This window comes from Primulina tabacum, chromosome 4 (assembly GCF_025594145.1).
Source record: "Primulina tabacum isolate GXHZ01 chromosome 4, ASM2559414v2, whole genome shotgun sequence".
In the NCBI taxonomy this organism is placed as follows: Eukaryota; Viridiplantae; Streptophyta; class Magnoliopsida; order Lamiales; family Gesneriaceae; genus Primulina; species Primulina tabacum.
The window spans coordinates 9,589,796-9,661,884 of record NC_134553.1 but is presented as its reverse complement, the minus strand read 5'-3'; the positions used below and the strand labels follow the sequence as shown (position 1 = coordinate 9,661,884).

The 72,089-nt window shown below is 34.4% G+C and overlaps 3 protein-coding genes across 3 annotated transcripts; 2 read left to right on the top strand and 1 right to left on the bottom strand.

The window, feature by feature from the left end:
• Nucleotides 1-35,129: 35,129 nt before the first annotated feature.
• On the bottom strand, nucleotides 35,130-36,038 carry LOC142541534 (uncharacterized). Its single transcript, XM_075648054.1, has 4 exons — nucleotides 35,866-36,038; nucleotides 35,715-35,787; nucleotides 35,345-35,400; nucleotides 35,130-35,279 (listed from the first exon to the last, which is right to left on the bottom strand). Exons 1-4 carry the CDS (start codon nucleotides 35,929-35,931, stop codon nucleotides 35,157-35,159), a joined length of 318 nt encoding a protein of 105 aa, XP_075504169.1. The 5' UTR covers nucleotides 35,932-36,038; the 3' UTR covers nucleotides 35,130-35,156.
• A 3,253-nt stretch (nucleotides 36,039-39,291) lies between these two features.
• On the top strand, nucleotides 39,292-54,035 carry LOC142543053 (putative axial regulator YABBY 2). The gene is made up of 6 exons (XM_075650039.1): nucleotides 39,292-39,638; nucleotides 41,004-41,132; nucleotides 41,534-41,654; nucleotides 52,774-52,822; nucleotides 52,996-53,071; nucleotides 53,630-54,035. Exons 1-6 carry the CDS (start codon nucleotides 39,570-39,572, stop codon nucleotides 53,741-53,743), a joined length of 558 nt encoding a protein of 185 aa, XP_075506154.1. The 5' UTR covers nucleotides 39,292-39,569; the 3' UTR covers nucleotides 53,744-54,035.
• Nucleotides 54,036-60,833: 6,798 nt separating this feature from the next.
• Nucleotides 60,834-68,134, top strand: LOC142543052 (J domain-containing protein spf31-like). The gene is made up of 9 exons (XM_075650038.1): nucleotides 60,834-60,993; nucleotides 61,757-61,847; nucleotides 61,955-62,015; nucleotides 62,169-62,246; nucleotides 62,942-63,015; nucleotides 66,742-66,855; nucleotides 66,931-67,038; nucleotides 67,692-67,730; nucleotides 67,824-68,134. The coding sequence occupies exons 1-9, from the start codon at nucleotides 60,893-60,895 to the stop codon at nucleotides 67,908-67,910; spliced, it is 753 nt and encodes a 250-aa protein (XP_075506153.1). The 5' UTR covers nucleotides 60,834-60,892; the 3' UTR covers nucleotides 67,911-68,134.
• The last annotated feature ends 3,955 nt before the right edge of the window (nucleotides 68,135-72,089 follow it).

Below are 72,089 nucleotides of genomic sequence, written 5' to 3'. Positions count from 1 at the left end.
ACCAGACACCACAACTTAAACAAATAACCGAAAGGTTACTCATATAAGTAAACAAATTGATTTTGGTAGCACGAAGATGATCCTTGAATGATCAGATATCTTTCTGTTCAGTGCGTGCTCATGAGCGATGAACTGTGTAGACTTTTGAGCGCGCTCTGAATCTTTGAAGTACGGAAGCTTGTGATGATTTCACTGTTGTGAATTTGATATGTATCGCGTGTGTTCTTGCACACTTCTTTCTCTGTTAATGTAGGCGATCGTTCCAACGGTCGAAAGGATTGAGTAACATTAACTTGTAACAGAGAAAAGTTGTGTCACTATCAGCTGCAATTGCATTTATTGTTCTTCAGATATCCATTAAATGTTCTCTTTGCTGATATTGCCTTGAGTCCCGTTCTTTGAAGAGTTGCTGCAGAGTTATCGTTTATGGCAACTGCTTTTATCCTCAGACCTTTGTAAGATAAAAGATCTTTCTTTTCTGCGACAGTGATATAAATGCAGATCATTCTCGGGACTTATGTAGGGACAAGTTAACTTTGAAGCGGTGCAAACTATTGAATGTCTTGAAATGATCAGAGTATGTCTTTCATTAAGTAGGTAATAAATTACCCTCTTTAATGATGTCTTTAAATTAGCCGGTTGAGAAGTTCATTTTTTTTACTTTAAGCGGTTGAATTATTTGCGGTCTGAAATTCAAGCGGTCAGATTACTTTAGTATATCCTTTGTTTAAGCGGTTAAACTCTTTTGTTGTAGCCGGTAGTGAAGCAGTCATGTTGCTAGGCTGGGCGGTTGAACTGATATCTGTTACACATAAGATATGCAGTGGTTTCCTGAAATAGTGAAGTGCTATCTTGATTTTGTCGATCACCAAAACTTTTAGATAATAATAATTTCTTAACACGAATCCAACTCAAACCCAACACTATCTGGTAGTTACCAGAGTTTGATCATGTTAGGGTGGTTAAAAACACTACCCGAAACCCGAAAAATCAGACCCGTGCCCATCCCTAGTGGGAAAGGGCCGAAAATCATATATATTTTAATAATTATCAAATAATTAAAAAATCACAAAACGATAAAATATCATTACACCAAACATATTGGTCATGACTCTCAATAATCTTTTTTAACATATACTATCACATATTATCATCAAATCATATATCTTATAAATTTATCACTAACGATATAATTAAATTTAAATTAACTAATTAATTTAACTATAATTAAATTATTTTAAAATTATCATTTTATTATAAATAATTAAAATCATATTCTAATTATTTATTTTATAAGAAAATATTCATAATTGTACAAAAAAATCAATTTAAAAAGAAATTATACAAAATTTCACAAAATTCCAATTTAATTAAAAACATTTTTTAAAATTACAAAATTGCAATGAGCCCTAAACAATTTAAGGCCCGTGTGCTGGGGTTGCCCGAAATTTTTTGGGCAGCCTTAGTCTACGTGCCACAAGCTAACCAAACTTTTGGGGCATCAATTTCATGCGTAGGATTGCGCGACCAGTCTTTCTTGATCTTAATTAAATTTTTTTTAAAAAAAATATTTGCACTCGCTTCACACGTAGGCTGCCCGAACAATTCGTGCACAACAAATTTTTTTGTTGAATAACCATTTTTCTTGGCCGCTGCAATTTCTAGAAAATTTTTAAGCGGTTATAAATAATTAATTCAACATTATTTAAATAATAATTCAAGAACCATATGATTTAGAGAAACTTAGTCTTTAATGCCTACAATCGGTGCATCATTTTCTCGTACCCAAGACGCAACAGAAGTTTAAAATTTTATTTTGGCATTAAAATTATGCTTATTGAATATACATTTAGTGAATAAATCACTTGGCTCTAATTATTTTAGATTTTAAGCGGAGATAACACTTGTTTTATATCCATACGAACAATCAACTAGATCAATCGCCTTTCTTAAATCGTCAAATAAATTTCATGATTAATAACTTCTTTCATTTTCTAAATTGCATAGAGAAGTTAGAAAATTTGTGCTTTGAGAAATAAAGTAGACAACGACTGTGGTGCGATGACCGCATGGTGGTGTCGTGGTGGTGGCCGAATTTTCTTGTTCAAAATAAGGAGGTGGCTGATTTTTGCTTTTAATAGATGAGACAAGTTTTCTACCATTAACATTTGATGTGTTTTCTCATATTTATATATATCAAGGATAAGGTAAAATCCTACTAGGATCCTTACTAGAAGATTTGATTGTCAAATCTTGATTTACTTGAAATTAACTTAATAAATCTACATGGATTATCCACAATCTTATTCTAGAATCTTATCTAGATCATCAATAATCTTATCTAGGATTCGAACTAGATGTTTTGACCAACTATGATATTTACTAAATAAAGTTTGATTATGACACTTTAGATCAATATGTCAAAACTCCTAGTTAGAGTTTGATTATGATACTCTAATCCAACGAGTCAAACTTCTACTGGGTGTTTTGTCTGATTAAGACACCAACTAGTTAGAGTTTCACTATGATACTCCAAGCTTAATCAATCAAACAATCCATGATCATGGTTTCATCATAATCTCGATCGACGATCAGATGTCACTAATGTGATGAGTGTAAACAGCTCGTTATAATAATATAAAGTCAAACATTTCGAAAACCACTTAGTCAAATTCAACTCGGTCAATAACGACTATCCAAAGTCAACTCTATCAAAGAAGCCAACTTATTCAAATCTATTCAGTTAAAGTCAGCTAATTCATAGTCAATTAATTAAAGTCAACCATCCACTGAATCAAATATTGACACCTGCCAATTTTCGGAAGTCCTTCACAAAATTTAAGTAGTCGCACTCTACTCACAAATTTTAGTATTCGTGCAAACTCTCACAACTTTCAAATAATTAATCCACTTATAAACACTTTTATGAGCCAAACGTTTTATCTCCATCAAACTACAATCACTAAATTCAACTACTTGAATTTGAGTATCTCAACGAGAACTCATAAATCGATATTTTTGTGACCCTCGATGATTCAGATATCAGCTAGTCGTGGGTTTACCACGCATGTGATTTGAGACAACACATGTCTCTTATATGGGCATATCTTAATTATTCTCATTCTACACATCAATACATAGATAATACGAATATCAAAACTCATTTTTGATTGCACCTATAAAATCATGGTAAGAGCACCTAATAGTATCGCTCCATAATTCTCTTGATATAACTGATAGTGCTTATAGGAACAGGTAGGCTAAGGTTAGCGTACATTACGGTCCCTTGATATCATATATCTCGATCAAATTTACAACCATTATTATATCAAGGGTTGCTTATGAATTTGATAAGGATGCGCTATATCTTTGAGTAATCAAGTGACATCGCATGTGCAATTAGAAAATCGCTTTATCCTGAAGCTTATCTCATACTCTGGCCGAAGATTCCTTGAACTATTAACTCACATATCACATAGGATATTTACAATCGTAGGTTAGTAGTGAATCTCCGAATACAATACATTAGCTTCTATGTCTCGATAGTATACCAAACCTCAAAACCTAATGGCTCTCGTGGAGTCAGTGAACGAGCCAAAGTAGTATATAGAGCTTATATGTGTCTCGGATCGTAAGGACTAATAATGTACAACCATAACAGCCGATAGATCTAATCGATATATGATAACCACTTGAGAAATCTGATGGAGAATTGTTCAGCGACCCATCACACGAGCACTCATCATGTATGATCGGACGTCTCAATGTCTCTACCAATGAAACACGGTACACAACATCATATATCCTAGTATTAAGCTCGAGTGACTCTTATCCTTATTTTAGGTAGCTGAAGACTAGGAACAACTTTAGTATATACTATAACTTTTAAATTTATTTCATGATCGCCATCATATGTACGACCTCATTATATCGTAGTATGTTCAAGGTCTTCATAAATACAACTTACTTTTGTACATAGATAAAGTAAATGCCAAAATGTATAAAACATAAAATATTATTAAAAAAAGATAAAAAAATATTCAATAAAACTCGAACTACATGTTGGCTTAATAAACACCTACTCTAGTATTGATATCCTCTAAGGACATCACGAAGTATGGGGAAGCCTAAGACTACATTAGAATATAAGACATTTTTGGAGATGTCACCTAAACTCAAGTGTCAGTATATGTTTTAGTCATGTAATTTGTCACGTTTGGTTTTAATTCAGTAAATTGTATTTTTTTTTCTTTTTTGGTCTTTTTTTAGCCAAAAGTCATTAACTCTTTCGAATATTATTTATTTGATATTAATGTTCTTTTATGTAGATCATGTAGCAAGAATAATCCATATTACACACATCAAAATAATATAAAAAAACATAGAGAAAAATAAAAAAAACAACATTCAATATTTCAAAATTGGACAAAAAAAACTTGTCGTTTCAATTTTTTTTGATTAGATAGTTTTCAATTTGTATATATATGTTTTATTCTTGTTATATAAGTCATGTATGAGAAAATCTGTTACAAATAAACAATATTTATATATTAAGTGGTCTCATATGAAAAAAAGAACAAATTTTTTTAAAAAATATATAAAGTTAGTTGATGAAACGAAAATTGATAAATTACAAAACTAAAACAAATAACATATTCTGACTAAAATTGTAATTTTTTTATGGGAAGGAACTTATCAATTTAGATAAATTAAATCGAGATAAATTATTTTATGTTGGTGAATTTGTCATAATTTAATTTTTTTAAAGCAAGTATTATATTGAAGATAAATAATTCAGCCTGACAAACGAAAATATCAGTGTTACCCAATTAATATTAAAGAACCTTTTGCATTATAAATAATAGAAGAAATAATAATAACAATAAAAGATACCAAATAAAGTTTATTTATACAAAATATTTAGATGAGATTATACATTTACAAATCGTATAGATGGAGTGGTTTCCCACTCAAAATATATAAGACTCCTCTCGATTTCTTCCTCTATCTTCGGCCTCCATTCAAATTTCAGTAAAAATCTCTCTCGCTATCTGTAACTGCAATCCATTCAAGGATTTGATCAGCGTTTTTTCGATTCCCCGGTGCTCAAATGGAGGGAAAAATCTCGTTACAGTCGCCGGCGACGCGGAGGCAACCCCTGCTTACGTACAAGACCGGCCAACTACCGTATCCAGCCAGAAAAGGCGAGCGGCGGCGGGAGGAGTGACAGGAGAAGCAGAATGGGGGAGGCGGCGGGAGAGTGCGCCGCGGTTTGCTGCTGTTGCCCTTGCGGGATGGTGCAGTTCTTCCTCCTCGCAGCCTATCGCCTCCCCAGATGTCTCTGGCGGAGGAAGAAGAGGAGAAATGTTTCAAGAAATCGGACAAGTTCTTCGAATGAAACGGAGATGAATCAGCAGAGGATAAATACGTTCGGACTCTGGCGAGATGAAGATGATTCCACCGGCGGCGAGGATCACGGTACTAAAACAGACGTTGTTGCGTGGGAAAATGAGATTTGGCATGGATTTTGGAAAACGAATGACGAGTGTAAGAATGATTTTCTTGAATAATTTGTTGAAATTCATCCAAATCTTGGATTTGAGATTACTCAAATTTCTTTCAATACCCATGGATATATATAATGGGTTGGTTTTATCAAAATTTTACATAAATTTTTTATTGATTTTTCAGGAATGGAACTTTTAATATTAGATTTTCATTTCGAAGATAGCAACAGATTTTATTTGTTTGAACTGAGTAATAATGAACAAGTAAGAATTACAAGTATAATATTCAAGTTTTTTTGCTTAAAAGTTGCCAGCGACTCAAAATTATACAATAATAATAAATATAAAAGAATTGGGCCCGCCCTGAGACGGTCTCCTGCTTGAACTCATCATACAAGGTCCGGCCATGCATCAGAAGCAGAGCCGTACACTGTGGTTCACAGGGCCTGAAGCAATATGTTAAAAAAATCTTGTTGTGATAAATAATCGTAAAGCTCATTTTGCAAATTAAAAATAACCAAAAAATAGATATAAAGAAAATATAATTTACGAGTTATATATTTATCTCTTTGCAATTTTTTTCTTCGTGCGCCACAACATCAACATAGCTCTAACGTAATGCAGTATCATATGAACAATTATATTGAAAAATATTGAAATTGACAAAAAATGTAAGATATGTTGCTAAAATTGAAATTTATCAATATTAACTATCAAAATAACAAAATGATAAATATAATGAACCAATATTGTAAAAATATATGATTTGTTTTAAATAATAAATATAATATTTTATTCAAAAAAATAGAAAATAAAGATATGTAAAATAGGTAAGTATTACAATTTTTTGTGTTTTATTTTTTTGAAATAGGTCCAACTACATAAATTCAAGAAAAGAGGCCAAATAATCGACAAGTAAAGTATAAAAGTTTAACACATGAGTTGACACAAGATAAAATAATAAATATATTGGATAAACATTATCATTTTATGCATACAAAATTTTTAAAAATTTAATCAATGAGCCATGTAGTTTTATTGTTTGGGCTGTACATAATTTGATTAAATCCACAATAACACAATCATCATATTTAATCATATTTTCAATGGATCAATGTCCAAATTTTTTTAAATGTCCATTACACATATTATTTAGGTGTATGATTTTTTTTGGGCACCTGTGAGGGCCGGGCCCTGAGGCGATGGCTTCTCTCGCCTCATAGGAGGTACGGCTCTGATCAGAAGCATAATGGTAGTCCGTGCTCTGATCATCACATCACCATCAAAATTAAATATCCAGGACGCAGAGAAAGTAAGAAATATGAAGCAGCCATCAATGATCATGAGCTCCATGAATCATAGGCATCTCTGAGATCCCGCACCACTAGGGCTAATGCGTCGACAAAGCTTTGGAGGTGTTTATTGGATCTTTTAACAACGTGAAGGAGAGCACGACCCACAAGTTCTCGCCCCCGTGATGGTACTGTCCAATGGATGAAATCAGTGGCTTGTAAACTGTATTGTTGATCAGCAAAGTATAAACTATTTAGATAAGAGAAGCGGGCTGATCACGTACACCTGGTAGACGGATCGCATATTCATCTGGATCGATTCAGCACAAGATTTCATTGTTTAGTTTGATAATCCATGGCTTCTCATATCCCATTTGCGGATGCAACACTCACTCTATCAATAATCAAATATCATTCTCCCGTAGGATTAGTTTGGTGAAATCTGAAATCAGAAATCTGGGCACCTGGGTTATCAAGAAATAAAAATAATATTAGAGCATTAAGTTTTCTTATTTAGGTAATTTAATAGTCAAAATTTGGGTTAGGAAAATAAGTTTGTTTCTTTTTGTTTTGCTTTTAGTTTTATTTTATCTGAATGCTCATGAGGTTTCTAATATAATTAGTAATATTCGTCGTCGTGTGAGCACTCTGCCAAAATAACTAAAAAACAAATAAAGTACACTAAAATAAAAATTTGACTACTAAAGAACCAGAACCTAAAATAGATAAACGTATAATAGAACACATTTAAGCTATTTTCCCTCAATAATTTGAAGACAAAGATTGCATATTCCACAAGTTGAGGATTTGAAAAATTATATGATAACTTTATTCTATTTTAACTCAAAATTTTCATGTGGATTTACTTTTTATAGAAGCTCGAGAATACTGCTTCTTTTGTAATGTCCAATGACAAACTAATGCACACATGAGAAAATTAATTAAATAATTAGTATATTTTTAATTATGTGCTATTTAAATATTTTATTGTGTATTTTTAGATATGAGGATGTTATTGATGACAAAAGAAATCGAAGTTATCCAATAAGAAAGATTTAAGAAAATTGTGGGCAAGCACATATTATTATTGTTAAAATATATTTTATGTTATATTTTTTTAAAGCAGTGAAAACATTAAAATTTCTTTTAAAAAGATCCACGAGCAAAAAAATTTGGGCAATGTGCCTACACTTTTAACATCCAAAAATATAAGAAATAAAATCCTCATTACTTCCCCATTCAGCATCCGTCATCCTCCCCTTCTTCCTTAGGGTTTTCGAAAACCCTCCCATCTCTTCAAGAATTTTTGACGTCTTTCATTTATTCCAAGACTAGAAGTCGATTTCTGGAGTCAGAACTACGAAGAAAGACAAGTTTAATTCAGTTCTTGATGTATCATCCAAGCAATAGGTATTTATTTTCGTTTGTATGGCGTGTGCATTGATGTTCTATACGTATTCTGAAATGTAATTCATTTCCTACAAGTTTTTATGTATATACAAGAAAAGATTTATTCTAAGTGTGAAAGCATGATTTTTTTTTTTGGTAACAAATAATTGGACATGACTTTTACTCTTTGAAGCATGAGTGCTTTTCGCGGAGGTAATTTTTTCCTTACTTATCATCGTATATGATACCCAGGGATGAACCCATCAAGATCCGGCCCAAATTCCCGGCCCATCATTAAGGCCCACAGGTGAATGGCCCATGACAAGCCCAGGTATTCTTCTATAAATACCAGGTTGGAGCGTATGATTATTGGATTCACTATATTGTTTTCAGCAGCGCCCTTAGCTGCTCCCCCCATATATCCTCAGTCTCTGACTTGAGCGTCGGAGGGGCTACGCCAGGATACTCTCCTGGCCCCCTCCTAACGGTCTTATTTGTGATTTCAGGCCCAGGGTAATTTTGAAGCCCGTGTCTGGATTAGTGACGCTTGCGTGGATCGGACCCTAAATTTCCCGTGAGTATCAGTATATGAATGACTTTTGATGTTTTAGCTATTTTTTCTATCTTGTTTTAGATGATTATGATGAATTTTATGTGCAACGTTGTCTGATTTAACGCAAATTAGTTTTTCTTCGTTATTTAAGCAAGCAACCGATGAGTAGAGTTATAGAAATAATAAGAAATTTTCTTGCGCGATGATTAAATGAATATGTGAGATGTATGGTTTGTTGGTGTATTGTATTCTCGCACCCAAAATGTAGCGAAAGTTTAAAATTTTTGTTCTTGAGCATCTTGTGTTTAAAACCATACATAAAGTGTTCTAAGAATTATATCTTCACGTATTAAACGCTGGACACTAAACTATTCCGATATGAGCGGAGATAGCTCTTCTTGTAAATCCTTACGAACGGTTCTTCAAATTCGATCGCCTAATTAGGTCAACGATCAGAAGCTATTTTCCTCGTTTGATTTGCACTAGAAAATCCAAACGATTTGTGCGTTGATTGCGGCCTCCAAATTTCCAAAATCCGGAGTCAGTGTGGCGCAGCGTGGAAGAAAGCACTTGGCCGAATTTTTTATTCAAAAACCTTGAGGTGGCCGTGACTTTTTTTTTTGGGAATTGGAGAGAATTTTTTTTGTTTTGTGTGCAAAATTAGATTAGTTATTACGAGCTCTAATGGTATATATATATATATATATATATATATATATATATATATATATATATATATATAGTGAGACTCCTAATCTAATTAGGAGTTACTCTCTCATAAGAATTCTAATAATTTTATTATATTTAAACTCTCATATAATTAATATATAATGTATTGATTAACCTTTTAATAATACATGATATAATTATATCGTATACACATATTTTATATTACCATATAAAATATATACATGTATATATATATTAAATTAAATAATCATTATTTAATTTATAACTTAGTCCCTTGATTAATTTAATTCTAGGCTCCTCTAGAATATTTGTTGAGGATCGGGTTGTGTTTAGAGGGGGGGTTGAATAAACTCAACGGCAAACTTAACCGATTTTTCGGAATGATGTGCTAGAGTCCTGTTAAAGATACTAGCAGATTCTTGTTCAAGTTTAAAGACCAGCAGATCACAAGATAATGTGCGGAAACGATCTGTTGGTTAGTAGGTGAAAAATAGTGAAACAGAAAAACAGTAGATGACACAAGATTTGTTTCTGGAAGTTCGAAGATGAATCTTCTACGTCTCCCCTTCTTCTGTTTCCAGAAGGTATCACTAAAAGACTTTAGTGAATACAATACATCAGTTGTACACACCCACTTCAACAGGACTTACCCTTCGCCTATCGAAACTCTTAGTTTTACAACTCAACTTCTTGAATGATCTTAAGTTCTGGAAAAGACTCTTTTCCAGTTACAAATTCTTCTATCAATGAAATAGTGAAGTGAATAGCTTGAGAAGATATAACGAAAATAGCTAGCACAATATGATCTCAATGATCAAGAGTATGCAATGAAGCGTGTGCTGCTTTTTCAGTGTTGAGCTTTTGGGATGACTGAAAGTTCTAGCAATGCTCAAATGATATTCTTTGATTTAGATTCGTTTCACTTTTTTCCCTTGAAAAGTGCTTCGTCTCCATATATATAGACTTTATCCAATGTTAAAATCTGAACGGCTCTTTTTTACTTTTCAGTGGTTCAGCTTTATTGCCGAAAATGGACCCTGCAGAATACATTAAAGCAATCAGTCTCAGTTCATACTAAAAATGGTAAACCGTCTTAAATGTTTTCATACAACATTTAATGACATTTAATGAAGCAATAAATGCTAGTATCACGTTAATAGATCAACGGTAATATTTAAAGACTTTGAGATACGCAAAATTCTGTTAGTGTATATTTCGAATTTTGTATCCCTTCTAGTTATGATTTTAGCTAAGAAGCAGTACTTGACAAGTGCTGCTACTGGTCTTTAGCTCGATACAAGTGCTTCTGTTTTTCTGCTATTTTACATCTACTGGTTTTGTACTAAGCCAGCATCTACTGGTTTTTACTAGCATCTCCACTTTTACTAGCATCTCCACAACAAATTTAAGTCTAACAATTTCTACCTTTGTGGTGATGCCAAAACCTAGATGTTCCTTAGACGTTAAGATGAATAGATAAAAAAGATTACGAAGCAGATAAAAACAGTTATTATCCAGAAAAATCACGTAAAGCACAAATTAGTTAAGACAAGAAAATTAAACTAATTTGTTCCAATATCTCTGAAAGTAGCTTCATCTGGATTTTGATCCCTTCCAGAAGAATGAGGTCTGCTGCTACTCGCTCCAGTTCTATCTCCAGTTCTATCTTCTTCCCCCTTTTTGGCATCATCGGCAATGACCCTAGCAATTAAGTAATCCATTTGCCCAGATAAGTTGTGAATGCCATTAGTCAACATCTCCAGATATGGAGCCTGATTAGAAACTCGATCATTTAGAACGGTGAGAGATTGAGATTAAGAATCGATCTTGGCATCCATTAGGTCCATGGTGATGGAGATTGATCGAAAAAGGCCATCATGCTCGGTGAGCCGGGTAAGTATGTCAGATTGAGCAATCATGAGCTGACTGGAACTTCTGGATATAGCTTGTCGAAAAACAATGGTTTCAGCATTCATTTTATGCACAGATTCCGCCGTTTTATGTATTTCCTTGGACATACGGTCTCGGAAAAACTGAGAACCACTGATTTCTACGGCATTCTCACGAGATAGCCGCTTGACTATATCAGAAAGATTCTGTAGCTCTTTTTGTAGATTATCAATCTGAAACTCTAAATCAAATGGTTCCACAACTGGTGAAGGGGTTCTTGCAAGCAATCGTTGCTTAATGTCTTCCATTCTGGCGATGCGCTCAGGAGACTGCAGAGAAGGAATAATAAGAGCAGTAGATTGTGCAACTTCTGCTTGAGTGATAACAGCTGGTTCTGGTTCAGCAGAAGGTCCTTCTGAAGCAGTAGATTGATCTGTTGGCCTTTCTTCTGGTTGCTGCAAATCAGCAGCAGGTTCAGGTATGGCTTGTGGCTCAACAATAGATGGTGAAGTATGCAACAAAGTTGCCATATCAGCTTGGTGAGCTTCTGAAAAATGCTCAAGTGCTGGAAGAGACGATGAAGCAGTAGTCATAACAGTAGTACTGGCAGCAGCAGTTGCAGTAGCAGTAGCAGATTCTGGAGAAGGATCAGTAGTAGTAGGAATAGCTTGAAGCAATTCATCTTGTGCTGTTTGGGTCGGCATAATCGATTCGATTACTTCATCAATAGAGGCCAGATCATGTACAGAGATCAGAGATGAAGATTGAGTAGGAACTTCTACTGGTACAGGAGTACTAGAGACCTTGACTTCAGGAGAAGCTTTGGTCGGTTCCTCAACTGACTGAGTCTTCAAAATGGTGGGGACAGTGGTGACACTGAATTTTGGAGGCTGAGAAAAAGCCTTTACCTTAGTAACAATTTGCTCAGATAGAATTGTCAGCTGTTCCGACAAAATTTGAATGACATTCTGATCATGAAAAGCAGTAGGACCAGTAGAGTCAAAATTTGACTTCAACGTTGTTAGAATAGTGTCTATCTTCTGTTGTTTGATTTTATCCAGAATGTAGCTTCTGCGATTGATGGCTTCTATCACATTTTGTGTGTTGGCAGCAGCAAAAACCTTTTTCTCATTTTTCACAGTTTGAGTATAAACACCAGTAGTTTTCAAAAAAGTGATTGGATGGTAGACTCTTACCTTGAGCCAATCGTCAAAGAATTTCATGTCTTCTCTGGTTGAATTATCAATTTCTTCCAGATGAAGATCAATTGATGTTTGAATGGTTGATGTTGCCACCGGTGACTGAGACAACTCAGTAATCTTTTCTTTCCCTTTTTCAGAAGTAGCAGGGACTACTGGTTTAAAAGCAGAAAAACCAGTAGCAGATTCTCTAATGACCACACCAGAAGTTGGTCTGAAACTTGGAGCAGTTGAAGGCCCTGATTCAACGGCTTTAGCTTTGTTGGATGGGACAACTGGTGGAAAAACTTGTCGAAGAGGAACATTCTCTAATTCAGCAAGAGCTGCTGTTTTCTTGATGCGGATGGTGGTGCGAGGGTTCTTCTTGGATGGGGTGGGAGGCAGTGAAGCTTGTTGAGTGGGTGCTGCTGATTCTCCAGATTCCGTTTTGTCAGAATCAGACAAAACCACAGCTCTTTTTCTTTTGATTTTCTTCTGCACCTCAGTCTGAGATTCTCCAATCTCCTTCTTTATGGCCACAAATTCACCAACTGTTGGCTTTGGCCTTAAGGAAAGCACATTATCAGCATAAGTCATGGTGACCGAAGAGCCATCCTCTTCTGTTGTGCCAGGAAAGCCAGCATCTTTCAACATCTTACTGATTTGCACAGCAAATCCAATACCTTTCCTTAGAATCATATCCTTCATAATTCTAAACAGAAAGCGACTCCAATCCACTTTCTTTTCTGAAGTGATGGCCACCATCACTTGAACCTTTTCTTTGGTCAGTTTGTCGAATGTTCCAGCCTTAACCAACAAGGCTTTTGCCACGATATCAGCGAGTACCTGGTACTCAATTTTCTGTAGCTTCTTGAAGTAGGAAGGTGAGAGCTCTTCACCAGTAGCTGAAAAGATGGTTAAAGCAGTAGACATTTCTTCCTTTGTGATATCCGAAAGCTCGGAAAGGCCAGAAATCGGTAGGAAGAAAGTGGAACCCAGAAGTGCAGCATCAATAGAGATCAATGCATCTCCCTGTGTATAGGTAATCTTGCCTTCCACAACTTCTGCTTGGGCATAGAAATCCAGAAGAACAGACTTGTAGATAACAGCAGGCGATTCCAAGAATATTCGAAGCCCAGACTTTTCCAATGATTTGAACATCTTGCCAAGATTCTCATCCTTAATAGTGAGAACAGAAGCAAAATTCACCTGATAAGCATTCAACGTATATGCTGCGGCCATTTCTAAATTTGAAAGAGAATAGAAGTATGTTAGCAGTAGATGCGAAAAAGCAGTAGAGACAAGGAAATAATCTGAGTTCGTAAAGCGTAGTAAAAAAAATGAAGCGGTTAAAGCAAAATATACAGCCGTCAGTGAACATAGGGACACATGTCGATATGTTAGAAGAGAGAGAGGCAAAAGTGTCAGTTACTCTACTCATTTTAAAATATTTTAAAAAATTGGCGGCTGTCCGAGGCGGTTGCTAAATAAACAGAAGCCGATTTTCATTTTATGATAATATCTACTGGAAGTGGATAAGATGCTGAAACAAATGCAGCACTTCAACAACTTCTGGTAGGTATACTGTTTTATCGAAAATACAAATCAGTTTCTAATATAAATGTCATAAAGATGTTTCCCCTCAATTAATGCAGTAGTAATGGATATTAAATACTAAACGACTCTTGGCAATCTTTCAATTTAAACCGTTGAATTTGAACAGTGGCAAGGATCCTTATCTCCTTTGAATATCACTATAAATACCTGCAAGGGTTAAACAAGGTTAAGTAAACATAAAAATCAAATGAAAGAAGAGGTAACAACTGATCCGGAAGCAGAATCAAGAATGTTCAGAAGACAGCTTGCTGCGATTTCTAAGAAGATGTTGGAAAAAGTCGTTCTGCACATAATGATCCTTGGATCATACTCTTGGAGTTGTAATATTAACAATCAAAAAGATTGTTTGCTTTCATTGAGATTGATATGTAGCATCGATCCCTTCCAGAAGCATGCTAATGCAATAAGAGAGTGCTGGTGGATCGATAATGCTAATATCATCTATAATGCCCTGTAAAGTATCTGATTATACATTAGTGCTGACAAGACCCAAGCTTGCTAGATTCTTTGCAAGACCTAAGCTTGCTGGATTCTTTTCGAAAAAGACTCTCCTTCTTCTGCTGAAGTACTTTGCAAAAATACTACAAGCTGCTGATATTACTGAAGACATAAGCTTGATTAGTCTAGAATTTCAAAAGACGTTTCGATTGTCTTGAGATTTCTGTAACTTTCGCTTTGTTTAATGTACTGGAAAAATTTTCAGTTGAAGTACTTGATGTTCCTTTATTCCTTTCTGCAAACAACTCAATGTTAGAAGAATAAAATGAATAAATGATTAAGTTCAGAAGGAAGTAAGTCGTCTTATGATAGCTTCTACTGGAAACTGAAGAAAGCCTTGTTTTGTTAATGAGACAAAATACCTTCTGCATCTGACACAAAATCACAGAAGATCAGAATAAAGTTCTACCTAAATTAGTGCAATTATTAAATGAAAATACTTGGTAACTGAACCGATGATAGCTTGATATGGGATGTTTCATATATATATCTACTGTAGTCAAGACTTTCTCGAGCTTTGGTGCCTGATTTTCATCTATAAATATGAACATGGGGTAAACCAGATAATCATTCTTTAAGAGAAATGGCAAGAGATAATAGTCCTGATTTGGCTGATGAGTTCATGAGGGAGGTGACCGCTGCAAGAAAGAAAGCAATAGAAGACAAAGTGCTGAAGAAGACACTTGCTACCTGGACTAAAATCCAGGAGCTTAAGTCCTCCTTCGAGAGTGCGCGAGCATCTTCCACCAAGGAGTTGTTAATGATGAAGAGATATTATCGACGTCTCCATAGTGCTGATAGTGCAGACGTCGTCTCTGATGATGGCGTCTACCTTCTCATGCTCTTAAAGGAGCAAAAGACTCTGAAAAAGATTGCTTTTTCAGAGGAGTTTCTACGTACCTCTACTGGAGAGCTGACCACTTGGTTGGCATTCTGGAGAGTTTACGTTAAAACAGAAGTGAGAAATGTACGCCCCCACTTCTATTATTTTTAATGAAATTTTATGTCTACTGATTATCTCTATCGTTCAGCTTTTACCTTCTGCAAAATTAAAAACTGAATAATCACAGAGGAAAAGTTAAGCCATAATATCAGATGATGATAAATAATCAAGTTAAATATATTAATCCAAGTGTATTTCGAAAGTAAGAAAACTTATTTTCAGGCAGAGGTTTTGTAAAAATGTCTGCTGCTTGCTGATCAGTAGGAATGTATTCCAGACAAATGTTCTTCTTTTGCACATGATCTCTGATAAAATGATGTCTGATATCAATGTGCTTAGTTCTGGAATGGAGTACTGGATTATGTGATATAGCAATTGCACTGGTATTATCACAAAATATTGGTGATTCAGAGGCTTGAACTCCATAGTCTTTGAGTTGTTGCTGTATCCAAAGTATTTGAGAACAACAGCTTCCAGCAGCAAGATATTCAGCTTCTGCAGTAGACGTGGCTATGGAAGTCTGCTTTTTGCTAAACCAGGAGATCAACCTATCACCAAGAAATTGACAAAAACCACTTGGGCTTTTTCTATCTAGTTTACATCCTGCATGAGTATCCAATAAGATTAAACGACGAGTCCTTGGGATACCAGAGGCCTACATTTTGAGTAGCCTTAAGATATTTTAAAATTCTTTTACCAGCAATGTAATGTGATTGTTTAGGGTTTGATTGAAATCTAGCACAAATGCAAACAGCAAACATGATATCTGGTCTACTGGCAGTAAGGTATAACAATGAACCAATCAAATCACGATATTGAGTTACCTCTACTGAAATTCCCCCTTCATCTTTATCAAGTTTAGTAGATGAGCTCATAGGAGTGGAAGCAGCAGAACATGTTTCCATCCCAAACTTTTTCAGTAGTTCTTTTGTATACTTAGTTTGGTTTATGAAGATTCCAGTATCAAGTTGCTTGATTTGAAGTCCTAAGAAAAATGTTAATTCTCCCATCATGCTCATCTCGAACTGGTCCTGCATTAACTTAGCAAACTTTGCACATAATTTGGGGTTAGTTGACCCAAATATGATATCATCAACATAAATCTGAACTAACAATATGTGTTTGTTTTTGGCTAAGGTAAACAAAGTCTTATCTACAGTACCAACGGTGAAACCATGATTAATGAGAAATTGTGAAACTGTGTCGTACCAAGCCCTAGGTGCTTGTTTCAGACCATACAATGCTTTATATAATTTAAAAACATGATTTGGTAACAAATGATTAGAAAAACCTGGAGGCTGTTCAACATAGACTTCCTCTTGTAGTAGACCATTAAGAAACGCACTCTTTACATCCATTTGATATACTTTGAAGTTTTTGAAAGCAGCAAAGGCTAAGAATATTCTGATAGCTTCGAGCCTAGCTACTGGTGCAAAGGTTTCGTCATAGTCTATTCCTTCTTCTTGTCTGAATCCTTGTGCAACCAGTCTTGCTTTGTTTCTTACAACTGTTCCTTCCTCATTTAGTTTGTTTCTGAATACCCACCGAGTTCCAATGACAGCTTGGTGAGAAGGTCTAGGTACTAGAAACCAAACTTTATTCCTCTCAAATTGATTCAGCTCTTCTTGCATAGCTTCTATCCAACTAGGATCCAGAAGAGCTTCTTCAATCTTCTTTGGTTCATCTTGAGAAATAAAAGCAGCATGCATGTATTCATTTATCATCTTTCTTCTAGTCCTTAGTGGAGCTGGATTTCCAATTACCAAAGATGGAGGATGAGATTTTCTCCAAATAAAAGGATTTAGATTGTCTTCATATAAGGCAGTAGATTGTTTTGGAGTATCGACTGCTGGTTCTGGAATGTCAGCTGCTAGTTCTGGAGTATCAGCTGCTGATTCTGGAGTATCAGCTGCTGGTTCTGGAATGTGAATGTCTGGTTCTGGATTTTGAATATCCTTGACACTTGCTTCTGCATCATCTTCACTGTCTAATTCCAAATAAACCATGTCTAATCTCTTACTTAAATTAGATATGTTAGTAATCTCGGGAACACTGCTGTCTTCATCAAAGACAACATGAATAGATTCTTCAATATTAAGAGTTTTATTATTGAAAATTCTAAAAGCCTTACTAACTGCTGAATATCCAAGAAATAAACCAGTGTCAGATTTTGAATCAAAGCAGCTAAATGATTTTTGCCATTATTGTGCACAAAACATCTACAACCGAAAACATGAAAGTAAGATACGTTCGGTTTACTTCCTTTCCATATTTCATACGGAGTCTGATTGTTTTTCTTGTTGAGCATCGTTCTATTTTGTGTGTAGCAATCTGTATTAATAGCTTCTGCTCAGAAGCGCTGAGAGATGTCTGCATCTGCTAGCATTGTTCTAGCAGCTTCTTTAAGTGTTCTATTTCTCCTCTCAGCTACTCCATTTTGTTGAGGCGTCCTGGCAGCTGAATATTCATGATGAATGCCCTGTTCATCTAGATATATCTCAAGAATCTTGTTAGTAAATTAAGTACATCAATCACTTCTGATTCTAATGACAGAAACTGATTTTTCATTTTGAATCTTTTTCAGAAGTTTGATCAGGAGGTTACTGGTTTGATCTTTTCCAGCAAGAAAAATTACCCAAGTAAATCTAGAGAAATCATCAACAACAACAATGGTGTATCTCATTCCCCCTAAGCTTATGATAGGGATTGGACCAAATAAGTCCATATGTAATAATTCTAAACATCTTGAGGATGATTTGCTGCCTTTATTTTTGAAGCTAGATCTTACTTGCTTACCAAGTTGACATGCAGAACATACATGATTCTTAACAAATTTTATGTCTGGCAATCCGTCGACTAAGTTCTGCTTTTTGAGATTGTTGATAGACTTGAAATTGAGATGATTCAATCTCTTGTGCCACATCCAGTGTTTATCACTTAGAGATGCAACTAAACATGTAGGAGCAATGATATGATCTATGTTCCATGAAATTTTATAGGTGTTGCCTTTTCTAACTCCGGTTAGAACAGTAAAGTCATCAGCATTTTTGACTGTGCAAGTGTGCTTCTGGAATGCTACTGAAAAATCACTATCACATAATTGACTAATACTGATCAAGTTATAACAAAGATTTTCAACTAAGAGCACATCCTTAATAGTGATGTTACCATGGATAATCTTACCCTTACCCACAGTTCTACCTTTTGAATTGTCCCCAAAGGTTATTTCTGGACCAGCACAACTCACTATTTCTGATAGTAGACTTTTCTGTCCAGTCATATGTCTGGAACATCCACTGTCCAAATACCATGTTGAGCTACTGATCTTGGTTTTCTTTACCTGTACCTGCAAACACAAATTTTATTATCTGGTACCCAATCTATTTGGGTCCAAGCCTTATTAGTCCCTTTGGAACCCACATTTGTACAATTCTTGTACTTCGGGTATACATGGAGGTGTGTGCAACAAATGGTCTGTTATTTCTCACATTATGCATCTTAAAAAGTTGTTCTTCTCTTCTGTTTCTATTGTCTGTCCTGTATCTCTTTTGAACAGGTCTAGAATTGTAGCACTGGTAGCTGTTAACCTTCATAGAAAATTGTCTTCCTGAGTTGAATCCTCTACTGGATCCAGAACTCTGGTCAACTCTTTCCTTAGGTTTAACATAACCCAGACCATAATGCATCGTGTTGTTCATCTGATTTACATTCCTCTCAATTGAAGCAGTAGGTACTTCTGGTTTCTGTACCACACTGGATTTCACAAAGTGAATGTACTTCCCTTTGCACATATCCAGTTTTGGCTTAGTATTCGTTTCAGAAGTGCCTTCATTATTACAAAATCCGAGACCACTCCTGTCTCCAGATTGTTTTTGTAACTCTTGCATCTTTTTGAGTGAAATAGAGGACTTGTTCCAAGCATTCACCAGTAGCGATAGCTTCTGATTTTCCGAAAGCATCGTCTGGTAATCTGCTATTACTCTTTCATTCTCAGTTTTTAATTTACTCATCTCAACTTGTAGATCATTACAGCTGTTTACTTGCAAGCAAGTTAACTTACTGTTCTGATATCTTAAGTTCTGATTTTCAATTTTAACTTCCTCGAATGATTGAGAAAGTCTAGAATACTCTTCTATCATGTCGTGTAATGCTTTGACTAAATCATTGCGTGTAAATTCATCAGAGTCAAAGTCAAATACCTTTCCGGATGTCAAGGTTGACTCAGTATTTGCCATCAGACATTCGATTTCATCTTCATCACTTTCACTTGAATGGCTTTTAGAATCAGAAGATTCAGAACTTGAGTCTGCCCATTTGGACTTACTTTCTTCTGCAATCATTGCCTTTCTGTCTTTTCTGGTCTTTTTATCATTGCGTTTGACACCCTTCTTCTTCTGGTCATCCTTCTTTGGTTTTGGATAATCAGCAATAAAATGTCCAACTTTTCCACAGTTAAAGCATGCCATATCACTAGGTGATGATTCCTATTTGAAATTGCGGTTGAGACTTTGAAATGCTCTATGATTCTTTCTCATGAATCTGGAAAACTTCTTAACAAATAATGACATTGCGTCATTGCTTATTTGTTCAGCACTTCTCTCAGAAGTGTTCTCTAAAGCAGTAGCAGAAGATGAGCTTGGAGCAACTGTAGTAATAGAGTTAACAGTAGCTGCAGAGCTTTGGTTGGTGGATTTGCTTAGGGCTCTTCTCCACTTCGAACTTCAAGTTCAAACTCATATGCCTTTAAATCCGAGAACAAGTCGTGTAGTTCTAACTTGTTGAGATCCTTGGAAGCTCTCATTGCCATTGTTTTGACGTCCCATTCTCTTGGTAGGCCTCTCATTACCTTTAATGCAATTTCTCTATTGCCAAAGTCTTTCCCAAGAGCTGAGAGTTCATTGACGAGGCTGCTGAATCGTTCATCAAATTCATTCATAGTTTCTCCAGCCCTCATCTTCATATTCTCAAACTTTTGCATGGCTACAGACAGTTTGTTTTCCTTTGTTTCTTCGTTTCCTTCACATATCTGAATTAATTTTTCCCAGATTTCCTTGGCAGTATGGCACATCTTGATTTTGCTGAAGGTATTTTTGTCGAGTGTCTTGTATAAAATGTACTTCACAACGTTGTCAAGATTGACTTTCTTCTTGTCCTCACTTGTCCATTCATATCTTGGTTTTTCAAGCATCTGAGGTGCACCTTCGATGATAGCAATAGCTGGATTTGGCTTTAAGATCTTTAATGGACCATCAGTGATGACATACCACATGTCATCATCTTGAGCCGCAAGATGAGCGTGCATTCTGATTTTCCAATCATCGAAATTTTCTTTTGAGAACATTGGAACTTTGCTGAAATGAGCCATGTCTATTAAAAATTTTTCAGAACAAGAATAACTCTGCTCTGATACCACTTGTTGAGGATCGGGTTGAGTTTAGAGGGGGGGTTGAATAAACTCAACGACAAACTTAACCGATTTTTCGGAATGATGTGCTAGAGTCCTGTTAAAGATACTAGCAGATTCTTGTTCAAGTTTAAAGACCAGCAGATCACAAGATAATGTGCGGAAACGATCTGTTGGTTAGTAGGTGAAAAATAGTGAAACAGAAAAACAGTAGATGACACAAGGTTTGTTTCTGGAAGTTCGAAGATGAATCTTCTATGTCTCCCCTTCTTCTGTTTCCAGAAGGTATCACTAAAAGACTTTGGTGAATACAATACATCAGTTGTACACACCCACTTCAACAGGACTTACCCTTCGCCTATCGAAACTCTTAGTTTTACAACTCAACTTCTTGAATGATCTTAAGTTCTGGAAAAGACTCTTTTCCAGTTACAAATTCTTCTATCAATGAAATAGTGAAGTGAATAGCTTGAGAAGATATAACGAAAATAGCTAGCACAATATGATCTCAATGATCAAGAGTATGCAATGAAGCGTGTGCTGCTTTTTCAGTGTTGTGCTTTTGGGATGACTGAAAGTTCTAGCAATGCTCAAATGATATTCTTTGATTTAGATTCGTTTCACTTTTTTCCCTTGAAAAGTGCTTCGTCTCCATATATATAGACTTTATCCAACGTTAAAATCTGAACGGCTCTTTTTTACTTTTCAGTGGTTCAGCTTTATTGCCGAAAATGGACCCTGCAGAATACATTAAAGCAATCAGTCTCAGTTCATACTAAAAATGGTAAACCGTCTTAAATGTTTTCGTACAACATTTAATGACATTTAATGAAGCAATAAATGCTAGTATCACGTTAATAGATCAAAGGTAATATTTAAAGACTTTGAGATACGCAAAATTCTGTTAGTGTATATTTCGAGTTTTGTATCCCTTCTAGTTATGATTTTAGCTAAGAAGCAGTACTTGACAAGTGCTGCTACTGGTCTTTAGCTCGATACAAGTGCTTCTGTTTTTCTGCTATTTTACATCTACTGGTTTTGTACTAAGCCAGCATCTACTGGTTTTTACTAGCATCTCCACAACAAATTTAAGTCTAACAATATTTATGGGAATTTGTGCATGTTAGTAGTCACCACTACTAGCACAATAATTTAATTAGTAAATTTCAATTTCACAAAAAAATGATTTTGAACTCATTATAATCCCGATCGACGATCCAAGAGCGCCCATGTACTAAGAATGCAAATCATATTCATATAATGAAAATCGAAAATTTCGAAAATCAAAATTTTCATTTACCAAATTCGGCAGCTGCAAGTTTTAGTGAACTCTTTCACAAAACAAGCAGTTCCACTTTACTTCCTTATTTAACTATCATGCTAACTTTCATTTCTTCCATATTATGGAATCAGCTCATAAACTTCTTTATAAGCTTCCTATTTGATCTCCATCAAACTATAGTCGACAAATTCCAACTCCTTGAAATTTGACTATCTCAACGGGAACACAAAATCTGATACTTGTGTCACCCTCAATGGTTCAGGGATACAGCTAGCCGTGTGTTTACATCTCCATGTGATTCAAAATAACATTTATTCTTATTTGTGTTTATCCTAGTTAACCCCATTCTTTTCATAAACACCTTGATAAAGAATGTCAGAATTCATTTCTGATTGCACCCATAGGATTATGGTAAGAACGTCTAGTAGCATCGCCCCATGATCTCCTAGGTATCACTGATAGTACCTACAAGAACCTTTAGTCATGGTTAGCGCATAGTACGGTCCCTTCAACACATATATCTCGATCGAATCTGCAACCATTGGTATATCGAGAGTTGCATATGAATTCGATAGTGATGTGGTTTATCTTTGAGTACTAATAGTGTCATGGTATGTGCAACTAGGAAAACACATTTCCCTAAAGCACATTTTTTGCTCTGGCCAGAGACTCCTTGCGCTATTAACTTATCAGATCACATAGGATATCTTCACCCGTAGGCGAACGATGAATCTTCGACTACAATGCATTTGCTCCTACGTATTTCGAAACTACACCCAACCTCGCCACCTGATGACCCTCAATGGAGCCGGTAAACGGATCAAAGTGCATGCTAGTACATATAGCCTCTACATTGTCTCGTGTCAAAAAACTAATGGTGTACAATCATAACTGCGGACTACTCCACTCGATAAGTGAGAACCACTTGGATAGTACAAGGGAGGATTGTTCAGTACATCATCGTATGATCACCCATCTGTGTGAATGGACATCTCTATGTCCTTGCCAATGAAACATGACGTTTACATCACATATACTAGTCTCAAGCTCGAGCGACCTTTATCCTTGTTTTAGGTGGTTGATTCGACTAGGGGCCTGTTTAGAATATATGGTACACATCTTAATGAATTTCATGATCTTACGTTGAGACGCAGACCTCATGGTACCTATTGTATATTCAAGGACTTTATTATGCAGCTTGCATGTGTATACAGATAAAGTATAATGTCATAATCGATAAAATCGTAAAATATTATTAAAATAAATATTGTTTTACATCAGAGTCAATAAAATCGGAGCCACAAGTTGGCTTACCGGACACCTACTCTAACATGGTTTGCCACATTTGGTATCAGGATCGGCTATGAAAGGCGAGAACATCCATGCAATTTCGCTATGGACTTGAACGCTGGATATTATTTTAGTAGAATCGTGAATACCCAGAGGAACAACAACGAATCAGAGTCATTTAACGACCAGAGTGAGAGGTTTTTGATTTGACTAGCACAAGTACTCCCAGAATATAATAGAGCACATGGGGAACATATTCAACAGTTACCGAGGGCACAATAGAACAATGTACCTCCTACCAAGGGAGCAAGAGGTGTCAATTCTATTTTGAGCTAGTTCAGAGAGTTGGGGCCTAATGATTTTGCTGGTACCAGCAATCCGATTGCAGATAAGGGATAGGTCAGATCACTCAAGATGATCTTCAATTTTATGCAGATAACAGATATCGAACAATTTAGGTGCACCGTTTTATATTCAGGGAAGTTGCTCGTAATTGTTGGGACGTTGTGCGCTTGACATTGAACCTGGCGAAACTAACTTGGGATGGTTTTAATAATATGTTCTATGGAAATTACTTCACTGCTAAGCACAAGACAAGGTTGGATAGGGAGTTCTTGGGAGCTCGGACAAGTCAATATGTTGGTAGGTGTGTATGTGAAGAAGTTTGAGAGAGGCCGATACTTCGTACCAATTATAGTTGGACAACCACAAGAAGAGAGGAAACATTTATGGAGTGATTAAACCAGCAATCATGCATGATGTTAGGTTGACAGAGACACTACCTTAAGTGAGGCAGGCGTTGATGTTAGAGAGGGATAAACAAGATATGGATAAAGAGACGCCAGCTAAGAGACAAGGGTACAAGGGCATGATCAGAAGGTATTGAACAAGAAGAGACAATTTCCCATGCAACTTTAGGAAGAACAGCATAAACAACACCAACAGGGGAAACGAACCATAGCCAAAGCCGTCCCCAAGAATGAAGATAAACCAGATTTGAAGCAGTGTGGGAAATTAAATGGCGAACAATGGATGGTGGGATCGAGGAAGTTTTTCCTATACAAGAAGTAAGGACACCATGTGAGAGACTGCTCCCAAGAGAAAAAGCTAGTCAGAGGTCGTGTTTTTTCAAAAACGCAACCACATGTGGAGCTCGAGTTACTTGGTATGTCGAATTTCGTGAACTGAAATTCTTTTCGAAGAGGAAATGTTGTAATGTCCAACAACCTACTAGGCCACTTGTGAGAAAATTTAATTAATTAATAGATTATTAGTTATGTTTTATGTGGTGTTTTTATGTCTGTTGTATGAAAAAAATAGTATATGCGTGTTTAAGTTTTTCAGGTACGTAGATGTAGTAAAAAAAAAGTTTACATAATGGTGGGTGAGCACATATTTTTCTTGTTAAAAATTTATTTTAAATTTTAAGTAGTGGAAAATCCAAATTCTTTTAAGAAGACCCATGAGTCAAATGTTTGGCTCACGGGCCTACAATTTAGTATTAGCAGAGACCCAAGAATATAAGAAATAAAACACTTCTTCCAAGCCCATTCAGAGGCAACCATCATCTCCCTCTCCCCTAGGGTTTTCCAAAACACTCCCCTGCCTTCGAGAATTTTTTGTGCCTTTTAATCAATCAAGGGCTAGAAGTCGATCCTCGAAGTTAGAATATCTCGTCCCCTACGTAGAAAGACAAGTTTAATTCAATTTTTGACGTATCATCCAATTAAAGTGTGTTTATCTTCGTTTGTATGACATGTTAATTGATTTTTATATTCCTCTTTCGCAAGATAATTAATTTCGAATGAGTTTTTATGTGTATACATTAAACAATTTATTTTAAGTATGAAAGCGTGATTTTTTTTTTTTTGGTAACAAACCAATGGAAATGAATTTTACTCCTTCAAGCATGAGTTATTTTCATATCATGAAGGTATTTATGAAAAGTGTGAGCATGAAAATGATATTTTGATGTTATATTTGTATTTGTGGTAGCAATACGCGATTAGGTGCCCGAGATGAGCTTCAGGGAAGACTTTTTCCAAGAAAAGACGACTTGTGTATTGGCTTTTACTAATGCGGGACTGTATCAGAGTTTATGCATGTTGGATTCCGCTATTGCAGCTACATCATATACATGATCATGGACCCAATGAATGTGCTCTTTAAGGGGATTACCACACTTGCATATATACATCCCATGAAAAGTGAATTATGTTATGAAGCTATGTTTATGATCATGTCCTGCCCATGTTATATAATGTTATTATGTGCTACTTGAATATGTTTATTGAGTCTTTAGACTCACTATGTTTCAATGATGCAGTTATTAAATAATGTTGAGGAAGGGCAAGAAACGGAGAGGTGGAGAAGGCGGTGAAGTTTCATGACACGGCTTATATGAGAACCTTATGTACTATGTTCTAGTTGCAAGATGACATGATATATTTTCTATGGTTATGTACACAAACATGGAAACTCAACATATCGCATACGATATTCATACATGTAGGTGAGTGGTAAATCCCTAAATATAATGCATTAATACACTCAACCACACCACTTGATAACCCTCGTTGATTCGACAAATGAGTCAAAGTACATAGCTAGTACGTAGAGTCTCTATGTTGTCCTGGGTCTTAAGGACTAATAGTGTATAACAATAACTGTGGATTTATCCACCTGATAAATTATAGCCACTTAGAAAATCAGAGGGAGAGTTGTTTAGTGACCCATCATATGAGCACTCGTCATGTATGATCGGACATATCTATTTTCATACCAATGAAACGTGGTACACAATATCATAAATGGTATTCTCGAGCTAAACGACTTTTAACCTTATTTTAGACAGCTGAATCGACTAGGAACAATTTTAAAATATAGACTTTATTTATGCAGCTTTTATGGTTATACAGATAAATTAAATGTCAAAACGGTATATAAAATATTATTAAAATAAAGATCGTTTGTAACATAAGAGCTAATAAAGCACAAGCCACAAATTGACTTGCTTGACACATACTCTAATAATAAGCATGCATATCAACTTGATATTTCAATCATTATTTACGTACCTCTACAATGGTCTAGGGTATAAGTAATGTCTACTCACTGGTCGTAGACATTATAACCCAACAAACTGTATTTTTCTTTCATCATGTTGTAATCTATTATTTCTCAAGTATAACTAAGGACTTCGGATCATACATTCGTCCGTTTTCAACCCTTTGGGGCCGATAGCCTCGCAGCTCAATCCTTGAGTCGCCTCTTACTCTTTGAGTTATGCGCAACTCATATAGACATAAAAAAGATGGAAAACCCTAGAAAACACTAAGATTCGAGAGAGACTTGCAAGAGGTGTACAAAATCTGAATCTCAAGTGTCCTATTTATATGCGTAGTTCGGAAGGTCCGAAATGTGCGTGTCACCTCAAGATTTGGAAGCTACTGTCTGCACTTCGGATGCTCCAAACTCCTATGTGTCATTGCTCATTGGACACAATCTTGATTTGCTGGATGCATGAGTTCAGAAGGTTCGATCTACCCTTTGGAAGTTCTGATATGTTCCGTGGTTCTGAACTATCCTTCGGTGGTTCCGAACTAGATGTTAAATTAGCACTTCAATCTGTTTAAGTAATGACACCTTAGTCATGTTTAACCAATATTTTACTCAAAATAGAACTTACGTTATTACATATTTAACATTGTTCTAAATCGTCTTAGGCGCTGGTCGACCTCCTGGAAAATGTGCTAGGCAATTAGCCTAGGCGGCACTAGGCAAGAAGGCGGAACAAGGCAGGTTTAGGAGATCCTAGGTAGCCCTAGTTTTTTTTTTTTTTTTTTTGGATCTTTTACTTTAAAAGAAAATTAAAAAAATAAAAGATAATTTTTTATAAGCCATATACCAAAGCCCAACAATAAATGAGATTTATTGGCTTGCCCTTCACAACAAAGTTCACCTTCATTCGAGATATAGAGTGAGAAAACTTCACGAGGATGATTTTGCATCCGAAAAAGAGAAATATTACAATGATGATATTGAGTTAATTTAATCAATGACTTAATAGTCATCTTCATCTAATTTTTTTTAATCATGTTATCTCCACTTACATAAAACAATTATTTAATTTCCTAAAATAAAAATTAATTTAATAATATTAATATATTGTTACTAAATAATATAAAATACTTCAATGAAAAACCGTGTAGTCTACTGAGAGGCGGCAGTGGTTCTTAGAAAAAGGAGAGATTTTTGTTCAAACTTTTGAAGGTGTACATTCTTCAAGCGTACTTCAACCCCAGTGCCATTCTCGAACCATTTCGCTCTTAAACTCGAGGCAAGTATTGTTTTCCATTCTTTGGCGCCCAGTTGAATGGTAGTAAATAATTTGATGGATTGATTATGCATGTTTTATGTGATTGAACTCAAAATTTTGATGGGTTATGCAATATATGAATTTTTACTCACGTACTTGGGTTTTTTGAAGGTTTAGGAGGAAGCATTAATGGCTCACATGTGATGTTTTAAATTTTTGAAACATGTATGTATTATGCACAGTAGTTTGGAGTCATGTACAATGGCGTGAGCGTGTATGTTGCTATGGTGTATTTGTTAGAGTAGGTGCTCAGCGAGCTAACTTATAACTTGGATTTTGCTGACTCTTATGTAAAAAAAAATATTTATTTTAATAATATTTTAGGTTTTATCCAATTGTGACATTTAATTTATCTGTATAGCCATGCAAGCTGCATACATAAAGTGTTTGAATATACAATAGATACCATGAGGTCTGCCTTGCAACGTAAGATCATGAAACTCATTAGGAAGTATACCATATATTCTAAATAAGTTCTTAGATGAATCATTGCCTAAAATAAAGATAAAGATCGCTCGAACTTGAGACTAACATATGTGATGTAAACGTCATATGGAAAAGTCTGTGGTTATGGTTATCACTGAACAATCCTCCTCGAACTTTTAAGTAGTTATCAGTTATCGAGTGGAAAAGTATGCGGTTATGTTTGTACATCATTAGTTCTTTGACCTAGGACAACATGGAGACTTTGTGTTCTAGCACTGCACTTTGACTCGTTTACTGAATCTATTGAGGACCATCAGGTGGTGAGGTTGCGTGTATTTTCAAAATTCGTAGGAGCCACTACACTGTAGTCGACGATTCACTGTTTGCCTACGGTGAATATATCTTTTGTAATCTGATAAGTTAATAGTGCAAAGAATCTCTGGACATAGTAAGATATGCGCTTTAGGGAATGTGGTTCTTTAGTTTACATCTGATGTCATTATTATTACTTAAACATATATTACATCGTTATCATATTCATTTGTAACTATCGATATAAAAATAGTTACGAATTAGATCAGGATATATAAATTGAAGGGCCCGTACTGTACACTAACCACAACTTAAGGTTCTTGCAGGCACTATCAGTGATACATAAAGGATCATGAGACGATGTTACTAGATGCATGTTCTTACCATGATCTGATGGGTGCTATCAGACTAAAGTTCTGGCATTCTTGATCAAGGGGTTGAAGAAAAGAATTAGGCTAATTAGGGTAAACCCAAATAAGAATAAATATTATTCTGAATTAGAATAAAGTTATGAACCAACATCTAGATTTATCTCTGAACGATTGAGGATCACACAATTATTGAATTTTGTGCTCCCATTGAGATAATAAAGTTCAAAAAGTTGAATTTGACGAATGTAGTTTAATGGAGATCAAATAAAATGCTTAAAAAGAGTTTATAAGTTGATTCCATATGACGAAAGTTGTGAAAGTTAAATAATAGTTATTTAATTTTACATATAGCCTATACATATGTGTGTGTGTATAGATGTATTAATATATATACATATATATATACATATATACATATATATATATCACCACATATATATATGTGTGTGTGTATATACATATATGGAGATATAAATATATAGATGTTCAACTGTTGTAGGTAATGATGGTTGAGATGGTGTGGGTGATCGAGTGGATTCACACGTGTCAGATGTGCATTGTCGACCGAGAACCAACCATGGGTCCGGTTTGAACCTAGTAAAAAATTCGCTTTTATTGTTAAATCGATCTAATCGGTCAAGAACTGGTCGGATAGTCAAGAACTGATGAATCCGTTAATAAGCAGCCCGACTGGTTCATCACTTTTTAATTTTTTTAAAAAATTATATTTTTTTGGAATTTGATTATTTTCTTATATAAATTTTTTAAAAAAATATTTCTATTTTTAGTTATATGTAATTATTTAGATTTTAAATTTTATTACAAATATTATTTAGCAGTAATAGAGCTTTTTTATTTATTTTTTAATTTAAAAATACAAATATAATTATATTTGATTATATGTACGCTGTTTAGATTTCAAACGTTGATAAATATTTTTATTATTATTTATATACATATGTAAGACTATTAGAATTTAAATATATAGTGGTTCGGTTGGTCGAGCCGTTTTTATAATATAGACCAGTTCGATTATTGGTCCGGTTATAAAAACATTAGTTCATAGAAGACTTCCTAAGTTTATGAAGATGATGTAATTTTTGGGGAGCTATGAAGGGATTTGAATATATTTTATTTCATGAGTTGTTTACTTGTATGAATAATAGAATCTTGTTGGTAATATGGTCATTAATTAGCTATAGATATGATTATTTTCTGTCGTGGAATCCGTTTCTAAAAGGTGATCAGCAAAAAAATTGGTGAAAATATTGTTCTACTTTTTTGTTAGGTATCTTTAAATATAATTTCTTTCAAATCTGTCTTTTTTAATGTTAGTCAAATGTATTAAATTATGCAGAGTTGAGATTTATCAGTCATTGTGACATTACGTAAGTCGGAGTTGAGATTTATCCATCAACCAAAGACAATATATCCGACTTGCCATTTTTCCTGGTCGGAAAGATTACTGTTTGGTTTATAAAAATGTTAGTTGAACGAGTTAAATTTTTCAGAAATAGACTTGCATATCTGTACATTTACTTGTAAATTAGCTAGTTCAAAAAATATATATAAAATAGTGACATCAGTCTACTATATTTTACAATTAAAAATTAAAATATTAAATTGGACTACATAGTCGATTACGAGAGGTAAAACATATAAGACTTGGGATTGGAATTCTTCGATTTTAATTTTGAATGGGTTTTGGGAAGAATTTTTTAAAAAAATTAAATATTATTTGTTTTTATTTTACTGTATTTTTAAATAAAAGTTTGTAAAAGAACAAAATTGGGAGAAAAAGAAAAGAAAACAAGGGGGCAAGTGGTTACCACCTCAACCCATCAATACCTTGTTAACCCATCAAAACAAAATTTGAAAGGCCGATGGTCCGTGTTTTTAAAATCGGATTGAACCAATCGAACTGGAGCGGACCAGTTGATTCGACTGGAAATCGATCATAGGTCCAATCCTAAACATGACTCCATTTTTGCCTATTTCAGGATCTCAAGATTGGGAGGTTTTTTTTTTTTTTTTTCAATGGACTTTACCATCTTGACACACGATCCTTCTCAAGCTGTGGCCCCAGCTTAGTCCCTTCTGTTTCATTTCCTTATTCTGTTTGTCATAGCATTGTTGGTCATATCAACTCGACGGTTAATGTGTCTAATGATCATTTTGTTCGGCACACACGTTTGGGACACATGTCTGTTTCTAGAATACAAATGTTGCCCTTTATGACAAATTCTGTAAGTCTTTCTCACTGTTCTGTTTGTCCAATGTCTAAACATACTAGAATTAAGTTTTCTTCCAAGAGCTTATCTCAATCATCTTGCTGTTTTGCCTTGATACATATTGATGTTTGGGGTCCTTTTCATACCCCCACACATAATGGCGATAGATATTTTCTCACAATAATAGATTATTTTTCCAAAGCAACATGGGTTTATCTTATGCAGTTTATGGTTGAGGTGCTGCAGATTCTACAAAATTTTTTCCAAATGGTCCATACCCAATTTTCTGCTCTTGTGAAGATCATTTAGACTGATAATGCGAGTGATTTCTTCAAAAGCACATGTACTTTGTTGTTTAACTCCTTAGGCATACTACATCAGAGTTCTTGTCCTTACACTCCACAACAAAATGGAGTCGTTGAACGCAAACATAGACACATACTCAATATCGCTCGAGCTCTCCTTTTCAATCCTCATTACCATTAAAATTCTGGGGAGATTGTGTTTTAACCTCTTGTTATCTCATTAATCATACTCCTAGTCCGCTAATAAAAAACAAGACACCATATGAAATGTTGTTCCATAAATATCCAACCTTTGATCATCTTCGTGTCTTTGGGTGCCTATGCTATGCAACTTCATTGACTCTAAAGGACAAATTCTCTGTTCGAGCAAATCCTTGTGTGTTCTTGGGTTATTCCAACACACAAAAGGGATAAAAGTTATGAGTTTGGGTGCTAAGAAGTTTTTTGTGTCAAGAGATGTAGTATTCCATGAAAATATCTTTTCCTTCGCCAGTCCGAATCCGATTTTGCCTATTTTTCCTCCACATGATGCTTACAAATCTCCTTCACTTAAGTCAGACTTTGTTGAAGTTATACCCCCTGCTCCTATTGACTTTGTTGAACCTTCGACTCAACCTCCTGCTACTCATATGGATCCCATGGTTTCCCAGCCTCAGAAACGATCCTTTGCGCGTCTCCAAGCCTCCTGTTTGGACCAAAGACTACTCTTGCCCTACATTATCTCACATTAATTTGGCCACTTCCAAATATCCTCTTACCCAGTATCTTACTTATACCAAATTCTCTAAACCTTATCAGTCTTTCTTGGCTTGCATTTCTGTTGATAGAGAACCTAACTCTTATCATGAGGCTGTCTTGGACCCTAGATGGAAGGTAGCTGTGGATTTTGAACTAGCAGCATTGAAATTTAATCACACTTGGGAATTAGTGCAATTGCCGATTGGAAAAAGGCCCATTGGTTGTCGGTGGGTTTATAAGATTAAGCGACATCCTGATGGCACAGTTGATCGCTTTAAAGCTCCTCTTGTCGCCAAAGGCTACACACAACAAGAAGGGATCGATTATCATGACACATTTTCTCCTACCGCCAAAATTGTCACTATACGATGTCTGATAAGTGTTGCGGCTCCGAAGAATTGGCATCTTTATCAAATGGATGTGACTAATGCTTTCCTCCAAGGTGATTTGGATGAAGAGGTGTATATGCAGGTGTCACCTGGTCATTCTCTTCGAGGGGAGCAGCGTGTTTGTCGACTTGTTAAGTCTCTTTATGGCCTCTAACATTCTTCACGCTAATGGGACACTAAATTTGCTAGTGTTATGCGACTGGCAGGCTTTGTTCAGTCGGCCCATGATCATTCTCTTTTTATTAAGCTTGACTCTTTGATTGTTGGTCTATGTGGATGACATTGTAGTCACTGAAAGTGATGAACAAGCTATTTCTGATCTCAAGGTGTTTTTGAATTCTCATATCCATATTAAGGACCTTGGGTAATTGCGTTATTTCCTTGGAATTGAAGTGGCTCGGTCCAAGGAGGGGATTTATCTAAACCAACTGCAAATATGTGCTAGAATTATTAGATGATTCTGGTTTGACAGGTGCTAAAACCTGCAACACCCCTGTTGTGCAATATCAGAAGCTCACAAGTCATGCACTGGATGAGTTCAATCGACAGAATTCTGCTAGTGAGCTTGATGATAACTTAATGGCCGAGTCTGGTGTTCATAAAAGATTGGTTGGGAGGCTCATTTACCTTACTATTACAAGACCCGACATTTGTTATGTTATACAAGTTCTTAGTCAATTTATGCATGCACCAAAGAAATCACATATGGATGCAGCTCTGCGTGTGCTACGCTATCTAAAGTCTGCACTTGGTCTGGGAATCATGTTGTCAGCCATTAAAAGTTTCACATTGCATGCTTATTGTGATTATGATTGGGCAGCATGCCCAATGACACGTCACTCGGTTACAGTTTATTGCATCAAGTTGGGTAATTCCCTAATCTCATCACTAGTAGAAAAATTGTTTTTTACTTCGCGTATTCAATGAATTAATAAGGTAGTTAATTGCCGAAGTATATGGACGTGAAGTAATAGATGTACCTTTTACTTCGCATAATAACCGAAGTTGTATGTTTGAAAATGCTGAAGTCTTTGACCGGTTTTCGAAGGAAAACCGGTCCAGAATTGGATCGGTAGCGAAGTAAGAAATGTGTTTTACTTCATCGATTATTGTAAATGATGAAGTAATATATTATATATAACTTCGTCTTAATTATTATTTAGCGAAGTAGTTTATAATATTTTACTTCATTATTTACAATAATTGACGAAGTAATTCATCTGAAAGACTTCGTAGTTATGTATTTTGATGAGGTAATAGACACAAACAACTTCACAATTTATCCTATTTGTCGAAGTAAATATTATCTATAACTTCAGCATTTATCCTATTTGTTGAAGTATTTTATATTATGTTACTTCACAATTTGCATTTAGTGACGAAGTAAGTGGTTCGAAAGACTTCAGTAATTTGTGTTTTGGTGAAGTAATTGCGCAAAACAACTTCGTTTATTTTTTATTTTGATGAAGTAATTGTTAAAAAAAGACTTCGCAATATATGACTTAATACACTAATATAATTAGTGTATTAAAAAAAGACTTCGCAATATATGACTTAATACACTAATATGATTAATATCCACGAATCCACAATTACATATTCATCACTTCTGACCTCGTCATATTGACATTGAGTGTAATATTGGTTCTTGATGCATCCCTACAAACTAAAATTTTAAAAAGAAAATATATTAGATTCTTCTATTGCAAATAAAAATTGACAGATATAAAATATATCAGTACTGGTAGAGGCATGTTTCATTTGAAAGTACGAACTTATTTCATTTGCATCTTGAAATAACACCGGATAAAAATTCATTACAGATTACCCCAATTGCATGGAGACAATTGCACTTACTAAACCAAAAACACACCCCATTTCTGGACAAGACAAGCCTTCATTTCTCACGACATTGCACACATCTGTTCCTCATTCAAACCCACCAATATAACCTTAACCAGAAAAACAAAACAAACACCACCGCATCCAAAGCACACAAAATTTACACTTCCATACAGACGAATCAAAATTAGCTTAACTCAATCAATTCAACAACAAGACACAAGCAAAACAAGATTTTCACAAAATGGGAAGTGCCTGATTAATCAAAAATGCACCGAGGAGAAACTCGATCAAAATAATTATTAACAGAGTAGTAATCAGGTACCGTAACAGAAGAACCCTAGCTTTTGTGCTAAAATAAACAGATACAGCAAGAAATGATGAGCGATACCGTTGTATGGATAAAACGCCGTCAGTAATCTCACCTTAGTATATGTGTTATCTCTCATGTATTTGAAGATTTTTTCTTTTCTTCTTTCAATTTGGATACTATCATGAACTTCTTTCAATACCCTCAATATTATTGCAGTCTTTAATATACAAATTAAGAGTACGCATCTCTTCAAAAATTAATTACATATTTACATTTATTCTTTTCTTCTCAGCTTCTTTTTCTTGTATGAGACAAGGGTCAAGGATTCCACGAGGACACGACAATGAGATAGTTATCAAGAAAGTATTTAATAACCTGTAACGGAAGTGTTAATAATCCACCGCAGCAAACACCGGCAAAGAAGCACTCAGGTGATATGCCCTGAAATCGGATACGTAAAAAAAAGTGCCTAGACAAAAACTTCGTAGTGAAGGAGTTTAACTAACCATTGCCCCAGCCAAGAAAGATGTAGGATTTCTCACTCCAAGAGAAAATCGTTCCACTGCATGCATGAACCACAAATAAACAATGACAAGCATTTCAAAAAGCAGAAAAAAGTTACAAAACAATGAAATTGAGATTCTTACCCAGTGAACCTCATGAACAGCACGATGAAAGTACAAGAAAATAAACATGTGATAAAAAAGATACAAAAATATATAAATATCATAACCATCTTTTCATAATTACTCTTTCTTTACAAATTATCGGCTTATTTCACTTTTGTGACTAACAAGAATCGACACAACGTACTACATCAACCCCAAAAACGCTGTATTTAGCATGCACAGAAATCAAATATTTTATTAATCTCACCAAAACCAATAAGATTTCCATGTCTTGGTACAACATGAGTAATTTCCATAGCTTTCTCTTTGCTAACCCCTAACTACAATAACCAACAGAAATTACAACTCACAGCTTGAAGGAGGTTTATGAAATTTAAATACATTTCGAGAGTAAAAACCTTTGAGCAAACATCGTCAGATGCTCCAGATTGTCTGAAAAACTTCCCAAAGTAAAAGGGTATCATATCGCTTATACAAACTCCCCTGAAAATATGAACACTTTACAAGCTTATTGCACATTGTATGTATTTGAGATATTTCAATGCCTAAAATTTTATTACCAGAGCCGACAGCAGATAATGGCTTCATATATCTCACACCTGACTTTGTGGACCTGCAGAAAATTAGTGACCTGAAATTTGATAGTGCAGAATCAGTAAAGCATAGGTACATCCTCTTGGTGTTGGTGGTTCGAAGCGAACGGCGGTGGTGTTGGTGGTTCGAACTTCGAAGCGAACGGCGGTGAGTGGAACGGCGTGGTGTTAGGGTTAATTTTGAAGAAAAATGTGGATCGAGCTAATGAGCTCGTCTCTAAAGGATATGTGATATAATTGATATTAATCAGCGACGGTTTCTAGAAAGCCGTCGCTGATGAAATCGGCGACGGTTAAAAACCGTCGCTAAATGTTCAGTATAGTTTAGTTTCCTTTGTTAATATGCGCGGTTCATCTTGTTACTTCAGCATGAACTTATTTTTCTAATTTTTTACTTCATCAACATTGATATGCCGAAGTAAAATATAATAAAAAAATACAGTGAAGCCCGTGTTTTTAAAAATCCGAATTAAAATATATTATTTTACTTCGCTTGTGTTATTACTGATGTTATTGGTAATGTATTACTTCGTAATTTATTATTGCCGAAGTAAAGCCTGCCGAAGTAAAGCCTGCCGAAGTAAAATCCGATTTTTTACTAGTGCATGGAAGTCTAAGAAACAAAGTACGGTGTCGCGTTCGTCTGCTGAAGCGGAGTATCGAGTAATGGCGAGCACCACATGTGAAGTGACTTGGATACTTGGGTTACTACTAAGATATGGGAACGACATTGAGCACAACGCTAACCTTGTATTGTGATAATCAGGCAGCTCTACACATTGCGGCAAATCCATTATACAATGAGCGTACCAAACATATAGAGATTGATTGTCACTTGATTAGAGAAAACATCAAGAACGGTATGATCAAGACTGAATACATTCCCACCACCGAGCAGCTTGCCGATATCTTCACTAAGGGTCTAAGTCAGGAGCAACATTCTTATTTATTGTCCAAGATTGGTGTCTTAAACCTACACCAATCTTGAAGGGGAGTGTTGAGAGTTAAAGAAATGTGAAAACACGTTTTTGACAAATGCGTTTTTGTTCCTTTAGTTTAGTATAAATAATTATAATCTTTGGATTCATTTCAATTTTTTCCCGCAACAATATTTCTTCTTTCTGGAAGTTCGGCGATAGAGTTTTCTTCTTCTTCTCTCCGCGAGATTGCAGCTTGCTTTAACAAAATGGTCAGAACCGGTTCATAATCTGTCTGACCAATTTACTCATTTTTTATTCTTTTTAAATATGATTTTTTTTGTTTTCTCTATAACATTTTATTTCTTATATTCAAAATTTAAAATATTATTTTTTTATATGATTATTTGGATTTAGAATTTTATTAAAAATATTATTGAGGTAATATTACACATTATTTAGATTTATTTATTTTTAAAAATACATATATATTTATATTTGATTAAATATATGTTGTTTATATTTTAAACATGGATAAATATATCTTTTTTAATCATTTATATACAGATTTAATATACAATATTATATTATTATTTTATATAATATAACTTTTTTGGATCCGATCATTTGAACCGTTTTTAAATTAAATCGGGCGATGACAACTAAACCACCACCCTCCGTCTCTGATTTCCACTTAAAACTATAAAACACGCATGGATCAAATTTACCTTAATCTAAGAAATAATAGAAGCATTGCCTTTTAGTTACTTTATGGCGACGACACAATTGAAAATGTGTATAAACACAATCATGTGCATGCTGTCAAGTCCTTACATTTCTTTGAGGTTGTGTCTAATCTGTCATGTCTGCGAATTTTTCCACATTTGACATATTATGGGACTTTTTTTTTTGATGATTTAAATAAAAAAGTACATTCGTCTTTTGTCTTGCTTGTGAAACTATACTTAAATAATAAAGCAAAAATGTGTATGAGACAGTCTCACGGATCATATTTTGTGAGACAGATATCTTATTTGGCTCATTTTGAAAAAGTATTACTTTTTATGCTAACAGTATTACTTTTTATTGTAAATATCGGTAGGGTTGACTCGTCTCACAGATAAAGATTCGTGAGACCGTCTCACAAAAGACACACTTAAATTATATATATATATATATATATATATTGTTAGACTTCTTAAAATTCTGAATCTAAACATCTTACATCATATGTTATATAGTTTCAATTTAAAAAAAAAATTATCGTTCAATACTATATAATAACTATAAATTACTTTAAAATAAATAATCAAATTGCTAATATCAATATATTTTATATTAATTCTACATGTTACGACTGCAAAAATAGATAGAGTGTATTTAATCAAATGAATGATGATTTGATAAATTATAGCCAATTATCTATGTAAAGAAATAAATATTTTTAACATTTATATTGAAGCTACTGTACAAAATTTTCAAAATACGAAACTTGAAAATGCAAATTGTAAAATCAATGTCTTCATTTCACTTATTTATATCGAAGCAAAAACTTGTGTGAGAAGATCTCACGGGTCGTATTTTGTGAGACAGATATCTTATTTGGGTCATCGATGAAAAATATTACTTTTTATCCTAAGAGTATTACTTTTTATTGTAAATATCGATAAGGTTGACCCGTCTCACAGATAAATATTCGTGAGACCGTCTCACAAAAGAACTACTCTTATACCGATATGATTGGATTATCTTGACTCCAAATATCAACAAAAAAAAAAAGAATTTCACGAATTTTTTGACAAAACAACAAATACTAAATCTCAAAATCATATATTACTAATTAAAATCTGGCATCGATCTATTTTTCTTAAAACTTATGAAAATTTTCGAATATTATAAAAACACCACAATTTAAAATATAATTCAAAAATTAAAATAACAATGCTACATCTACCGGCTAATGCGCCCCCCTCGTCCGCTACACACACACACACAATTATGCCAATGTGTGCCTACACATAAAAAAAAGCCAACGGACTCCCACCCACTCATTCTCTCAATCGTAATGGCACATTCTTCCCCCACACACTCACTCAATTTCCACAAATTATTAAAAACCCATTTCCTTTCAATATCTTCAAAATGAACTTCAAATCTTTTATCTATAATTCTATAAATTCCATTTTCCCATTTTATGATTTTAAATATACCATAATCTTGAAAAATAATTCAGCTACACTAATAAAAGAAATACTAACTTCAATTTAAAACAAGTTTCATTAGGAAACTTAAATTCTTTTTCTTCACACAACATATTGTTATGTTATATCACTGTTGCCAACCTAGATAATATTATCCCCTTCTCTCTTTCTCTCTTCTCCTTACAATTTCACTGCCTTTTTCTCTTGTTTGATCTGCACCTTGTCTTCAAGCTGAAGCAAAGCCGAGTCCTTTGATTCCACAAATTTATTGATACATAGCTCTCGATTTGTTTTCTTGTTCAAATCTAGCTCACCACTATATAAATTACCTTGAATATTTAGGCTTTTCTCAACAACAATTTAATCGTTGATCTTCGTCGATCCAGCTAATATGTCACAGGAAAATATCTCCGAACGTGTTTGTTACGTTCAGTGCAACTTCTGCAACACCATTCTAGCGGTATAATTGTATTACTCAATTGATCTTTCAAAACTAGGGCATATGTGATCGCGATAAAGGGTTTAAATTTTTTTTTACTGTTTTTTCATTAAATTTTTGCTTACGCATCGATCTGTGTATGATAATCTAGAGCTGGCAAATGAAATATATATATATATATATATATATATATTATTTCAATAAAAGTACTACATCACCGGAGATTAAGAATCGTGGCCGGTTTGGTATATTTCTTTCTTGTGATATGATGATGTTTCATATTGGGGGGGTTTTTTTTTAGGTGATAAAAATTTTCAAGAATCTGCAAGATAAAGTTGAAGTTCATATTTTGGACAGAAAGAACTGGAGATTTTACAATAATATGATAAGTCAAATTGAAGATTTAGTTAAAATGAGCAAAACCCTAATGATCTCTTTTCTTTTTAGGGCTCCCCATTAAATATTTTTCTGTCCAATCTGAAATTAATTTTTGTTTTTTACCCGAAACTTTCAACTGCATCGCTACATGAGCATAAGCAGCTATAATCTTGATACATATATATATAACTGAATCATTACACACATATTTGTGTGTCGGTGAGGGAAAAATGGATGCATTATATGTCTGAATTCTGCTGTGAGATCTCACTTTGATTTAACCCAAAGAATTCTCTCCTAGATCTGCCAGAAGAAACTCATCGCATAGAAAAGTGATTCCTTTTCTTCTTTTTTTTTTCCCGATTTTTTTAAGCAACCCATGTTTTCCAACATTTGTTCTCAAGTGAGAAGTTTCATTAATGGATATTATTTACACACACAAATTTCATTTTTAGTTCCTCGGATAATTGAGTGCTTTCATTGGAAATTCGAGTACTTTTTTTCCGCTGTGTGTTCTGAAAAATGCATCCAGTTACTGTATCATCATTATTCACGTTCCAGTAACAAAATTAATTTTGAGTTTTTATTGAAAAATAAATAAATAAAAGAAATTTCATGATCAATCAAGTTTCTTGGCCATAGTGCTTGATGAATTCCGTTCCAGTCACGTCGTTTTCTTCTCTTCTCAAACACAAAAAAATAAAAATAAAAATAAAAAATTGATTAATCAATTAAGCATTGATGCATGGTGGTGTCAGAGACCTGTCACAAAAAGTCAGTAGCACTGAAACGAAAGAGAGATTTGAGGGCTTCTTTTCACACAATTGGGAGATCATCCTCTTCGGTTTTCCTGCCCGTATTCTCAGCCATATTAGTCTCCAGTAAAAAAAACAAAACAAGATTCAAATATTTACCCTCTGTTAAAGAAATTAAACTCAAGTCAAATCCACATGCATTTGAATCAATCGAAACCCAATTAATCCCTCTCAAGAATTATATCGTTTTCAGGTGAGCGTCCCGTTCAGCATGTTCACCGTTGCGACTGTGAGATGCGGGCATTGCGCAAATTTGCTGTCTGTTAATATGGGGGGAGCTTCGCTTCATCAGTCTCATGTTCATATGATTCAAGATTTCCAGGTTTTCTTCTTCTTCTCTGCTCTTTTTTTTTTTTTGCAACAGATTAATTCACTTCACTGTTTCAGATTCTTCTGTCATCTACAGTGTTTTCTTGTTACCATAAACTGTGCGAATCAAATAAATTAATGTTCGATCTTAGTTTCAATGTTTTTTCATTGCAGTGCTAAGATAGAGTCATGTTAGTTCACAGGAAAAAAAAATTGGAAAAGATGACCAACTTATTGTACTAAACAAAATTTTGACAAATTATAGGATAAAAAACGAAAACATGCCAATTTATACGACGATTTTAATAATTTTCCCAGTTAATTATATTTAAATTACATAGAAAACTTGATATATAAAAAAATATTAAATAGAATTGTGTGTGCTAATTACATCTCATAACTTGTTGAAACCAGCTTCAGAAACAACACTTTATGAATGAAACTGCTCTTAAAGACAACGGCTCGTCTTCAAAGTGGAACAAAACCGGATCATTTCCCAGTGAGTATGAACAACCTAAGATGGCTCCGATTCGACGTAAGTTGGTTATGTTCTTCATTCCCCAAACCCAAAATTGGATCTGCTTATCGTCTTTGAAAGGAATGTTGCTCATAAAACGTACAGGAAATTAATTAAAACATTATAATGTGTGTATCAGAAGTTAGTGTTGTGCTCTGATGTTGTCAACACGAGCACACAACATGCAGCGGAAAATTAATTATTTAACACACACGTAAACTTTTAATAAATAAATACCAGGTTTAAATTATGCACAAGTACGAATACTTGTGCGATGCCTCATGGCAAAAAATTCACTAGAAAAATTATGTAAATCGTTTACACCAAAACAATACTAGTGAGAAAAAAAACCAAATTCCTTGACACTCCAAGGAATTAAAAATGCATCAAAATAAACCACATAAAAACTAGATGCATAAAATAAAAACGTATTGCTTAAAACAAACACAACCACTCTTCGATCAACACACTGCGTCAGTGTTGTTCTTGAGTGTTGTCAACACCAATCAGCAACACTGTATATGTGAATCAATCACACAAAATCTTCAACACGAAAATCTTCAATATCTGAACTCTCTGTGTGTTCAGAAAAATCCAGCAGCTCTCATACGCTGTAAAGTGATCAACCGATCACACAAAAACGTCTCATCAAAATAGGCTCGGCTCTCGTATATTTCTTCTATGCAAGAACTCCTTAGCCGACCTTTACGTGCACTCCTGAAAACGTCCAGCTAATCCTCTCCACAACAAAGTGATCTACAATCACACAAAACTTCAGCAGCTACACAATAAAGTGACCACCCGATCACATAAAAACTGCAGAGCAAATATATGTTGGACTCTTATAATTTCTTTATGTGAAAAGATCCCTAGTCCAACTCTCTCTTCTCGAGACCTCTCCTGCGGCCGTGAAGTTCTTCATATATCTAACCATTGCTTGACCTAATATTCATTCCATAAAATAGTCCTAGAAAATATAGAAATAATATTTTCATTAGGGATAACACTCTTTTAAACATGGATAAAATATCTTGGAGATAAAAATCATATTAAAAACAAATCATATAATATCTAGATATAAATCAATCAATTTCTTATCATCTAGAAATAAATCAAGCAAGATCTCATAATCTAGAAATAAGTAAACCAAGATATTATCATTTAGATTTAAATCAAGCAAGATTTGATAATCTAGAAAGGCAAAATCATAAATTGATAATATCAATTTAGCAAAATAATAAAGGAATAAAATATTCCTTTCAATCTCCCCCTTTTTGCCTTTCTGGACAAAACATCCAAAAATGATAATCTTGGTAAGCATCGCAGTCAGTTAAGCTCCCCATGCATTCGAATGAGTCTCCCCCTTAGTCAAAGTTCATCTCCCCTTGAATTAAACATGTTAGAGCACTGGTGTTATTGACAGTGTTGTCAACACCATCGTTAGAACACCTGAAAACATAAGAAGACATACGAATGAGAAATTCATTAATCACGCAAAGCAAACCAAAAACAGCATTAAAGATAGAGTATAAGTATTCATTCAATCTCAGCAATTCCAGATGCTTCAGCATCATTCTTTTGCATTTTTGGTCTTCCTACTCCCCTTTTTTTGGCCAGAATGTAAGCCAATTTCCAAAAGCGGACTATACTCAGTCACGTGTAGAATATGAGAGAAAATTGTAAAGGTATATCAGGAGTTATACACAAAGACGCACAAGAGAAATCACGAGAGTAAGGAAAGATTGCAAGGGTAAATGAGAACAAGCAAGAGTAATTATCAGGTATTCAACTGTAACAAAACATATATGCTCTTACTAAAAAATACACCGATTCAATTCTTCAGCTCCAAAAAAAATCCACATGGTAAAGGTAATATTTCCGAAGTTTACCCAAAACACTAATTACGGTTCTATCCCAAAAACAAACAGTAAAATTGATTCAAACTCGTGTTACGACGATTTCAAAAGAATATCCAGTAAAACCCACGTCGATTATAACTCACAGACACAAGTATACACATAAATTCAAAATCTAGGTAATCAAGATTTTTATCAACTGTCATAGGTCAACACTGATATGTCACTGCACATGATGAATTCCCGAAACAAAAATCAATATGCATGTCCTAAATATGCCTCCAATATGATGAATTATCAAAATGTCAGGCATTATATAAACTGTGCTGTGTCAGAACTTTGTGTTGGCAACACCTCCTGGCAATACCACTGAGTTTTATTCAAACTTCCATAAAATTTTATTTTGATTCAGAAATGGTAGCCCCCACACTAGAAGAATGGTCTTCAATGGACTCCCCTAGGTAGCTTTTTCCATTACTATTTTTACTTAGAAGTGGTAGCTCCCACACTAGAAGAACGGTCTTCAATGGACTCCTCTAGGTAGCTTTTTCCATTTTCTTCTAAAAAAATTTTTTATTTATCCTTTTTTTCTGTTTTTCTCCTTATGCTCACATTTTCCAAGTCACTTTATCACATTAGACAAGATCACGATTTCCATGAATATCCTCAACTACTCGATGCCTAGGATTGAGCATAATTTATTCCTCAACATTTGATTGGAAGTATGAACACTCAGATAGTACCTTTCAGAAATTGCCTTCACTGTTCAGACATTACACAAATAAATAGGATGATTATGATTATCCAGTATGTCTAGCATCCTAAAAATATACATGCAAAAATGGTGTTGTCATCGGTGTTGGCAACACCAATGACACATGTGTGTGTGATTATTGTATGCACATGCTGAGAGACTTCCGAAGATTGAAAAATCTCTCAAAGTCCAAAGGTTTTGTGAATATATCAACCAGTTGATTCTCAGTCCTAACAAATTCCAGTAGAATTATGCCTTTTTCAACCAAATCTCGAATAAAGTGACGTCTTATGTCTATGTGTTTTGTTCGAGAGTAGTGAACATGATTATTAGAAATGTCTATAACACTTGAGTTGTCACAATATACCATCATGAAATTACTTAACTTGTAATCCAAGAAAGAAATTTAGTTCTCCTACCAGTGCTCATTTCGAACTATAATGACATGCAATCCACAAAGTTATTCACAAGTATTTCAGATGAAGAACCAAACATAATATCATATACATATACTTGACAGATCAAAATATCAGATTTCAGTTTTTGAATGAAAAGGATTTTGTCAACCTCACCTCGTTTAAAGCCCAGGTTTATCAAGTATTCGGCCAACCTACCATACCATTCCCTTGGAGCCTGTTTCGGTCCATACAAAGCCTTCTTCAATTTGTAGACATGGTCCAAGTGGTGGAGATCTTCAAATCCTTTAGGTTGACTAACATAGGTCTCCTCATTCAGAATTCCACTCAAGAAAGAACTTTTTACATCCATTTGATACAATTTGATGTGCATATGACATGCTATGCCAAGCATCAGTCGGACTGACTCAATTCGAGCTACATGAGTGAAGATTTCGTCAAAATCCTCCCCCTCAACCTATGTATACCCTTGAGCTACCAACCGAGCTTTGTTCCAAACAATGTTACCAGATTCATCTGTTTTATTCTTGAAAATCCATTTTGTTCCAATAACATTGGTATTTAAAGGTCTAGGCACTAAATCCCATACATCATTGCGCACAAATTGTTCAAGTTTTTCATGCATTGCATTGACCCAGAATTCATCTTTTAGTGCATCATTAATATTCTTGGGTTCAATTTGAGACACAAAACACGAGTGACTTACCTGGGAAAACGTAGAGCTCATGTAGATTAGTCCAATCATCTTTCGGTAGACAACCTTCTCTTCTTTCCTAGTTTGCACACCTTCATGTAGTTCACCAATGATTTGTGATGATGGGTGATTCTTCTGAATTTTGCTGGGAATTTCTTTTCCACCATTGATTACCACATCATCATCATCATCGTTATCATTATGCACAGTTTCTGTTCGGTTCAGAGGCGGTGTTGTGCTTGGTGTTGCTTCACTGGTCTCAACACCAGACTCAACACTGTTTCTGGTCAGTGCCTCACTTGTATCCAGCAATTCTTCTACATCATCCTCCGGTGTTTTAACTGTCAGATCTGCAAGATAATCAAACACAACGTTAATTGATTCCATTGTAGTCCTAGTTCTCAGATTAAATACACGATAAGCACGACCATTAGTAGAATATCCAAGAAAAAGACATTTATCACTTTTAGAATCAAATTTAGCTAGATGATCTCTATCATTCAACACATAACCTACACATCCAAAAATATGAAATTAGTTTAAGGTTTGATTTTCTTCCCGTGATAATCTCATATGAGGTCATTGTAGAATCACTCCTTAAATAAACACGATTTTAAATGTGACATGCTGTATTTAAAGCTTCGGCCCAAAAATATTTTGACACATTCTTAGAACTAAGCATGACCCGAGCCATTTCTCGATAGGTTCGATTTTTCCTTTCAGCTATGCCGATTTTTTGAGGGGTCTTCGGAGATGAATATTCATGAGCGATACCTTATGGCACAAAGAAATAAAATGAGAATTTTCGAACTCCTCACCATGATCGATTCTTATGATAACCACCTTCATATCATACAGATTTGTTATCCTAGCATGCAATTTCTTAAAAAGCATCAAAAGTATCAGATTTTTCTCTAAGAAAACTTACCCAAGTAAAATGCGAAAAATCATCGACACAAACAAACGAATATTTCTTACCACCCAAGCTTTCAACTTCCATTGGACCCATTAGATCCAAATGCAAGAGTTCAAGGCACCGTGTTGTCCCCAAGTGTTGCAACACCGAGGTTCGCAACACGAGTTTGTTTACATTTCTGACACAGTCCACAGACATATGAGTTACCTGAACTTAAATTTGACATACCTCTCACAGCATCAAACTTACACAGATTCTTCAAAGTCTTGAAGCTCACATGTCCCAGTTTTTGATGCCATAGGTCTAAATCACTCACCTTGGCACTTAGGCAACCATCACCTTCTCCCAATTGATAGCGATTGTCAGCAGAACAAGTACCTGACATTACACAAACATTGACATCATTAAAAACTTCACAATTATTTTTATTGAACTTAACATGTAAATCATTGTCACAAAGTTGACTTATGCTTATTAAGTTTGAGTTAAGTCCTTCAACGTGTAGAACATTATGAAGTTCAGGAAGTTCGTCAATATTCAGGATTCCTTTGCCTACAATTCTTCCTTTGGCCACCACCACCATAGGTTACACGCCCACTTTTACTTCAACATAATCCGTGAGGTGTTCTTTAGATCCGGTCATGTGGTGTGAGCACCCACTGTCAAAGTACCATGCACCTGCAATGTTAGTTTTTAAAGAAGTATAAATGACATTGCAATGAATAACAGCTTTTGGTACCCTAAACTTTCTTCACATGAGGTTTCTTGACTGTTGTGTTGCGCCTGGTGTTGGGCAACACAGTGGACAACACCAGATGTGCGTGTCATTTCATATAGTCATTTCTCAGTTTAAAACAGAAAGGTTTGATGTGACCTGGCTTATGACAGTAGTGGCAAATAAAATTTCGCTTTCTTTGCTTTGATTTAGAAGTTGACACTGGCTTCTTGGTTTGTGGCATCTTCACCTGGCGGGTCAACTTTCAAATGAGAAGAGGAGGCTTTGTTTTGTTTCAGAAATCGTTCCGAGACTTGCTTTGAGATTGACAGAGTCTTCATGTGAGGTTTCACTATTAAGGGGACAGAGCAGTCTTCACTTGCCTTTACAAATACGGTTGATTTTGATTTAGAGTTGGAAGTTTCACCATGTTCATATGTGCTTTCAACATATCCAAGACCAGTTCTGTTGTCCTTTCCCATTAGTTAGCATTGAGTCAAGTTTTGATGAACTTGAGCTGAATTTAGCAATAGTCTTTGTGGCCTTCTCAAGGTCATCCTTGACTTTGCACAGTTCGAGGTCCTTCTTACTCAACAAGACTTCCAGTCGAGACATGCTACTCTTTAACTCAGTATTTTCCTTTGAGAGCATAGAATTTATTTTATTTCTTTTGATCCAATCTTCGTATAGCTCTTCATACATAGCCTGCACACTTTCAAAGGTGAGTTCATCAGAATTAGTATCCTGGATTTCATGATTACCTGAGTCATTGTGAGATTTATCATTGAAACACAAGGATTTTGAAGTGGTGTTGCGGCCCGGTGTTGCAACACCAGAGGCAACACCATGCGGGTTAACTTGCAGCCAGCACTTTTCCTTCAAAACAGCAATGTTTGTGGATAGTACGTCCATTGGGATTCTGTTAAATTTCCTGTAAAAAAAAAAACAACAATAAACCAGAATCAATCATTTAGTGTACCAAGCATTGGCTCTGATACCACTTGAAAGGAATGTTGCTCATAAAACGTACAGGAAATTAATTAAAACATTATAATGTGTGTATCAGAAGTTAGTGTTGTGCTCTGATGTTGTCAACACGAGCACACAACATGCAGCGGAAATTAATTATTTAACACACACGTAAACTTTTAATAAATAAATACCAGGTTTAAATTATGCACAAGTACGAATACTTGTGCGATGCCTCATGGCAAAAAATTCACTAGAAAAATTATGTAAATCGTTTACACCAAAACAATACTAGTGAGAAAACAAAATCAAATTCCTTGATACTCCAAGGAATTAAAAATGCATCAAAATAAACCACATAAAAACTAGATGCATAAAATAAAAACGTATTGCTTAAAACAAACACAACCACTCTTCGATCAACACCCTGCGTCAGTGTTGTTCTTGAGTGTTGTCAACACCAATCAGCAACACTGTATATGTGAATCAATCACACAAAATCTTCAACACGAAAATCTTCAATATCTGAACTCTCTGTGTGTTCAGAAAAATCCAGCAGCTCTCATACGCTGTAAAGTGATCAACCGATCATACAAAAACGTCTCATCAAAATAGGCTCGGCTCTCGTATATTTCTTCTATGCAAGAACTCCTTAGCCGACCTTTACGTGCACTCCCGAAAACGTCCAGCTAATCCTCTCCACAACAAAGTGATCTACAATCACACAAAACTTCAGCAGCTACACAATAAAGTGACCACCCGATCACATAAAAACTGCAGAGCAAATATATGTTGGATTCTTATAATTTCTTTTATGTGAAAAGATCCCTAGTCCAACTCTCTCTTCTCGAGACCTCTCCTGCGGCCGTGAAGTTCTTCATACATATAACCATTGCTTGACCTAATATTCATTCCATAAAATAGTCCTAGAAAATATAGAAATAATATTTTCATTAGGGATAACACTCTTTTAAACATGGATAAAATATCTTGGAGATAAAAATCATATTAAAAACAAATCATATAATATCTAGATATAAATCAATCAAGTTCTTATCATCTAGAAATAAATCAAGCAAGATCTCATAATCTAGAAATAAGTAAACCAAGATATTATCATTTAGATTTAAATCAAGCAAGATTTGATAATCTAGAAAGGCAAAATCATAAATTGATAATATCAATTTAGCAAAATAATAAAGGAATAAAATATTCCTTTCAGTCTTGAAGTTCTTTCTCACTCTTATCTAAGGATGAAAAGTAAGGGTTAGTGTTTGATGAAACACTCAGTAAGAGAAGAGAAGACCGATCGAATATGATATATATATATATATATATATATATCAAAACTGAAACTCAACAGAGCTGAAACTTAATTGTTTTCTTGCAAATATTTAATAACAAGCATAAACATACACGGAAAGTCGGATTTGGATCATCTGTTGTGGCTGAACCTTTGTTGTGTTTTTTTTACACGAGATGATCAGCTGATAATCTCATTACGTCTGACAATTTTTCAAATTTATCTGACACTGTGTGATATCCATCAGATATCAACTAATCATCTCGTGTAAAAGTGCACAGCATCATATGCTGTGTTTTCAGTCACAGCAGAGGATTCAAATCCCTGAAAATCCTCTAATTTCCTCACTGATATCAGTTTTTTATACTTAGTCTTCCTAGAGATAATGTCAGAACATAATTGGTTCACACATCAAATAAGAGTCTGAAAATTAGAACAATGGTTTTTCAACGTAGCAGGGTTAATTAGAACATCGACCATAACCCAACCACATCAAAGTTAAAACAAAATTCGGAATTTTCTTTCCACTTAGATTTCCAAATGTTAGCATTGCTTCTTGATCTTAAACTTGCCTCAACATTTCAGAATAGTATATTTCAAAATATTCACATATATGATCAACTTAAAACGCATGATACGATTAAAACAATAAGTCCACTTATATATGAATTCTTTATATAATATCAGTAGTTTTGAATTTGTTTGGAGTGCGAGAATTCCTTCAGCTTTCTGCCACCAGCTAAATTTTTAAAGATTTTTGAGTGTGTCTTCCCATGAATTTCAGATCGTATTTACAATGGTGAAAAATCTTGAGAGTTACATCCCCAATATTTGCCATAAACCTCTCATGAAAACCTATTATATATCAGTCATTATCACTCTTTACTTGGTTGTTACACTCAATATATTACTTGACAATTAGAAGCTGGTGGAGGTGGCGGAGCCAGAAATATGATTCTGCTCGGGCTAGAATTTTAAACTCTAGAATCTTTTAATATTTTACATTGATCTACCCGGACTAATATCATATTATTCCAAAATTAGACAAAATTTATATATAAATTTTTTTTAAAAAAAATTGAGCTATCCGGGCTAAAACCCGGGTACAAGGGCATGTGTCTCGGCCTCTGGACTCAGGTGCATCGAGGCCAGTTTGTATAGGTTTGACCGAATCTTCAAACAAATAATAATCAATATACAGCTAGCCAATGGCCCTAATAATTATGGGAAGGAAGATAATAGAGGAGATAGTATTTCTTTCTAGAGATGTCAATGGAGCGGGTATGGGGCGGGTTTGGCTAAACCCAAGACCCTTCCCATGAAAAAAATTTTGACCTATTACCCGCCCCACCCCGGTTAAATATTCTTCGGATCCATCCCATCCTCGAATACGAAACGGGGTCGGGTAGACCCGTGAGACCCGAATTTTTTTAAAATAAAAAAGTAATCTTTCTTCTCACATGACTTAATTATGAAACAGACAAGCCTCTAAATACAACATTGTGGAAAATTAATTCATGATAACAAACAAAGTATTTTCACGACATAAAGACTTACATAAAAAAAGAGTTACTAGCTCTCCAAAAAAATATACATCCCAAAAATAAGTCATAACATAATTTAAACAGATCAATATAAAATCAGCGAGTAGGCAATATTTCAGACACATTCTTCGGGATCATTTTCCTCTTCATCAAGAATGGTGGGACAAGTTGGTAAACTACTTGAACAATTAACTACAAAATTAAATAGAGAAAGTACATTGAAAAAATAAAACTGTAATTTCAAATTGTAAAAAACTTAATTTAAAGAGAGAAAAATACAGTAAAAAAATTAAAATGAATGTATAATAACAAAATAAAACTGTGATTTATTTACCTTTCACCTCACCCCACAACCATCTTCGCGAGCACATAAATGCCTCCAAAGTTGTTGGATTAAGTCTACTAAGATGAGGATCAACTATTCTTCGACTATTGCTAAAAGCAGATTCAAATGCAACAGTTGACATAGGAATATCTAAAATCGTTATGGTTGAGGTAAGCTACTAAAAAATGAAAATTGATAAAATTAAAACCCTAGAATATTTATATCCACATATATGGGACGGATATGGGGCGGGTATTATAAGACCAATGACCCGGCCCATATCCGGACGGGTCTGAAAAATTAGACCCGGGACCCATCCCATGACCCATTTAGTATGCCCAAACTCACCCCATACACACGAGTCCATTGCGGATCTGGGTAAAATCCGGACCCATTGAGATCCCTATTTCCTCCCTTTTAAATTGGAAATATAGCTTGATTCAACACTAAAATTCTCGTGATAGTATACTACAAATCTCTTACCTGGGTTACTAAAAAAAAAATTATTTTTCATGCCAAAAGTCTTACTTTTTATTATAAATATAGACAAAATTGAACCGAGTAAAAAAATTTTATCTGAGAAAAGACTTTCTCACAAAATATCTAGCTACTCTCCATCAGCATAGTTGTCCCTAATCTCCAAACGACAACTCTGTCATCAAGTAAAATCTTGATGGGTTTTGTGAGAAAAGTGCTAAAAAAGAGCACCTGACTTTTTTTGCTTCATTTATGACCTGCTACGATGGCGACTTTACATTCTTGTACAACTCATTTTTGTATTAAAAATTATAAAGAAATCAAGAAGAAAACGTCTTTATTCATAAATGATAATTAAACATATTAGTTTTTTTTTATATATTCGAAAGAAACATTAATCATTTTATTTTTATATATATATATTTTTTCTAAATAGTTCGATTTACGTTAATTTTTTCGGTTAATTAATAGTATATTATACTTGTTTTTTTTTAAATATAAAATCTAATAATTTAAGTTGTGGATATTTCTTTTACGTTCAAATTGCAGGCTAGTAATTGTTTTAAATCTATTATCTGCATTATATATAATAGAATTTGAGACGCGGATATTAAAGTCTTCTCTAGTTACTTAATTTATTAAAAAATTAAAACTCAAAAACTATTAAAATATTAAGTTAAATAAAAATACTAAAAATATTGTGTAACATAGTGCTCTGGGGTTGTCCGAGCTAATGACATAAGGAGTTTGATTCTCTTTACGAACACTTTCTCGGACGATCTTATTATACATGGCTTGTCTAATGTATTTTATCTGTTTAGCGTGGTTTACATGTTATTGTGTTAGTATGATGTTTTACAGTATGCACCGAAAGGTAGCGACTAGAGGTATTGGTGTTATAAAAAAATATTACGTTTTTTACTATTATCATTGATAGTAAACATGGGTTCAATTTTCTGTCGATTTAGTTTTAAATTAATGTTAGCTGTGAAACTAAATTAATTTCATCTAAAAGTTTTAAGAACATTCGATAATTCATATTTCACGTACATGGTCGTTTCAATATTGTTGTAGTTACATTTTTTTGTTATTTATTATAGCAATTATGATAATAGAAAATATTTATTAATTTTCTTAATTAATTTCTACGGTCATGATTTCTCCACAGCCCCAGAGAAAAGACAACGCGTTCCTTCAGCGTATAATCGCTTCATAAAGTAAGTTCTAAGCAGGATCATTAATGTTTAACAAATAATTTTTATACATTATTCGTAAATTTCCCATTTCCTCAAATTTCAATTAAAATAATTAAACTCTACCTTTTTATAATATAGTTTACCTTCAAAATTGTTAATAAAAATTATAACTGTATATTTCGTGATATTTATAGAGAGGAGATTCAGAGGATAAAAGCTAGCAATCCTGAGATTAGCCATCGCGAAGCTTTTAGCACAGCTGCGAAAAATGTAAGTAATATTTTATCTAATCTTTTTCATAAATTCGAATTAAACTTTGTTTTAAATGATATTTTGCCCATTTTTATTTTAACTGAATGAATATTCATGTTTATAATCAATAAAGAAAGGAAGATTTGGTGATTAATTTTTGTTAAATTTCATGTTTACTTGCATTTGAATATTTTTTATGGTTGAGGCAAAATGTTATAATATAAGGAAAGTAATTTGAGTGGCAAAAATCTCATCGCGTGCATGTATTTACCATATTTGAATGTATTTTATGTTTAAATCATATTTGTACGTAATTTGATGACATCGGATATTACTAACGTGTTACGAGAAACAAAAAAGTAAAATCAAATTTTAACTAATTTTAATATATATATTATATATATAATCAAGACATGTGATCTTGATTTTTGCCAACGGACAGGTATAAAATCTAACCTTCACAGCTTTATTATTTATTTTCTTGGTTTCATGTGTTGTCTTCTGGTGCACAAACATCAACACGCGGACAAATTATTTTGCTTATTTATTTATTAATTAATTTATTAATATTTGCAGTGGGCACATTTTCCTCGCTTTCATTTTGGACTGAAGCTGGAAAGCAACGCACAAGCAAAGGTGGACCATGCAGGAGAAACTCAAGGGACTCAAAAATCTCTTGGTCTCTACTAAGATTTTTAAACATTGGAAATAATGGGCAAATCTAGCTATAATTTTAAATTTCTTCCAAAAATTTCAAAATCTGTGGCATTAAATGACTAAGAAATCTGGTTTTCCATGATGCAAATCGGTGTGATTTTGTCGATAAAGACAACAAATTTCGCTGATTTTTTTTTTTTTTCTGTAAACTTTTGACCCTTATTTATTAACTAAACTTTTTTAAAAATCAACTGATTATTTTCACTTGTTTAAAAATAAAAAAAAGGGACTTATAAAAATGCCACGTACATTTCTTGAAATTCTGGGGTTTCATTTAAAAAGGTGCATAGGTCACCCTTTAAAAATATAAGTAATATTTTCTGATATGTTGAAGAAATTTCAGAAGTGAGTTATGGTTGTTTCCCTTCTGATTTGGCATGAATCCCTTCTTTGAGTATATATCGTGACGTGTTTATTGTACAATTAATTGTACCACAATTACAGAATTTTAGAGTTGAATTAAATGTTGGTTGTTTTTTGGAATTTCAAGCACGTTAGATTATTTTATTGATGTCCGTTAAATGATTTATTTATAGTCAACATATTTCTTTAAATTAAATATGATCAGATACATATTTAAGAGAAAGTAAATCAAAAATAATATTTGGATTAAGATTATGAATATCTTGATATTTGATTTAGCATATCATAGATAAATATCATCAAAATTTTCTAATTTTAGAGTTTATCTTTGATGGTTAAAAACATTTATAAATATCGATTGTTAGGATCAATGGAGATGTTTAGAGAGGGGTGAATCACCTCACAAATTTTTCTTGCTAATCTTTAGTAGCAGTGATCTCAACTAGTATTAGTAGCTTAAATCAAATCTCAATCTTCAAAGTTAAGTAGACAACTGAAAAGATAATGGGGAAAGAGTCAAGCTGAACTTTGTGAGCCAAGGTGAAAATCAGTAAACCACGAGCAGTAGATCGACAAAGTAAAATGCAATTAAAAGTAAATCAAACAGTAATTCTTTATGGAAGTTCGAAAGATAAAACTCTTCCACGTCTCCCCATATTATGCTTCCAGAAGATTTTTACTAAAAGACTTTGGTTTTACAACTCTTGTAAACACTCACTTCAGTGGACTTATATGTTACTTACTATCACTCTTAGCAACAACTTTTCATCAAAAAACAAGATTCTGATCAGAAAGACTCATCTTTTCAGTTACAAAAGGTTCAACACAAATGATATCTGAAATAGATCTGATATGTCTTTATGCATATACTTGAGATAACATTTTTGTAAGGCCCGAGATTTTATCATTTTAATCCGAGATTATTTAATTTATGAATTTTGGAATGATGAATTAGATTCCACGGTTTTTGTAATTAATTAGGATTGAAATGGAATTAAAAAGAGTTGGGACGGCCAAATTGCAAATAGTGAAGACTTCAGGGTTTAAAGTGCAATTATGGGATTTGAGGACACTTGTCACACCATGCATGAGAGATATATATAAATTGTAAATTCTCTTCATTTCCATCAGAGACAAGACCGAGAATTCAGAGCAAAGTTTCCTCAATTTATTCGTACCATAAGTTGTGATTTTGGCAAATCCGTTTATCCGATTTTCGATCCGAACACAGTACCGTGCTCCTCTCGTTGAGAACTTTACAGATATGTAAGTTTCATTCATTTCCAACATGATTTGAAATTTATGTATTGGAGGAATTGTGATTTGATTATCATTATGTGTTCTGGTGATATCAGTAATCGTATATTCGAAGTCAGATCGAAGAACAGATTGTTTATGCAATTGTTATGATTTTTCAGAATTGATATGATTGAGATATACAGATTTGAGATTATGATATGTTATTGTTTAGATTGTGAGTTATATGGATATCGTTTATGAGTTCTGGTATTATATCTGTGATGTTGGAATTGACGGGGTTATCGAGATTGTATTGTTATGCCGTCAAAACATCAGTAGACTGATATTGATCAGATTGAGTATTGAATTGAGGGGAATATTTATATTGTTCTTCTCGATATGTCATTTCAGATTGTATTGACTGCCTTAAATTCAGAACTTCCAGTTCTTCAGACCGAGACTACAAAAAGAAATGTATAAGTCGATGTTAACCGGGAGATTAACTTGAGTCAGATTGGACTCTAGTTTTCCTAAAACCACATACTTTATTTTATTGCAATTGTTTGACATTGATATGATTAATCTATTGATTTATAGAAAGTAGAGAATAGCCGATAGCTATTGAGCGAGAGTCATTAACAGAAGGGCCATACAGTGATAGAGTGGTCATTGGCCCATTGCACATTGTCATAGGATAGCTTTGGCGGATATGCCAAGTCTGTGGCGGATATGCCAAGACACTGGATTATTGACTTATATCGATATTGTTTAGGGGCTGATCGACTTCTATCGCTGAGATTCGATATATGTGTTAATGTCCAGGAACCGGGATCCCTAGATTAGAGATGAGTCGAGTCGGAGATGACGAGTTAGAGAGTTTTATCTATATTCACTAATGTGTCATACATTATGATTCATGTTCTTAATGCATGGTTTATGCTTTTGTATATGATTTTATGTATCGCATGTATACATTGCTTATACTGGGATTTTATTCTCACCGGAGTTATCCGACTGTTGTCGTGGTTGTATGTGTGCATGGCAACAGGTGGGACAGGATCAGGGTCGAGGAGATGATGAGAGATCGTGATTAGAGTGGAGACTACGAACTTTGACGTTGCTTGTAGATAGGATTCAGCACTTGACATTTAGTTGTTGAACCTTAGTTTGAGTTTGATGTTTGTTGTCCAAGACTTGTACTTTTATACTGATATGTATATTAGATTGAATTACATTACGTTCCGCAATTTAAAAAAAAAATTAGACCCAGATTAATTAATTGATCCATTTATCCCAATGACGATTAAGAAGATGATTAGCGTCCGGGTCCCCACAATTTTATAGATGAATTTCAATATTAAGATTTGAACGACTATAATTCAGTAGTATCAAAACCGTAACATAAATAGTATTGAATGTCACATGTCATTCGTCGTGTTTAAAAAATGGTAAAAAAAAATCCTTCAACATTGACATTTAACACCCAAAATATGTTTGTATGTATTATCTGAACATTTAGATTTGCTGATAAACTGTCTTCAATAGTTAAGGAACACAAATCCGATGTAATATAGTCGTTAGTTGTGAGGGTGTCGTGCTCCTGATTAAAATTTAATTATCAAGCAACCACGATTTATTAACATAAACAACAAAAAAAAAAAATCTATTTTGGCCTACAGAAATTTCGACATGACCTTCTCACAAGTAGAACATCCCAATATTTCAACAACACAATAACATTTAATTTATATACTCGAAAATAGAGTCCAATAGATCAAAGAGAATACTAATTGCATGCAAAACCGGCTAGAATCGATCACATCAAATAAAATCCAACACTAAAGTATACAAACATACAAATACGTGTGGCATCTCCGAGGAAAATGACTAAATACATAGTATAAATATCCGGGGACTCTAATTACAATACGACTCAACTCACTGTGCTCAACTGGCAGACGCTACTCTAGCTATATCAGAACAACCTATATACAAGGGATGTAATCGAGCCGAGCCGAGCCGAACTCTTGAATGTTTGAGCTTGATTCTTTTATAATCGAGCCGAGCTCGAGCTTTATTTAACGAATATATGCATGGCTCACGAGCTTATTCAAGCCTTTATCGAGCTTAAACAAGTTTAATAAATATGAATTATACATTTAAGTTTTCATTAAATTAATTAAAAAATAAATTATATATTTAAAGAAAAATATATTATTCTTATTAAAATTTGTAAATTTATTATAATAAATAAATTTAATAGATTTTTCTATATATTTCATAAATAATATGCAAAATCAATAAATCAAATATCAAAACTATTATTTTTTCATCTAAAATATTACTCATGAACTTACCAACGTACATGTTCATGAGCTAACGAGCCGAATACTGTAAAGCTTGACTTTGGTTTGTTTATCTTAACGAGCCTCATTAAACGAGCTCAAACGAGCTTTTATCAAATCGAGCTTCGAATAGCTCACAAACGGTTTGGTTCGTTTACATCCCTATATATAACATATTATGGAGTTACCGAACAAACCTAAAAAACCCCGAGTGACAGAAGTCAAACTCTAGTATGAAGATCAAATAAATAACATCATATATAAATGTAATAAATGCAATGCATGTAGGGTACGAAATAATCTCGGATATCAAATTAGATCCAACGAATCTATAACAACAATTTTTACCATATGCGTAAGGGGTGCGACATATCAAATACGTCCTTGGCCCTACACATCTGTGTCAAGGGTGACAGTTTATAGAACTGTTCAGCTCTTTCGCTAGTCATCAAAGGTGTGACGCTAACATTCCCTCGACTCTGATGTCTAAATAACTCATCCAAGAGTAAACATACATATTCGAAACAATGGAGTCATGAATCAATATGAATGTGTACTCAACCACGCATATAAATCAACATATTATTAAAATATAATTTATGTTTTAATAGTGCGAGAAATCTCCAACCAAAATATGAGATGTACTTTAAGGTAAAGTGGTTCTCTAGTTGCACATGCGATGTTCAGATACATCATATTGTTATCGAAACTGATATGCAACCCTCGATTTACAAGTAATTGCATATTCAATATGGATATATGAGATAAAAGGATCGTGATGTACAGTAACCACAAACCTACAGGTTCTTGCAGATACTATCGGTGATACCTGAGGAATCATGGAGAGATTGGTCTATATCATTGTCTACCTCGTCAATTAAATATTCCGCTCTTCAAATATTTCATATTTCATAATTAAATATCTCACCAATCCAATATTTATGAGCTCCACCTAACACTTTATTAATATTTATTTATTTTTAATTTAAATAAAATGATTTATACTTTTAAAAATTTATCTTTAATCTAATTAATTTCATTTACAATTTTTTGTTAATATTTTAATTTTAATATTGAATTTATGTATATATTTTGATAAGTATATAATATAAATAATCAAATATTAAAATTTAATTAAAAAATGATACAACATAACAATACAAACATTTTATAAATATTGGTTGCATGACATGGGTCTTGTATGGGTGCATGTATATCGAAATTTTAATCACAAAAATTATAATTTTTTTTAAAAAAATAGGGAAGCAAATAAGTTGAAATAGCTCAGTCAGCTCACTACCGTGTGCGGTGAGTTGCTGCGTGCTGCTCACGCTGCGCAACTTTATTTTTTTTATAATAAAATGTTCGGACACCAGTTAGAACATCCGCATTCGTCAATGTTATAACACCCACTGCCTCAGCAAAAATCTTAGGATTCACATGCTACATACACATTATATTAACACATCTATTCTACCACATTCATTTTAACATTAACATTCATTATTTGTAGGTCCCGCTGTCCACTCCTTTACCTCATTCTTATTTTACATTACATCAATTCAATTTCAAATTATTTACAAAATTTAAATTATTATTATTTTATATAAATAATAATATATTTTTATAATAATATGTTTTTATTAATATTTTTAAAATTAAATAATCTTTATTTAATTATTAAAATACATTATTAAATTAAATAATATACATATATATATATATAAAATATTAATACATCTAATTAATGATTGGCCCACTCCATTCACTCTTTTTAAATGTTTTGTTTTGTAACGAGAACATTTCTATGTTTCTTCACTGTTGTAGTTTCCCTCTTTAGATGTTGTAGATCCACACGCGCTCAGTGACGCTTGAGTACCACTTTTCATTTATATAAAAAAATGCACTTTCCGTCTTACTTCCAGGCAAGGTCGTCTCGATGGTACTGCTTTCGTCATCTTACGTCGCTCTACAATGGTGTATGAAATGCACTCTTCATCTACCGAGAGTGGAAATGTTTTAAATCTAATTCCACAACACTAGAACCTTTTGTTTGAATGTTAAAAAATATTGAGAGATCTCTAGATTTTTGTTGGGTGTTTTATACGGTTTGCGTGGTTATAAAATTGTTTTTTTTTTTTTTTTAAAGAGCGCCAAAGAAAGTGTTGCTAAGGGAATCGAACACTTGATCATTGGTCAAACGCTCACGATGATGTGTAAATACTTGAATTTAAAGAAAATGGATATTAATCTCTAAGAGATAATGTGTGAATTGAATTTATTGACATTGATATTTTCGTAAAAGTCAATTTATGTCACAAAGTCATACCAAATTATGTCGGTATTAAAATGTTCTTGCTTAATATAATATACTAGCAAACGATGCACATACGTATCATGTGTAAAATAATGAATATTGTATATATGAGTCATATCATTCATTATAATTTTTAATTATTATTTAGATAAAAAAAATGAAATTATATTAAATACGTAATTTGTGAAGATAATATATGATTTTTTGAATTTTAAAAGTCGATTAAATATTGTAGTTATAATAAATTATATGAAAATTGTTTATTTAAATGGATAAAGTATTTTTGGTAAAAATTATTCGATGTAACAAATTCAGACCACTAAGAATCTCAATATTTATATATGGTATATGTTATAGATGGAGAGACCAAACTATATCAAATAAAATATCTCATAAGTACCAAACTCTAAAATATAAATACTCATTCAAATTAATGAAAATTATATCTTAGCATATGACCGAGTCGAAGCTCATGTAGACGACTAAGACCAGTGAATAACATCATATCTGATTTAGTGGGATATTGATAGTGTGACTATTTAAAAGTTAATTTGTCGGGTGGACAAAGGCGGTATAAAAAATTTAGTGGGATATTGATAGTACGATCCGTTAGATCGTCTCACACAAATTTTTGTCTTTTCTTAAATATACCTGATAAACACAAAACCATTGGGACAACTAGAAGCGCAACTACGAGTTGGTTGGGCCTTTGCCCGTATCCTAAAGCCTGTGCAGTAGACCAAAGATTTGGGTTGGGCCTTCTATAAGCCCAACAGCTTTGTTATCTTTTCTTGATCGATCGACTATTACGTTCCACATTGCAATCAGAACGGAGAACTAACTCGGGGGCAAATCGCGATGGGTGACGCCGCCGCTGCTCCGACCGTCGACGAAGAACTACTGCTTAAACAATTCTTTTCAGAAGTCAGCGAGGTTGAGCGCGACAATGAAGTTAAAAGGTTCCCATAATTATGATGAACGTATTTAGCTTCAAAATGATTTATTCTACTTCGTTTCAATGTTTTGTTGGCCTTTGGTAAAAAAAATTCCTGAAACCGATGAAGAAAACATGCTTAAGGATTACCTATTGCATTTGAATACGATAATATTTGGTATATTTCTTTGTAGTTCGGGCATGTATGTGCTTTTAGATTAGTATTGAAATGAAATGCGAGGAGCGGAAGATAAATTTCGATGAAAAATTCCGTGGATACTTGAATGTAAGCTTAATTACAGTTATTTTGGACTTTGTCATGGATTAAGGTTTGATCGGATATAATTAGGTGTTGCTGATTCAAATTTCATACTACGCGTCACTAAAGTAATATTGGAAAACATGTCAATGTGAAAGTAAACACAAGATTTAGGCTAACATCTAAGGTTATTCACTTTGATTTTTGGAAACTCGGACCTTTTGAAGCTAAAATATCGTTAGAATTCAGCGTTGGCGTGCGATAATATAGTTTTAAGAGTACTAAATGGACTATTACAAAATATAAATAGCAGACTCGACTGAGAGCCCTTTTTGGATATAAAATATTTGTTAAGAATCTGGTTTCTTCTTTAGCTAAAACTCTTTGATCTCTTCTTCTTCTTTTTATTTTTTTTTCTTATTCCTGTTTTTTGTTACCTCCTCTCATGACTACAGATAGCTATTTTACACTGTAAAGTATTATTACACTTCTGCTGATGACATGTTCTCTAACTTCTTGGTTTCTGTAGGATCCTTTCATGCTTCAAGTTAAATGCATTTGAATATCTTAACCTCCCATTTGATTCATCTTTAGATGATGTGAAAAGGCAATACCGTAAGGTGATTTATTTTACAATATCAAGCTATTAAGTCATCTGTTCAATGCTGATTGTCTGATATTTTTGGGTATCATACAAGTTTTTGACATAACTTTATCATCTTAACAGTTATCTTTGCTAGTCCATCCTGATAAATGCAAACATCCACAAGCAAAGGAGGCATTTGCAGGTAAATAACCCTAACCTATGTGTAATTTGCTAAGGCAGTCTTGTACACTTCTACACACTTTGAGATGAATTTGTTGTCGTGATTTAATTTGTTTGTTAATAGAAAATTCAATTTGTTAGTTAATTTGTTGACATTGTTTTATCTACCTTACAGCTTTAGCTAAAGCTCAACAACTACTTAACGACTCCCAGGAAAGGGATTATCTTTTGAACCAAGTTAATGCTGCAAAAGGTTTGTGGCTAAGCTTTACTTGTTTGTGGAAGAGGTGGTACTAAAATTATTACTTTTTAATAAAATGAGTGAAATTAAAGATTATAACTGCTTGTAGCTTGATATTCAGCTTTATGAGTGAAACGCCACTCGTATTAATGTTTTAAAATATGAATTATTCATTTACTTTCAACAAGGAGATCTAGTGCCACTATACCAGTGACGCCCACCCCCTGTAAAAGCAAATGAAAAATGCATATGGGGTAAAATTATAAATAGAGAAGCAGGCGAGCGAAGCAAGCTTTAACAGTCCGTCCATGACCTTAATTATGTAATCGTGTGTCAATACTCAACATTACTGAAGTTCTCTAGTCGCAGCAGTTCTTTCTTGTAGTAATCAAGTGATCTCCTGTTTGATCATGCTTCCCATTCATACTCTACTTGAAGAAACTATGAAAGTGTTTTTTTCCTTATGTATTAATAAAAAAGGTCATTGTTTCTCGAGCGTTTGTTTTCAACTTTGTTCATTTCATAACTGATTTACACGTTCCTGTTTGAAGTCCGATATCCTCACCCGGATGTTCCTTCAAGTCAAGTCTGGATGAAGTTATCCATACACCAATAGAGCGAGATGTTGCTAGTTATGTTTGTTGTAATAAATACTATCTTGTGCTTATTAATCTGTAAGGCTGCTCTCTTCTGAATATGTAATGCAGAAGAACTTAGAGCAAAGAGAAAAAAGCAGCTGAAAAAGGACACCGCTTCCAAGTTAAAGTCATTAGTGGATGAGGTAAGGTTGATTTGCTCCAATATTGATATTTTTACTGGTTTCTAACATAGAGATTGTTGATCAGCTTAAGTTACTTGCTATACGCGTGTAGAAACAGTATGCTAACCTTCATAATTTTTTTGGTAAATCCTTTTCAACTTGTCACCATGCATCTTATGCCTATTTATTTTAAAACCCAATATTTATTCTTTTTATGGGTGTGTGGAGAAGAGTAATTTTATTATTCTTAAATATGAAAGATAAAGAAAAATAATAACAGAAATTAAAAATTTTCTTTGATGCATTTTTGTACAAGGGAACTGAATTTATGGGAATCCCAGCAACAAAAAATAGAACGAATAAAAAATCATATCTCCTCAGTCAAGGGACTTTCCTATGTATCAAATTCCCTTAATAATTGGATTTTCCTACGCATAGTAATTTACAATTAGAAACGAAATCAGCCCACAAATCAACAAATCAAATTATATATTTCCACATTCCCCCTCAAGCTGGTGAATATACATTTTCCATACCTAGCTTGCGAATAGTCTCCTGGAAGTTAGTGCTGTTGAGACCCTTAATGAGAACGTCTGCTAATTGGCCTCATGTGGAAACATATGGCTTGCAACTCAGGCCACTATCCAGCTTCTCCTTGTGTTTTGTTCGATAATTTGCACTGAAAGTCTGGAATATGTGCAACTTTGATGGCTTAGTTATTGTCACAGTAAACTCTCATTGGTCCCCTCCTTTTAACATTCAGAATCTCAGGTTTTCTAGGATAATCTTCCCCTATAACAATTCACAGTCTCTTTATGCCCTTGCCATAAAGTTTGCTTCTGCACTTCACCAGTCTATCACATTCTGTTTCTTATTGCTCCATGATGTTCGGTTCCCTCCATGGAAGATACAACAGCTTGAGATTTATCTTCGGTCTACAGGATTTCCTGCATGTTGAATATACGAAAATTTGATAAGGATGAGCTTTTGAATTATTAGATTAGATAAACATCCATCTACTGTTTTTATAGTTTATACTTTGGATGGATTAGATTAAGTTGTTATCCACAGATTTGATTTGTACAAGACTATAAGTATAGGTTGTACTTCTCATTTCATTAAGTGAATAAGAATTCATCTTCTTCAGCGTATATTCTATTATATATAACTACACTGCATAATACGCATCGGTGTAGGCTTCAGGAATGAGTTTAGAATCCCTCTTAAACATTATCTCCTTTACTGGGTGAGATTTCAAGTGGTGGAGTACTCTGTAGACGACCTGTAGGTGAATCTTTTTAGGAACATGCATAATTTAACTAACGACGTGAACAGAGTATGCTTTGTCTAGTCGTGTGTCTGCAAGGTGGGTGGGCTTCACTACTAGTCTTGAGTATATTTTTGTCTGGTGCTCTTTGTTCAACCGCTTCTCCGAGTCTGTGGTTCTTGATGGGCGTTGCAACTGGTTTGCTTGTTGTCGTGCCGGTTTCTCTTAGAAGATTGGTTAATAAATTTTTGCTGAGGGCTGGAGATTCCCTATTTCAAGTAAGCAAAATCAATACTTAGAAAGTACTTAATCTTTCCTAATCCTTTACTTTGAATTCCTTGGCAGGCACTATTTAATGCTTCTTTTCTTTCGTATCATCATAATATCATTCACATAGATTATCAAGTCCGTGATTCCCCTTAAGCTCAAGTGCTTGGTGAAGAAAGTGTGACCTCAAATTTGCACATGATCAGTAGCCAGCATTACTTCGGTAAATCTTTCGAACCACACACTTGGAGTTTCTTTAAGTTGTACAAAGCCTTATTCAATTGGCATACTTCTGTCAGCTCCACTAAATCCTATTGGAATGCTAATGTAAATTTCTTTTTCTAGTTCCCATGGAGAAATGTGTTCTCCTTTCCAATGCATCCATCTCAACCCTCAATCTTTCTTCCATTCCTCTTTAGATAACGAGTGTTGGGAATAGTGATTTCATTTAGGTGGTAGTTGGTATGATAAATATGGGATGGGATAAATAATATAGCCCCCATCCCATGCTTGGTTTAAATTAAATATCTATATCAAATCCTTGGGCCCACTAAATTGTACTGTTACAATCTTTGATTATTAACCATATTCTAAAGTAGGTTTAACTATCTACATCTATGCTGAAGAAGATTTCTCATAAAATTCAAATATGCCTTTTGAAAGTCTATAACAAATAGAAAAGAAAACAAGCTATCTCTTGGATCTCTTGATACTAATCTATCATTCACTTTTTAATCTTTCATTCAATACATAAAAGTTTCCAAGGTGGATGATTAAGTTGATTCAATCATAAATATCTAAATTTATAACGGTCAATGTGCCTCAGCCACCTGGGCACCGCATGGGCGGCTTGAATTTTTTTAGTAATTTTTTATAAATAATTATATATAATCATGTAATGTAATTACAAATAATCATAATTTTTTGTGTAATATACGTAATCAAATAATGTTTATGTGTAAAAAAATTCGTACAACATATTACAATATAGACAAACTGCAAATAAATATGTAAATACAAACTAACAAGATAATTAAGGTGGTGGTTGATGGCGGCATCGCCTAGAGGCGGTTTGAGGTAGGTGGTGGCTGATGGTCGATTATACTTGAAACCAAAAGTAAATAAAAAGAAAGTGAGAGTTGTTTTTATTATATCTAAAGTATTTTTGATTGACTTTGACTTGTTTTTAAAATTATTTGATTTTGACAGTTGACTAAGATTTTAAAATCATTGACAATCTCGGCCACCAGCTGGCCAACCTCTGCCGTCTGCTCGCCCGCCTCGCACATCGGATAGCCTTGGACAATATAAAGACCGCCTACCGCCTAGGCGGCCACTCATTTAGAACATTGATAATGGTTAACCTGTGAAAACTTAATGTGTTTTTTGATAAGAATTAAAATATCAATCTTATTACATAAATCAAGTATGATTATAATTATAATGATTAGATGGTAAAACTATAATTCATTTGTTAATCATATCTCAATCTTAATAAATCAAATAAAAAATATTATTTTGATAATCACAGAATAACTTATCCGTACATATTATATAGCTCAAAAGTTAACACAACCTTAGAGTTGGGAGAAAATTCTTATGGGTTGGTGAGAATTTTTGGCAGGCTACGAAATGAGACAAAGGGTATAGTGATGTCTTGATGCACTCTCAGGTTCCTTTCCTCAACATTATAGTAGTTTTTGGTCAGTGGTTGTGGGTACATCAGTTTGGGATGTAAGAGGTGAGTTAGGTTAGATACTGTTTCTCATTTCTAGAAGTCGTGGAAGAGAAACCTAAATAATAACAGATAACAAATTATTCATGGATACTTTTGCTTTACAACGGAACTGAATCTATAGAAAATTCTAGCTACAAAATATAGAAATAAACAAAAATCAGATTCCCAATCGTTATTCTCAAGTATCAAAATAGATCCCTTTAAACAAGGGATTTTTGTGTTATCAAACTAGATCCCCTTAGTCAAGGATTGTTCTAGGTATCCTAATCTATAGTTATACACTAAGTCAGCCCACATATCAAAGAAACAAATCATGTCTTTCCACAGGATGTGATACTCGTATAATCCCACTGAGTTTCTGTGTATGTAGAAGAATCAAAATATGCCTTACACCCTATGTGATAGACCTTTCTTCTAGTAATTTTGTCAATGACAAGCAAATGATTTTTCTTTCCATTTTTAAATGATGATGCAGGGAAAATATGAGCATGAGTACGAACGATCAGAGGAATTCCAGCAGCAGCTAAAATTGAAGGTTCGAGAAGTTTTGACAGATCAAGAATGGAGGAGAAGGAAGATGCAGATGAGGGTACGCTGCATCACTGCTTGTGTTCTAATTATAATAATTGCTTATTCAACATCATGCTTTCTTTGAAACTTGTAGATATCAGAGGAGGAAGGCAGATTAAAGAAAGATGAAGAAGAAACAAAGGAGAAGTGGAAACGGAAGCGTGAACATGAGGAGCAGTGGGAAGGAACAAGAGAGCAGCGGGTTGGTATTTCGTACGTGTATCATTTAACATAACTATGGATCATTAACTTGGTTGTTTATAATATATAATGTAACTCAATTGTTTTTGGCTGTGTTTGATTACTTATATTCTGAATGCATACTCAGAGATGTGATTTTTTTTATGGGGTTCCTTATTTGGCTGTATCATATTTGGGGGTTACCAAACTTTGGAAAGCGGATAGAGTTAATACTAAAAACTGAGGTCCTAATTCTTCCTTTTTATGAAGTAGAAAATCGAAAGGAATGGATTATAATAAATAACCGCTGAAACTAATGCCAAAAGGCTCAAACCTCCCCCCACACCCCCTTCTTTTTTCGCTCCGCTTAGCCTTGTCCTCCTCTCTTTGTTATTCGGGCCTCTAGTGATTACAAACATAGTCCAAGAAGCTAAAATCTTTGATGATTCCATCATTTATGATTGAGTTGCGAAAACTTTTGTACAAGTATCCTACCTTCGAACCAAAGTCTTTATGGTTAAAGAATCTTTCTATTTGCTCAGGAACAAGTAGGAGATTAAAAAAAGCTTGTATAGTAAACCTCCTACATCTCATTGGACTTGACATACAATCCTTTGATATCTCTGATGCCCGTGTATTTATTTGGTTTCTGGCTTCGTTTCATTTTATTGTCAGGTTTCTAGCTGGAGGGACTTTATGAAGGGTGGGAAGAAGGTGAGATATATATGTACTTCTTCCATTTTGTCATACCAAGAAGAAATACAAAAGAACATAACTACAGAAAATTTTGTTTCCGTGCTTGTGTAGGTTAAGAAAGGAGAGCTTCGACCTCCAAAGCTCAAGACGGAGGATCCTAACAAATCCTACGTCCAAAGACCAGTGAATCGAGGTTGATTAAGTCGGTACCTCCCTGTACCTCTCAAACGTATAAAAACCAAATGTACTTTTAATTGAGAAGCCTTTGAAGGCACAGTGCTAGCATTTATATAACCTGTGTTTGCTGTAGGCTTATATTGTGCAGCTTACTTTGAGAAATACAGTATTTAGTGCAGAACATGAATTTTATACTATTATCCGGTAACAATTGGCTCTTGCTATATATACGTTTATTTTGAGAATGACCTCTCTTTTGCATTTCTTTGGATTAATTAGCAAAATATTTCTCCTTAATTTGTGTTGATAGCCATAGACATCTTAATGAATCCAAGGATTGACTTAGTTTTTGTTTCTAATGTCCAATTCGTACCTATTATTGAAGATTGTGGTAAAAAAAATAGGCCTATGAATTTGTCATATGCTTCGTGTTTTTTTTCAAATGTCGCTCATTTTCATATCTTATTTAATGATGTTCAACTATCATCTCATTGTTACTACAGAATAACTGTTTTATCATATTTTAAAATATTTCATCATTGACTCGATATGCTGTATTTTTAAGATAGTGTTATTTATATTCCAATTTGTTAACCACACTCTATTTTACGTATTTACTTCATACCGTGACTATAATACTTTTTATTACTCATATTAACCTTTTAGTATAATTACATCCGATTAAAGTTCTAGTAAATAATGCTTTTTCGTTTGATTTATATATATGTGTTTGCAAAATATTGATATTTGCTGACGTGCCAGGTGCGAAGTTACACCAACTTGTGTGAAAATGATAAAATCCAACTTCTAAATATTCAAACGACGTGAATTCTAAATTCGACCGTCAGTTCTAGTCTCCTAAAACAATTATAACGCCAAAACGAAGAAAATTATTGGAAATTGATGGAAATAAACCACTGACATAATTTTGAATTTACAAAACTGTAAGAATTCATCAAAACATGAAAAATATAATAAATTGTGTTGTTGAAATCTAAAACAAGAAGACGTAAAATGCTAGAAATATACTGGAAAGCTTGAAAAACTATTGCTTGAAGATTGAATTTTTAGCAGAGAGTATTTTGTAGATTTGTCTGTGTAGAGAGTTGTGTCTTTCTTTGTTTGCCGATGTCCTCTTTTTCTTTCTGGCAACTGTGCGGTTTCTCCACTCTCCCATGAGCCCATGATCTTTCCCACTACTTTCTCACGATCTGTTCCTGTCTTCCCACGATCTTTTCCATCTTCAGCGCTATGTGGTTGGTTGGACTTGATAGAAATTAGTCCGCTACATTTGACGGGCCCATAATTTAATTGGGCTTGTAATTAAATTGGGCTTCCCTAATTAATCAATTTCTAGCCCAAACAATGGGCCAAAATGCTTGTATATAAACTCATTTTAATCCACTCATTTGTAATAGTGTGGCCCAAATTGCATTTACTTGGGCCATACCATTTGTTTTTGGGCGGGATACAAAAAGCCTGCTATGCTGTAAGATTTCAAATCACAGAGAAATGACTCATCCCACTCTTCTTCAAGCTCCTTCACGTTCTTCTGGTGCAGGCCTAATCTTCAATAATTTTCAAGGATCCACAAATCCCCAACTCAAATTTCAAATTCTTAAGTATAACCTCTTACTTGCTGCCTTTTCCCACTACAGTGGCTCCATCCTCTAATCCCAACAAAAGCCATCTTCTTCACCAACTCTCTATCTGCTAACTCATCACCGCTTCTTATCTTCGGAGCTAGCAGATTCCTTGTCCTCTTCCATCGCCAGGCACTTCACCGGCCACGTATAGACCGTTGACATTTGTTTCCCCTTCTTGCAACGACTGTCTTCACCGGAGACTTGACAGACTTGGGCTTTACACTTTTCACCGGAGCCTTACCCACCGTTTTCTTTGCTCCTGCAACCGCGGCCTTCTTCTTCCTTTGACGGCTCAGTAGCAACCGCCTCAGTCACTGTCTCGGCCTGGAGTGCTGGTTCTTCGGCTGCAGTCGTGAAGAATTCTCAATTATATAAAAAACAAGATCTAATTTTCGGGAAAACTGAAGCAATTCAGACTTAAAGCTATCAATTTCTTGCTGAATTTAAGAATCTGTTGGCATTTGTTGATAAAGGATGGCCCCATTCCCTTGCCAGGTGCCAATTTCCATTTTCCTCGTAATCGAGTGAAGCACCCATTACAATCAACTCCCTGATTCTCTCAGGTCCTTCAGTACACACCACTCAAAAAGTCTCCTCATCACACAGATAGGCGCCTGCAACAATTGTATCTTGCATGTGACTTTCTACTGAATCTGATGGACACAGCAAAGCACTCACCCTTCCCTGTGCATAATTGGTGTTTCTTTCGTGAGGCTTAGTCTTGGTTATCACTGCAACAGTTCCATGTTTTGCAACTTCAAAAGCATAACTAAGGCCAGCCAGTCCACTTCCAATCACAAGCAAAATCAAAATACTTGGTATATCCATCTCTCAAGCATTATTTGATGGTTACTCTGCTTTGCTTCCATTCCTCCTTGGATTTGGAATTACCATGGCCATTTTTATTGATCTGAAGGACTTTTAGGGGCCCACGAGACCAAGAAAGCTCATTCTGCATGAATTCTTCATTATGGTGCCATTTCCACAGGCGGTGAAAAGAATAGGTATGTAGTCTCTTGTTGTATATGCGGTTCGCATGTTTGCTCTTCACAGATAATGCTGGATTGAGAATTGGCCATGGGTTGGCCTCAGTTTTCCGGTGCATTCGACACTTAAGCATTAGTGTCATTTGGGGTATCTTGCAACACAGGTACCTCTCAACTCTTATGTGCCCTTACGTGCTCTTACATGTTGCATCCACTCAAGGCGACTCCCTCATCCCTAGCATTATGCATTGCACTCCAGTCGGACCCCTTTCCTGCATACACGTATATGCATTTGCACTTCAGTCGGACCCCTTTCCCGCATACACGTATATGCATTTGCACTTCAATCGGACCCATTTCCCGCATACATGTTTACTTGTTGTTCTTGCATGGGTGACTCTGCTTTATATTCATTGACTGTTGGTTTGGTGTTGTGATTGTTGGGTGATGGATGTGGAATGAAGGTGGGTTCGTATGTGATGTTGTGTATTGGATGTTGGGAATGAGTTTCTATTCGTTCTTAATCCAACTAACCCAATTCACTTCAATAGCTTCAAGCAAAATCATAGGTTGGCCTAAAACTCCCTGCTCGCGATTATTACCTCACCTGATTCCCTATTGAAAACAAAATGAATTCAATGTGATAAAAGTGGCATACTGGCCAACTGTAATGGATCGTTTTCGTTTTCGAATCATAACCAAAAAAATTATTTACATTAGTGGTCCTAAGGCCTACTTCAAATAAACTCTCACAACATGAAGCTAAAAATATACAAAAATGGCTGGTTAGCCTATTTTTATACCAAAGTCAACTTCTGGGTCCCCTTGTGGTTCATATAGCGCCCTTGTTCTATTCTGTTCTTCCTTTATTATTCGTTGTTCCGCCTGGTGAGCTCAACTCCCCGCTCTTTATAGTTCTTTCTTGTCATATTTTAAGTGGCCTAATGGCCTGCTTCACGAGCCTATCACTGCACATGCAAGCAACCATTTATACAATGGCTGTATAGCCAAACTTATCAATGATTTCTCGTAACATAAGAATAATAAAAACATCAACCAAATGTATGGACAAGTGGCCATAAGGCCGACTCCCTACATACTTAATTTCCTTTAGCACGAAAGCTACTGTAGACTCGAATTATTACCGTTCAAACAAAAGTTGGTCCTTGAAAGTGGCTATAGAGTCCACTTCGTTCTCCATATTTCACAATATTTAAGTAATAAAAAAAACAAAGGTATGCCAAAGTGCCCCAAAATTCGACTCCCCGCTGGATATCAGCCTCTTTACTTGCTTTTATTTCCTCACCTGACTCCCTAATGAAACAAGATACCTCCAAAATGATGAAAGTGGCCTATTGGCCCACTTCATTTGATCAGTCTCATTATTGAACCATAAACAACGAATATTTACATCAGTGGCCCCAAGGTGGGCCCACATCACATGAAGTGTCAAAATAAAGAACTATACATATACAAAAGTGGCCAGTAAGCCTACTCTTATATTAAAACAAAACTTCCACGCTCTTCTGTTGTTTGCACAGTGTTCTCATTCTGCTCTGTTATTTCTT

Coding starts and splice junctions, on each gene's coding strand:
- LOC142541534 (XM_075648054.1), bottom strand. CDS start 35,931: ATGATACCCTTTTACTTTGGGAAGTTTTTCAGACAATCTGGAGCATCT. Junction 35,788..35,865: donor CTGACGATGTTTGCTCAAAG/GTTTTTACTCTC, acceptor TGGTTATTGTAG/TTAGGGGTTAGCAAAGAGAA. Junction 35,401..35,714: donor TGGAAATCTTATTGGTTTTG/GTGAGATTAATA, acceptor TCATGCATGCAG/TGGAACGATTTTCTCTTGGA.
- LOC142543053 (XM_075650039.1), top strand. CDS start 39,570: ATGTCACAGGAAAATATCTCCGAACGTGTTTGTTACGTTCAGTGCAAC. Junction 52,823..52,995: donor GCGTATAATCGCTTCATAAA/GTAAGTTCTAAG, acceptor TGATATTTATAG/AGAGGAGATTCAGAGGATAA. Junction 53,072..53,629: donor TTAGCACAGCTGCGAAAAAT/GTAAGTAATATT, acceptor TAATATTTGCAG/TGGGCACATTTTCCTCGCTT.
- LOC142543052 (XM_075650038.1), top strand. CDS start 60,893: ATGGGTGACGCCGCCGCTGCTCCGACCGTCGACGAAGAACTACTGCTT. Junction 63,016..66,741: donor TAAAGTCATTAGTGGATGAG/GTAAGGTTGATT, acceptor ATGATGATGCAG/GGAAAATATGAGCATGAGTA. Junction 67,039..67,691: donor AAGGAACAAGAGAGCAGCGG/GTTGGTATTTCG, acceptor TTTTATTGTCAG/GTTTCTAGCTGGAGGGACTT.